The following is a 66,197-nucleotide window of genomic DNA, read 5'->3' as shown; positions in this document are numbered from 1 at the left end:
GCCCATGGTAATGTGATAGGAGGATGTATTCGATCAATGATCAATAGGGAGTGTGTGGGGAACAGTGATTTATAGTTTGAGAGGGAAAAGTATGTTCTCTGGTGACTAGAATTGTCAGTTCTGGATTTCTACCCTTTACTTACAACGATGTCCTTTGTAATCACCTTTCCCAGGCGATGAGCAGAGACGCTTTGCAGACAGGAAACACAAATCAAACATCCTTATTCTGAGCTGTGTCAGAGAAGGAATCATGGAATTTACAGTGCAGAAGGAGGCCATTTGGCCCATCGAGTCTGCACTGGCTCTTGGAAGGAGACCCTACTTAAGCCCATGCCTCCACCCTACCCCCGTAACCCAGTAACCCCAGCTAATCTTTTTTGGACACTAAGGGCAATTTATCACGACCAATCCACCTAACCTGCACATCTTTGGACTGTGGGGGAAACTGGAGCACCCGATGGAAACCCACGCAGACACGGGGAGAACATGCAGGCTCCACACTGACAGTGACCCAAGCCGGGAATTGAACCTGGAGCTGTGAAGTGACTGTGCTAACCACTGTGCTACCGTCCTTTTAGATTGGACACTAGACCAGTCAGTAACAAAAATAAGTAATGAAATCGAGTTCAGACAGAGATCTGCATGAACTGACACAACTTTGTTCACAGATTAACAGAGTAATCACTGTGCTTGAATCAATGTTATTCACTTTTGGAATTGAATGAAGGGTCAGATTAACTATCTCACCGCCAGTATCAGATAGGTCTGTTTAATACAGAACAGGGTTAAACCCAGTGTCCAATATTAGAGGTCTCTGTGGCTGTTGGATGCCTGGTTTCACTGTACAGCTGACAAGCCCACAGCTTCAATGAACTGGTCTACCCAGGGTTTGTTTCTAAACCCTCATCACAACATATTACCTGGTTAGCTATTTATATATGGTCATCATGGTCAGACAGATAACACAAAGCTCAACCAGAAACTATGGTTCTTCTTTCTACTGATTCTAGCTCCTACAGGGAGTGACGGCATATCCAGTCCTCCGCTCTGTTACTGGGCTGTCATTGACATGGGCAATAGAGAGACAGAAGTTGCCTGAGGCTTAATGGGAAGTTGAAACTTGTAGCTCTAAATCAACTGTTTAAGATTTCTGAAAAGATTAGTAACTTTAAATAAATTCTAAACCCAGTGAACAAATTAAAGAGTCATAAGGCAAAAACTTCAGGTTTTATAACTTTTACTGCAAAAAACTAGAAGCAATAATGGATAAACACTATTTTTATTAGGAATGTATCCCTTAAACAATAAATAGATTTTCCCTTTTACTTTTTTTTAAATTTTAGAGTACCCAATTTATTGTTTCCAATTAAGGGGCAATTTAGCCTTACCAGTTCACATACCCTGCACATCTTTGGGTTGTGCGGGTGAAACCCACGCAAACACGGGGAGAATGTGCAAACTCCATACGGACAGTAACCCAGAGCCTGGATCGAACCTGGGACCTCGGCGCCGTGAGGCAGCAGCACTAACCACTGTGCCACCGGGCTGCCACTTTGCCCCTTTAATATGGTAATGCCGGCATTGGACTGGGGTGAGCACAGTATGAAGTCTTACAACACCAGGTTAAAGTCCAACAGGTTTGTTTCAAATCACTAGCTTTCGGAGCACAGCTCCTTCCTCCGGTGAATGAAGAGGTGGGTTCCAGAAACATATACATAGACAAAGTCAATGATACAAGACGTTACTTTTGAATGCAAGTTTTTGCAGGTAATTAATCTTTACAGGTCCAGACGGAGTGACTGGAGAGAGGGATAATCACAGGTTAAAGAGGTGTGAATTGTCTCAAGCCAGGACAATTGGTAGAATTTCGCAAGCCCAGGCCAGGTGGTGGAGGTGGGGGTGGGGGGGGGGGGGGGGGCGGGGTGGTGAATGTAATGCAACATGAATCCAAGGACCCGGTCAAGGCCGTACTCGTGTGTGCGGAACTTGGCTATTAGTTTCTGCTTGGCATTGTCGCGCATCCTGAAGTCTGCCTTGGAGAGGCTACTCCCACTTAATAATAATAATCTTTATTTTTGTCACAAGTAGGCTTACATTAACACCGCAATGGCGGCACAGTGGTTAGCACTGCCGCCTCATGGCACCGAGGTACCAGGTTCGATCCTGGATCTGGGTCACTGTCCATGCAGAGTTTGCACATTCTCCCCGTGTTTGCATGGGTTTCGCCCCCACAACCCAAAGATATGCAGGCCATGCTAAATTACCCTTTAATTGGAAAAAATGAATTGGGTACTTTACATTTTTTTTTAAACCCCGGCAATGAAGTTACAAGTCGCATCATTCTGGCGCTTGTTAGGGTACACTGGAGGAGAATTCAGAATGTTCAATTCACCTAACAGCACGCCTTTCAGGCATTCCAGAACAAGAAGTTCTTAGGATAAGAACTTTAGGATAAGGATAAGTCTTAGGATAAGATGGCCGGCATGGTAGCACAGTGGTTAGCACAGTTGCTTCACATCTCCAGGGTCCCAGGTTCGATTCCGGCTTGGGTCACTGGCTGTGTGGAGTCTGCATGTTCTCCCCGTGTCTTTGTAGGTTTTGTACGGGTGCTCCAGTTTCCTCCCACAGTCCAAAGATGTGCAGGTTAGGTGGATTGGCCATGATAAAAGGTAGATTGGCCATGATAAATTCCCCTTAGTGTCCAAAAAGGTTAGGTGCGTTGATTGGGTTACGGGGATGGGGTGGAGGCGTGGGCTGGGCTGGGGTGCTCTTTCCAGGGGCTGGTGCAGATTCGATGGGCTGAATGTCCTCCTTCTGCACTGTAAATTCTATGATTCCATCGGGTGCTTCAGTTTCCTCCCACAAGCCCCGAAAGACGTGCTGTTAGATAATTTGGACATTCTGAATTCTCCCTGTGTGCTCGAAAAGGAAGTTGGGCTTTTCAGAGTAACTTCATTGCAGTGTTAATGTCAGCCTATTTGTGACAATAAAGATTATTTTAAAAAAGAGGGAGGAAAATCTGAAGAGTTGAGGAGAAGCTGCTTCTCCCAAAGGGCTGTGAATCTGTGGAATTCACTACCCCAGAGTGCGGTGGAGCTGGGACAGTGAGTACATTTAGGAAGGAGTTAGACAGATTTTTCATCGGGTTGAATGGCCTAATTCTGCTCCTATATTTTATGACCTTATGAAAGGGGAGACATTGATTTGCTCCCAGATGTTGCCCAGAGGAGGACGTTTTAGTCTGAAACTCATTGTCCAACCTCCACATTGTGACATTACAAAGGAGCTCGTCCTCTAAATCAATAAGTCCGCTCCGAGGTGACGTCACTGCCCAGCGCGCAGACGCGGGAGCCCCGCCCCGCCCCCATCCATTGTTCCCCTTCCCCCACATATCCTCGAGACAAGGTTTCCAGGCAACCGGCTGACAGTTCCGGCCGTCGGTGATCCACCCCTCCTCTAACCCGGGACTGCGCATGTCTAAGGAAAGGTGACGCTGCGCATGTGCAGCAGAGCTCACTTCCGCTGACCTTACTGCTGAGGTGTTGACCAATAGGAAGTTTGGAGGACCGGAAAGATTCTGCTCCTCCACCAATCAGAGCTCACCCATTGTCTCAATGCGGAAGCTGGACATGGAGGTTTCTGCCGTGCAAAGCTGTTGTTCCGCCAACCCTGGGTGAGCTTGAGCTTGAGCTGCACACAGACTCCTGTCTGCAACATCTGTGAGTAAAACACTTTCTTTTCTTCCTCTTTCCATTTATTGTCTCATTCTGACCTTCAATTGGTGACTTGCAGCAACTGAAGGGAAAGGAAGTGAATCCAGGGAGGGTGCAGACTCTGGAGAGCGTGGCGGTCTCTCTCTCTCTGGCTGTCTGAAAGACATTGACATCCTTTGCTCCCTCGGCTTGACACATTTATTTGTCTGGCGAAAATGATGGTCTGTTTCCTAATGTTCACATTTAAAGGGCTGGTTTCCCCAGGAGATGGCTGACATTAAAGGGAACAGTAAACAGGACAATCAAACCCAACCAATTACTTCCCTGTCGGAATACTCCACCAACAGCAAAGTGATGGGAGGAGTCATTAACAGCGCTAGCAGGTGGTACTTACTCAGCAAAACCTGCTCACGGACGCTCAGTTTGGGTCCAACCAGGGTCACTCAGCTCCTGACCTCATTACAGCCTTGGTTCAAATATGGACAAAAGAGCTGAATGCCAGAGGTGAGGTGAGAGTGACTGCCCTTGGTATCAAGGCAGCATTTGACCGACTATGGCATCAAAGAGCCCCACCTAAACTGAAGTTAATGGGAATCGGGGAAAACTCTCCGGTGGTTGGAGTCATACCTGGCACAAAGGAAAATGGCTGTGGTGGTTGGAGGTCAATCATCTCTGCTCCAGGTGTTCCTCAGGGCACACTCCTAGGCCCAACCATCTTTAGCTGCTTCATCAATGACCTCCCTTTCATCATAAGATGAGAAGTGGGTTTGTGGATGACTGCACAATGTTCAGCACCATTCGTGACTCCTCAGATAATGAAGCAGTCCATGTCCAAATGCAGCATGTCCTGCACAGTGTCCAGATGTTGGCTGATAAGTGGCAAGTTCCATTTGTGCTGCACCAAGTGCCAGACAATGACCATCTCCTTCAGTGGCATTAGCATCGCTGAATCCTCCACAACCAACATCCTGAGGGTTACCATTGATTAGAAACTGAACTGGACTAGCCATATTAATATGGTCGCCACCAGGGCAGGCCAAAGACTACAGTGAGTAATGCACCTCCTGACCCCCAAAGCCAGTCCACCATATACCAGGCACAAGTCAGGCGTGTAATAGAATAATCACCACTTGCCTGGTTGAGTACAGCTCCAACAACACTCAAGATGCTGCTCTACACCATCCAGAACAAAGCAGCCTGGTTGACTGCTCCCCATTCCGAACCACCAACGAACAGTGGCAGCCGTGTACACCATCTACAATGTGCACTGCAGTAACTCACCAAGGTTCCTCCGACAGCACTTCCAAACCCATGACCACTACTATCTAGAAGGACAAGAGCAGCAGATAACTGGGAACCCCACTACCTGGAGGTTCACCTCCAAGTCACTCACCAGACAGACTTGGAAATATATCGCCCTTCCTTCATTGTTGCTGGGGCGACATCCTGGAACTCCTTCCCTGACAGCACATGGGATGTACCTACAGCTCAAGTACTGCAGAGGTTCAAGAAGGCAAATCATCACCACCTTCTGAAGGGCAACTGGGGATGGGCAATAAATGCTGGCCTCATCATCGACATCCACACCCCGTAAATTAATTTTTAAAAAATTTATATCGGACCGAGATATATCTAGTGCTATATGGAATGTATTAGATATATTATTGATGGTTCTGTAACAAAATACATGTATTATTATTTCTAGTTGTGTAATATAGTACTGGACCTACATTATATATTTCCAGTCATACAGTCATTGCAGCACTGACGGAATCCATTTGGTAACTCAAGTCAATGCTGAGTCTCTGTACAGCAATCCAGTCAGTCCCATTCCCCCTCGATATCCCTGTTCACCTGAAAGCTTATTTTCTTCATATTTTATTTTGAATTATTGATCATCTCGACTTCCAGTGGGTTCCTGATCATGTCCACTCCATGACTAAATCAAATTCTTCCTCAGAATCACCCCATCTCTAATCAGTAAATATACTTAAATGGAGAGTCTCTACTCTTGTACAGGTTGTTCGTGAGTTTAGATTTGTTGATCAGCATCAATCAGCACCTTCATAAGAATTGGGAGGGGAAGGAAGTGAATCCAGTCTCTATATTACACACATTTATCATCCAGTAACAGAGACATATATCTGTCTGGCAGCCTCTGTGTCCAGGACAAGAAGCAGTGAGCATGGATCTGTCAATCAGCCTGATTCAGTGCCTTCAGGAGAATTGGGAGGATGAATATTAGATACAGCCGGGTGAGAATGGAGGGAGAGTGTGTGGGATTGAGATTTACAGCATTTGAGGGAAAGAGAGAGAGCTAACAATGTTTGATAGAAACTAGAATTGTCTGTTCTGAATTTCTATCCTGTACTGACAGTGATGATTTTTGTAAAATCTTTTTGCAGGAAGTTAGAACGAGAGGAGTTTGAGGTGGATATCTCAAACTAAATATCACATCAAGAACTGGGAATCGAATATCATTGACCTTTGAATCTAGAAGGAGAAATGTTTGTCTATTCTGTCTGCTTCAAGAGATTTTAAACATCAGTTTGTTTGGAAAAGCACTGAGACACACACAAACCCACGTGAGATTGTTCCAGTGCACTGACTGTGGAAAGAGCTTTAACCAGTTACACAGCCTGAAAAAATACGATACCATTCACAGCAGGGAGAGACTGTATACGTGTTCTGTGTGTGGACGAGACTTCGACTGATCGTCCAGCGTGGTGAGACGCAAGATCACCCGGACCATGGAGAAACCATGGAAATGTGAGGACTGTGGGAAGGGATTCAAAGGCCCGTACGGGCTGGAAAGGCATCAACGCAGTCACATTGGAGAGAGGCCATTCACCTGCATGTGTGTGGGAAGGAATTTACAGCCCCATGCAGGTTGGAAAGGCATCAACGCAGTCACACTGGAGAGAAGCCTTTCACCTGCTCTCAGTGTGAAAAGGGATTCACTGACATTGGTAACTTGCGGAGACACGAACGAGTTCACACTGGAGAGAAGCCATTCACCTGCTCTGACTGTGCAAAGGAATTCATTCAGTTATCCTACCTGCAGAGACACCAGAGAGTTCACACCGGGGAGAGGCCATTCACCTGCACTGTATGTGAGAAGGAATTCACTCGGTTATGCCACCTGCAGACACACCAACGAGTTCACACCGGGGAGAGGCCATTCATCTGCACTGTGTGTGATATGGGATTCACTCAGTTTTCCAACCTGCAGGTACACCAGCGACTTCACACCGGGGAGAGGCCGTTCATCTGCACTGTGTGTGATAAGGGATTTGCTCAATTATCCGGCCTGCGTAGCCACAATGTCACTCACACCAAGGGCAGGCCCTTTAAATGCTCTGTCTGCAGGAGGGGTTTCAAAAGCTCACAGCTACTGATGTCCCACCAGTGCATTCACACTGAGGAGAGACCGTTCAGCTGCTCTCACTGCGCAAAGAGCTTTAGAACCTCATCCAACCTGATGAAACACGAGCGAGGTCACACCGGGCAGAGCCCGTTCACCTCTCCGACTGGGAAAAGATTCACTCGGTCATCACTTGCTGAGCCACAATGTCACTCACACCAATGAGAGACCCTTTAAATGCTCTGACTGTGGGAGTGGGTTTCAAAAAGCTCTCAGGTACTGATGGAACACCAGCGCATTCACACTGAGGAGAAACTTCAGCTGCTCTCACTGTACAAATAGGTTTAGAACATCATCCACATTGCGGAGACACCAGCGAGTTCACAATGGAAAGAAGCCATTCACCTGCTCTCACTGTGGGGAGGGATTCACTCAGTCATCCAACATGCTCAGACATCAAGGGGTTCACAAGTGATGTCAGGTTAGATTCTGCTGTTTTTCCTGCTGTTAATCACATCCAGGACTGAACCTGGAGTGGGTGGAGGGGTTTGTCTCCTCGTCAACTCCTGGTGCTCGGACGTGGCGACCCTGGCGAACTACTGCTGCCTGGACCTGGTATACCCGACTGTGAAGTGCCATCCATACTGCCTTCCACGGAGTTCACTTCTGCCATCATCACGGCGGTCTACATCCCACCCCAGGCGGAAGTGAAGTGGATTGGATTGGATTTGTTTATTGTCACGTGTACCGAGGTACAGTGAAAAGTATTTATCTGCGAGTAGCTCGACAGATCATTAAGTACATGGGAAGAAAAGGGAATAAAACAAAATACATAATAGGGCAACACAAGGTATGCAATGTAATACATAAGCACCGGCATCGGATGAAGCATACAGGGTGTAGTGTTAATGAGGTCAGTCCATAAGAGCGTCATTTAGGAGTCTGGTAACAGCAGGGAATAAGCTGTTTTTGAGTCTGTTTGTGCGTGTTCTCAGACTTCTGTATCTCCTGCCCGATGGAAGAAGTTGGAAGAGTGAGTAAGCCGGGAGGGAGGGGGCTTTGATTAGAAGAAGGCGCTTGATCAATTGTACACCACTATAAATAACAGTGAAACAGAATACCCGAAGGCCTTGTGCATAGTGGCCGGGGACTTTAACCAGACCAACCTCAAGAGTGTACTGGCAAAATTCCACCAACACATCTCCTGTCCCGAAAGGGACCCCAACATCCTTAACATCCTTGACCACTGCGACACAAACATCAAGGGCGCCAGGTCTGAGGCGTTCAACTCGGGCAACCCGGATCTATACAGAAATCTAGATACGACCTCCGCAAAGCCATCAGGGACTCCAAGAGACAATACCAGACTAAGCTAGAGTCACAGACTAATGACGTGGACTCTCTCGTCGGTTGTGGCAGGGCTTAAACAATATAACAGGCTACAAAGTAAAGCTGAGTAGAATCTTCAGCAACAGCGCACCCCTTCCCGACAAACTCAATGCATTCGATGCTTGTTTTGAGCAGGAAACCAACAAACTTGTCAACTGTAACAGCAGCCTTGGACACACCCATACCCACCGTCAGCCTCCAAAGTCAGATTGGCCTTCTAGAAAGTGAACCCTCGTAAAGCGATGGGTCCAGACGAGAACCCAGGTCATGAACCCAGATCCTGCGTTGACCCACTGGCAGGTGTGTTTGCGGAATCCTCAACCTCTCCCTACTCCGAGGTTCCCACCTGCTTCAAGAAGACCACCATCATACCGGTGCCAAAGAAGAAGCAGTCAACGTGCCTTGACATCGATCATTATGAAGTGCTTCGAGATGTTGGAGACATCAACTCCATACTCCCAGCATTCCTTGATCCACTGAAATTCGCACACCGCCACAACCGGTCCACAGCAGATGCCAACTCCCTGACCCTATACTCACCCCTGGATCATCTCGAAAACAAGCACTCCTACATCAGACTCTTATTGATTGACTACAGCTCCGCCTTCAACACCATAATCCCAGCCAAGCTCATATCAAAACTCCAAAACTTAGGGCTTGGCTCCTCCCTCTGCAACTGGATCCTCAACTTCCTGGTACATAGACCACAATCAGTAAGGATAAACAACAACACCTCCTTCATGATAGTCCTCAATACCGGGGCCCCACAAGGCCCCACTTAGCCCCCTACTACACTCATGATACACACACGACTGTGGCAAAATTTGGCTCCCGCTCCATCTACAAGTTTGCTGAAGACACGACCGTAATGAGTCGGATATCAAACAACGATGAGTCAAAGTACAGGAGGGAGATGGAGAACCTAGTGGCATGGTGTAATGACAACAATCTCTTCCTCAATGTCAGCAAGAGTAAGGAGCTGGTCATTGACTTCAGGAAGCAAAGCATTGTACACACCCCTTTCTGCATTAATGGGGCCGAGGTGGAGATGGTTAGCTTCAAATTCCGAGGTGTGCACATCACCAGCATTCTGTCCTGGTCCACCCACATCAGCGTTACAACCAAGAAACATATACTTCCTCAGGAAACTAAGGAAATTCAGCATGTCCACACCGATTGCCACATGGGCAGCATGGTAACACAGTGGTTAGCGTTGTTGCTTCACAGCGTCAGCGTCCCAGGTTCGATTCCCGCTTGGGGCACCGTCTGTGCAGAGTATGCATGTTCTCCCCTTGTCTGCGTGGGTTTCCTCCGGGTGCTCCGTTTTCCTCCCACAAGTCCCGAAGGACGTACTTGTTAGGTGAATTGGACATTCTGAATTCTCCCTCAGTGAACCCGAACAGGCGCCAGAGTGTGGCGACTAGGGGATTTTCACAGTAACTTCATTGCAGCGTTAACGTAAGCCTACTTGTGATAATTATAAAGATTATTATCATTGCCTTTTACCAATTATTACAGGTGCACCAACCTTTCCAGGAGCACCATAGAAAACATCTTATCTGGCTGCATCACAGCTTGTGTTATGGGCCAGAGTTTAGAAAACTCCAAAGTATATCATGGAGTTCACCTGACCTACAATTGTTTATTGATTTTGGTTCCGATGAGCACAAGGGCCGCCTTTCAGGTGTTATTCAACAGAGGCCTCAAGCACTTTTAATCAAAACAAGCTTTATTCTACGAATTTAGTTAACATTTTTATAAACACACACAGTAAGCATTTTTATAAATTACAAAGATAAATACCCCACACAGCTACAGTAATCTATGTATAACCCTGAATAAATTCCCCCCTTTAACTGTTCCAATTTAATAACAAAATCCCATAAACCAGTACCTCCTTTTCAAAGGTGTGGCCCAGCGCACAGCACTCAAAACCTGGTTTGGATGCTCTTGTTTCCTTTCCAAAACAGCAGGTTTGAATTCCTTCCAGAAAGCAATTATTTCTTTTCAAGTTATCAAGCAGTCTGGAAACAGCTTTTAAAATGAGGATAGAGAGACAGGCCAAAATACTCCTCTTTCTGAGTACAGCAGCCAAAAATGTGAAAGCGAAAGCAAAAAACACAGAGCCACAAAACAGCCCCAAACCAAAGCAGAAGTAAAACCAACTCCCAGAGCCACAGCCCAGCTCCACCCACACAATGACATCACTGAAGCCATGTGATAAGACAAAAACATTTCTTAAAGGGACTCTCATGACACTTGGTATGGCAACTGCTCAGCCCAAGACTAAGAAACTACAGAGAGTTGTGAACACAGCCCAGTCCCTCACACAAACCCGCCTCCCATCCATTGACTCTGTCTACACCTCCCGCTGCATTGGGAAAGGGAGCAGCAAAATCAAAGACCCTTTCATTGAGGTTATTCTCTTTTCCAATCTCTTCCATTGGGCAGGTGATACAAAAGTCTGAGAACACGTAATAACAGATTCTAAACAGATTCTTTCCGCTGTTACCAGTCTCCTGAATGACCCGTATGCTTCACCTGATGTCTACGTATTTAAATTGTGTATTTATCATATGTCCCATGTTTTTTCATGCATAAAATTATCTGTCTGTATTGTACGCAGAACAATACGTTTCACTGGACCTCGGTGCATGTGAATAAATTTAATCAAATCAAACTTTGTTCATTCTGACACTTGGTGAAGTGGGAGGGTCGGAGGGTTTCTTTCTGCTGGCTTGGCCGGTCTCACGATTTTGCTTCCAGTGGGCTGATGCTCTTTGAGCCTGGGAGAGCACATTTCCACTGAAATGATCCACAAAGGCTGAAGTACATTTATTTTATCCTGGATAGTAAATAGTGTTATTCCCCCACTACAGGAAAAAGAAACCAGATGGGTATTTACAACTATCGACAATGCTTTCATGGTCATCGATATCTTTTAATTCCAGATTTTTAATTAATTCAAATTTCACCATCTGCCGAACCTGGATCCCTATTGCATTAGAACATATAGAACATAGAACAATACAGCGCAGTACAGGCCCTTCGGCCCACGATGTTGCACCGAAACAAAAGCCATCTAACCTACACTATACCATTATCATCCATATGTTTATCCAATAAACTTTTAAATGCCCTCAATGTTGGCGAGTTCACTACTGTAGCAGGTAGGGCATTCCACGGCCTCACTACTCTTTGCGTAAAGAACCTACCCCTGACCTCTGTCCTATATCTATTACCCCTCAGTTTAAGGCTATGTCCCCTCGTGCTAGCCATTTCCATCCGCGGGAGAAGGCTCTCACTGTCCACCCTATCTATCCCTCTGATCATTTTGTATGCCTCTATTAAGTCTCCTCTTAACCTTCTTCTCTCTAACGAAAACAACCTCAAGTCCATCAGCCTTTCCTCATAAGATTTTCCCTCCATACCAGGCAACATCCTGGTAAATCTCCTCTGCACCCGTTCCAAAGCCTCCACGTCCTTCCTATAATGCGGTGACCAGAACTGTACGCAATACCCCAAATGCGGCCGTACCAGAGTTCTGTACAGCTGCAACATGACCTCCTGACTCCGGAACTCAATCCCTCTACCAATAAAGGCCAACACTCCATAGGCCTTCTTCACCACCCTATCAACCTGGGTGGCAACTTTCAGGGATCTATGTACATGGACACCTAGATCCCTCTGCTCATCCACACTTTCAAGAACTTTTCCATTAGCCAAATATTCCACATTCCTGTTTTTCCTTCCAAAGTGAATCACCTCACACTTCTCTACATTAAACTCCATTTGCCACCTCTCAGCCCAGCACTGCAGCTTATCTATATCCCTCTGTAACCTGCTACTTCCTTCCACACTATCGACAACACCACCGACTTTAGTATCGTCTGCAAATTTCCTCACCCACCCTTCTGCGCCTTCCTCTAGGTCATTGATAAAAATGACAAACAGCAACGGCCCCAGAACAGATCCTTGTGGTACTCCACTTGTGACAGAACTCCATTCTGAACATTTCCCATCAACCACCACCCTCTGTCTTCTTTCAGCTAGCCAATTTCTGATCCACATCTCTAAATCACCCTCAATCCCCAGCCTCCGTATTTTCTGCAATAGCCTACCGTGGGGAACCTTATCAAACGCTTTGCTGAAATCCATATACACCACATCAACTGCTCTACCCTCGTCTACCTGTTCAGTCACCTTCTCAAAGAACTCGATAAGGTTTGTGAGGCATGACCTACCCTTCACAAAGCCATGCTGACTATCCCTGATCATATTATTCCTATCTAGATGATTATAAATCTTGTCTCTTATAATCCCCTCCAAGACTTTACCCACTACAGACGTGAGGCTCACCGGTCTATAGTTGCCGGGGTTGTCTCTGCTCCCCTTTTTGAACAAAGGGACCACATTTGCTATCCTCCAGTCCTCTGGCACTATTCCTGTATCCAATGATGACATAAAAATCAAAGCCAATGGTCCAGCAATCTCTTCCCTGGCCTCCCAGAGAATCCTAGGATAAATCCCATCAGGTCCCGGGGACTTATCTATTTTCAGCCTGTCCAGAATTGCCAACACCTCTTCCGTACGTACCTCAATGCCATCTAATCTATTTACCTGGAGCTCAGCATTCTCCTCCACAACATTATCTTTTTCCTGAGTGAATACTGACGAAAAATATTCATTTAGTATCTCGCCTATCTCTTCAGACTCTACACACAACTTCCCATCCCTGTCCTTGACTGGTCCTACTCTGTCCCTAGTCATTCGCTTATTCCTGACATACCTATAGAAAGCTTTTGGGTTTTCCTTGATCCTTCCTGCCAAATACTTCTCATGTCCCCTCCTTGCTCGTCTTAGCTCTCTCTTTAGATCCTTCCTCGCTACCTTGTAACTATCCATCGCCCCAACTGAAACTTCACACCTCATCTTCACATAGGCCTCCTTCTTCCTCTTAACAAGAGATTCCACTTCTTTGGTAAACCACGGTTCCCTCGCTCGGCACCTTCCTCCCTGCCTGACCGGTACATACTTATCAACAACACGCAGTAGCTAATCCTTGAACAAGCTCCACTTATCCAGTGTGTCCAAAACTTGCAGCCTACTTCTCCACCTGCGTGAGACCCACGCAGACACGGGGAGAATGTGCAAACTTCACACGGACAGTGACTCGGGTCCTCGGCTTCGTAAGGTAGCAGTGCTAACCACTGCACCACCGTGCTGGCCCTTGCTCATAGCTAAATCTAATATTGCCTATCCCTTTGTTACATCTGGAACATATTGCTGCAGGAAACTATCCTGGACACATTCCAGAAATTCACTCCCATTCTGACAGGTGCTTGTCTGCCTCTCCCAATCTGTGTGTCAGTTATAATCCCCCCATTAATACTACTCTGCCTTTGCTACACACTCGCCTAATTTCTGCCTTTATACAATCTAGCGCCTCAGAACTGCCACCAGGGGGTCGATACACAACACCCATTACAGTTTTAGATTTTTTTCTTCCTCAGTTCCACTCCTATGGTCTCCACTGGATGCTTTCCCCTCATTGTTTCCCCCCTCACCATTAGAACATAGAACGATACAGCGCAGTACAGGCCCTTCGGCCCACAATGTTGCACCGACATGGGAAGTCAAAAAACAAAAGCCATCTAACCTACACTATGCCATTATCATCCATATGCTTATCCAATAAACTTTTAAATGCCCTCAATGTTGGCGAGTTCACTACTGTTGCAGGTAGGGCATTCCATGGCCTCACCACTCTTTGCGTAAAGAACCTACCTCTGACCTCTGTCCTATATCTATTACCCCTCAGTTTAAAGCTATGCCCCCTCGTGCCAGCCATTTCCATCCGCGGGAGAAGGCTCTCACTGTCCACCCTATCTAACCCCCTGATCATTTTGTATGCCTCTATTAAGTCTCCTCTTAACCTTCTTCTCTCCAACGAAAACAACCTCAAGTCCATCAGCCTTTCCTCATAAGATTTTCCCTCCATACCAGGCAACATCCTGGTAAATCTCCTCTGCACCCTCTCCAAAGCCTCCACGTCCTTCCGATAATGCGGTGACCAGAACTGTACGCAATACTCCAAATGAGGCCGTACCAGAGTTTTGTACAGCTGCAACATGACCTCCTGACTCCGGAACTCAATCCCTCTACCAATAAAGGCCAACACTCCATAGGCCTTCTTCACAACCCTATCAACCTGGGTGGCAACTTTCAGGGATCTATGTACATGGACACCTAGATCCCTCTGCTCATCCACACTTTCAAGAACTTTTCCATGAGCCAAATATTCCGCATTCCTGTTATTCCTTCCAAAGTGAATCACCTCACACTTCTCTACATTAAACTCCATTTGCCACCTCTCAGCCCAGCTCTGCAGCTTATCTATGTCCCTCTGTAACCTGCTACTTCCTTCCACACTGTCGACAACACCACCGACTTTAGTGTCGTCTGCAAATTTACTCACCCAACCTCTAGGTCATTGATAAAAATGACAAACAGCAACAGCCCCAGAACAGATCCTTGTGGTACGCCACTTGTAACTGAACTCCATTCTGAACATTTCCCATCAACCACCACCCTCTGTCTTCTTTCAGCGAGCCAATTTCTGATCCACATCTCTAAATCACCCTCAATCCCCAGCCTCCGTATTTTCTGCAATAGCCTACCGTGGGGAACCTTATCAAACGCTTTGCTGAAATCCATATACACCACATCAACTGCTCTACCCTCGTCTACCTGTTCAGTCACCTTCTCAAAGAACTCGATAAGGGTTGTGAGGCATGACCTACCCTTCACAAAGCCATGCTGACTATCCCTGATCATATTATTCCTATCTAGATGATTATAAATCTTGTCTCTTATAATCCCCTCCAAGACTTTACCCACTACAGACGTGAGGCTCACCGGTCTATAGTTGCCGGGGTTGTCTCTGCTCCCCTTTTTGAACAAAGGGACCACATTTGCTATCCTCCAGTCCTCTGGCACTATTCCTGTATCCAATGATGACATAAAAATCAAAGCCAATGGTCCAGCAATCTCTTCCCTGGCCTCCCAGAGAATCCTAGGATAAATCCCATCAGGTCCCGGGGACTTATCTATTTTCAGCCTGTCCAGAATTGCCAACACCTCTTCCCTACGTACCTCAATGCCATCTAATCTATTTACCTGGAGCTCAGCATTCTCCTCCACAACATTATCTTTTTCCTGAGTGAATACTGACGAAAAATATTCATTTAGTATCTCGCCTATCTCTTCAGACTCTACACACAACTTCCCATCCCTGTCCTTGACTGGTCCTACTCTGTCCCTAGTCATTCGCTTATTCCTGACATACCTATAGAAAGCTTTTGGGTTTTCCTTGATCCTTCCTGCCAAATACTTCTCATGTCCCCTCCTTGCTCGTCTTAGCTCTCTCTTTAGATCCTTCCTCGCTACCTTGTAACTATCCATCGCCCCAACTGAAACTTCACACCTCATCTTCACATAGGCCTCCTTCTTCCTCTTAACAAGAGATTCCACTTCTTTGGTAAACCACGGTTCCCTCGCTCGGCACCTTCCTCCCTGCCTGACCGGTACATACTTATCAACAACACGCAGTAGCTAATCCTTGAACAAGCTCCACTTATCCAGTGTGTCCAAAACTTGCAGCCTACTTCTCCACCTTATCCCCCCCCAAGTCACGTCTAATGGCATCATAATTTCCCTTCCCCCAGCTATAACTCTTGCCCTGCGGTGTATACTTATCCCTTTCCATCCTTAATGTAAACGTCACCGAATTGTGGTCACTGTCCCCAAAGTGCTCACCTACCTCCAAATCCAACACCTGGCCTGGTTCATTACCCAAAACCAAATCCAATGTGGCCTCGCCTCTTGTTGGCCTGTCAACAAACTGTGTCAGGAAACCCTCCTGCACACACTGTACAAAAAACGACCCATCTAATGTACTCGAACTATATCTTTTCCAGTCAATATTTGGAAAGTTAAAGTCTCCCATAATAACTACCCTATTACTTTCGCTCTTATCCAGGATCATCCTCGCCATCCTTTCCTCTACATCCCTAGAACTATTTGGAGGCCTATAGAAAACTCCCAACAGGGTGACCTCTCCTTTCCTGTTTCTAACCTCAGCCCATACTACCTCGGAAGATGAGTCCCCCATCTAGCATCCTCTCCACCACCGTAATACTGCTCTTGACTAGCAGCGCCACACCTCCCCCTCTTTTGCCTCCTTCTCGGAGCTTACTAAAACACCTAAACCCCGGAACCTGCAACATCCATTCCTGTCCCTGCTCTATCCATGTCTCCGAAATGGCCACAACATCGAAGTCCCAGGTACCAACCCATGCTGCCAGTTCCCCTACCTTATTTCGTATACTCCTGGCATTGAAGTAGACACACTTCCTCTCCACCAGAATTTATTGGTGAGGGTCTTCCCAGAAGTCCGCGGGTCGACTTCCTGTTCCCACCTTAAACACTAGAATTTTAAAAAAAATTTATTTAAAGGAGAAACTTACCTCCCAGAAATCACTTCCGCACTGCCCCCGCTGAAATGGACTAGCCTGCTCCGCTCCTGCTGAAATCGACTTGGCCTGCAAGGTAAGTAAGTTGTTAATCTGTACTCACCTCACCACAGACAGCGACCTTTTAAATGGTCCCCTCTGCCTCGCAGCCCCCGCGCTTTTTCAAAATTCCCGCGCTGATTCTAAGGTCCCAGCTCTCACTCCCGAACTCAACAGCTGATCTGCAAGGTAAGTAAGTTAATCTGTAATTATCCTGGGACTCTGGATTACTGGTCTGGCTATTGTTTCCCGAGCTGTGTTTTGTGAGAGATGAAGTCAATATAGCCAATAAGTGAGCTGTTTTCGAGTTTCCTTGACGTCCTGTACTTTCCCACTAACTTACAGACAAAACAGCAGCAACTGTACTGTGTATAAACGTGTGTTATTGTAACTACTTCCAGAGATGCTTTGGTTCGCTGAAGCATTCCCTGCATGTTTGTAATAAAGATTCCCAAACTTTAACCAACTCTGGACTCCGAGTGACATTTGTCCCACAACAGTCTGGTGTCAGGAACAGGATCCACTGACGGCTCTGATTAAAGGAAAGTCCCCGTGGACAGCAGATACCGGGGTGAGTATTGTTTGTTTTATACCACCCGTGTATAGTTCAGTCTGACTGACCACTGGGGATTCCTCAGAACCTCGGAACTGTTTCTGGTCTGTTTCTTTGACATCCATTCAATGTAATTTCAATAACTGGAACATTTCAGGCAGGGAATTGTCGGTTTTACACCAAGGATATGTTAGGGGGCGATGCAGAAGTCCCCGTGACCGAGAGGGTTTTGTAGCTGCTGAAAAATGAGGGGATAAAGCCGTAAGGGAGGTGAAACAGCAAGATTTGGCAGTTGGACAGAGTTTGGCGTGTGTTCAGAGGTCCCAGATAGGGGTCAGCCAGCATCATCACATCAATGGATCTGCACAGAAAAGGTCCAACCGGATGGCGTTTATAAGGCCCAAGGTGCGGTTAATGGCGCAGGGATTTGAAGAAGCTTTGGGAGATAAAGAGGTCAGAGTGGACTCACCCACAGTGGGAAAGGTCATTCTGAAATTTCTTTGGCCCTTTCGTGACATTTTCCCGAACTTTCAGTCAAGAAACATAAAAGCTGCATTTGCGCTGGGGGATCACCTCCAGAGGGCAGTGTTTCTGCACCTCCTACGGTGCCAGATGTAGATGGAAGACTTTGGAAGTTCAATAAGTTTGTCTTATGTTTTGAACGATGTTTTGTTCAATGTATGGCACTTCTCAGTTAGATCAGTTTTGTTCAAGTCTGGTTGTCTCTACCTGAAGGCAGAAGCTGCCGTGCTTTATTGGTACCATGGCAGGAAACTCTCGGGCATCTTTATGATGCATGTTGATGACTGCCTATGTGGTGGTACTAGTGAGTTCCAAAACAATGTTACTGACAGGATCAGAACAACATTTAAGGTTGGAGTCAGACTTCTGGGACCTTTAAATAAATTGGATTGGAAATCGGGCAGTGTGGGTCTGACGTGACTTTACATCAACAATCTCACGGAGACAGTACGAACCCTGTCACAGTCAATGGGGCCGGGGCCTCACAGAAAGATGAAGATGTTTCCAAAGCTGGGACTGAGCTGCTGCAAAGTTGAATTGACGAATGGGGCACACAGGCAAGGCCGGATACAAGTTTTGATGTCTTCGAGCTGAGTTCTGTAATGAACCATCCAGAACTCGAGGATATTTAACGGGCAAACAAAACATTAAAAAATACAAGATGGAGAAATGTGTGCTGAAATTTCCATCTTTGGGTGAGCTGCAAGATTTAAAATGGATTTTTTTAGTGATGCCTCACTCGGATGAGCCTGGCTCAGTGTCTGTACACTGAGTGATGTTTAAAAATCTCTTTCAGCAGAAGAACAGACAAATATTTCTCATTCTAAATTCAAAGGTCGATGATATTCAGCTCCCATGAATCGAGTGACTCTGTCACATCTTGATGTGATGTTTGGAGTGAAATTTCATTCTGTAACTCCTCCCCTTCTAATAACCTGTAAAAGGAGTTTACAAAAGCCATCACTGTTGGTGCAGGTTACCCAAACAGAATGTGAAATTTGACCCTATTGTAAGATCCGGGTTTGGCTTCAATCTCAATTGTAACACTCAAATCAATTACACGTCAGACTGTGTTGTGAAAGTTACCTGCAGCTCCTGACTAGTTACAGACCATTCCGGGTACAAGAATGTTGTTGCAGAATTTATTAAGTTAATTGTAATAAGTACAAAATCATAATAATTAACAGGCAGTGGATCAGTCCGTTCACTCTGGATCACCAGCTCTCAGCTTCCAGGTGACTATGGAGCTGTCTCTTGTTCTGTTGACTGAAGTCTATCCTCTTACTTCATGTTGTGTTGTGCACCAAGCTCCAGAGAATTGTAGCTCATTAACCCTTTCTAGTACCTACCTCGACGCATGGTCGGTAGTATCCTGTGTTCAGTTTTGGTCTCCTTACTTGAGAAAGGACGTACTGGCACTGGAGGGTGTGCAGAGGAGATTCACTCGATTAATCCCAGAGCTGAAGGGGTTGGATTACGAGGAGAGGTTGAGTAGATTGGGACTGTACTCGTTGGAATTTAGAAGGATGAGGGGGGAATCTTATAGAAACATATAAAATTATGAAGGGAATAGATAGGATAGATGCGGGTAGGTTGTTTCCACTGACGGGTGAAAACAGAACTAGGGGGCATAGCCTCAAAATAAGGGGAAGTAGATTTAGGACTGAGTTTAGGAGGAACTTCTTCACCCAAAGGGTTGTGAATCTATGGAATTCCTTGCCCAGTGAAGCAGTAGAGGCTCCTTCAGTAAATGTTTTTAAGGTAAAGATAGATAGTTTTTTTGAAGAATAAAGGGATTAAGGGTTATGGTGTTCGGGCCGGAAAGTGGAGCTGAGTCCACAAAAGATCAGCCAAGAACCGCGGGAGAATCGTCATCTTAACAGTCTGCACCCTCCCCGCCAATGACAGTGGGAGCGCATCCCACCTCCGGACCTCCTCCCTCACTCGTTCCATCAGTTGGGACAGGTTGAGCTTGTGCAACCTGTCCCAGTCCCGTGCCATCTGAATCCGCAAATATCGGAAACTCTCCCCCAGCAGCCTGAACGGCAACCCCTTCAGCCTACTCTCCTGCCCCCTCGCCTGAATTACAAACAACTCGCTCTTAGCCATGTTCAATTTGTATTCGAAGAACCGGCTAAATTCCCTCAGAGTTGCCATAATACCGTCCATCCCCACCATTGGGTCTGATACATATAACAGCAGATCATTCGCATATAACAAGACTCTCTATGTTCCACTCCCCCCGCCCCCCCCCCCCCCGGACTAGCCCTTTCCAGACCCTAGAAGATCTCAGTGCAATTCTACGGTGCAATCTCAGTGCAATCTCTATGGCCAGCACAAACAGTAGTGGGGAGAGAAGGTAGCCCTGTCTTGTCCCACGGTGCAGTCTAAAGTAGTCCGATGTTGTCCTGTTCGCCTCTGGGGCCTGATACAATAGCCTAACCCAGTCGATGAACCCCGCCCTGAACCCGAACCATCCTAGTACCTCCCACTGAAAATGCCACTCGACCCGGTCAACAGCCTTTTCAGCATCCATGGCTACCACTATCTCTACCTCCCTACTCTCCAGGGGCATCATAATCACGTTGAGCAGCCTTCTTATGTTGGCCACCAGCTGCCTCCCCTTTACAAACTCGCTTTGGTCCTCCACAGTTACATCCGGTACACAGTCCTCAACTCTGGTCACCAAAATGTTGGCCAGTGGCTTGGCGTCTACGTTAATCAAAGAGATCGGCCTGTATGACCCACAGGCCTCCGTGTCCTTATCCCATTTCAGAATGAGCGAGATGGTGGCCTGCGACATCGTCGGGGGTAAACTCCCTCTGTCTGTTGCCTTGTTAAAGACCCTGACCAGCACCGGCCCCACTATCCCAGCAAATTTTTGTAAAACTCCACCGGATACCCGCCCGGCCCCGGGGCTTTACCCAACTGCATGACCTTCTAGCCCCCAATACCTCTTTGATCCTGACCAGGGCCCCCAGTCCGTCCACCAACGTCTCCCCACTCTTGGAAAGGTCAGTCCGTCCAGGAATCGCCTCATTCCCCCGGGTGGTTCCGAAGTGTACAGGTTCCTACAAAAGTCCCTAAAGACCTTGTTCAGCCCTGCTGGAACCCCCACTAGATTACCTTCCCCATCCACTACCCTCCCTATTTCCCTAGCCGCTTCCCTCTTCCTCAGTTGCTGTGCAAGCATTCTACTGGCCTTCTCCCCATGCTCATAAATCACCGTTACCTTTCTAAGCTGCTCTACAGCCTTGCTTGTAGTCAGCACCCCAAATTCGGCCGGCAGCCTCTGTCGTTTCCTGAGTAACTCTGGCCTCGGGGATTTCGCGTAACTCCTGTCCGTCCGTAGAATTTCCTTAATGAGTCGGTCCGACTCTGCCCTATCTGTCCTGTCCCTGTACGCCCGGGTTGAAATCAGCTCCCCTCTCACCAGTGCCTTCAGTGCCTCCCAGAGCACCGCTGCCGAGACTTCTCCAGTATTGTTCACCTGCAGGTAATTCTGCATGCATTTCCTCAGCTTTTCACACACCACCTCATCTGCAAATAGTCCAACTTCCAGTCTCCATGGTGGGTGCTGAAAGCTGTCCTTACAAAACTGCTGGTCTACCCAGTGCGGAGCATGGTCCGATCTGGCAATTGCCGAATATGCTGCCCCCACCATTCCGGCCAGCAGGTCCCTACTCACAACAAAGTAGTCAATTCGGGAGTACACCTTGTGGACGTGGGAGTAGTACGAGAACTCCCTCGCCGTCGGCCGGCTAAATCTCCACGTATCTGCTCCCCCCATTTCCTTTGAGCTTCTTTAGGTATATTCAGCTACTGTGACCTCCAATGGACTGAATACTTTCAGTTAGAAGTTTTCTTGTCATCACGCTGGAGATTTGCACCGAGATCGGGGAGGTATTTCTGTCTGTGAGAGCAATAAATTCTGGCCCGATACCACCCAGATTTGAGCTTGCATCAGCATCTCTCTCACTTGCAGCCAATCACTGACCGTTTCTTCCTGCCTCTGTATTTGTTCCTGACCTGATGCACTTGTGACTTTTTCAGCTCTGATGTGAAACAACAAATGTCACTGAACTGATTCTGGCACAGCTCTTTCCTGTGAAACTGCGATTCAGCTTCATTGAACATTTTGCTGGACAACAATAATTCATCAATCGAACCCGGGCAGCAACGGTGAAAGCGCCGAATCCTAACCACTAGACCACCAGGGAAACTGACGATAAAAATTATAACCCGGGTTGACAGTATATCACTCACCTTTTATTTTGATTTCCGAGTTTTCATTAGAAGTATAAAAAATGACATGTTTAAAATGAACACAAGTGACATCTTCAGCCAATCACAACACCGATTGTTGTTCGCTGTAACATGAAATCGACAGTGAGGTGAAATAGTCCCAAAAGCTGCTCATGTGTAACTTCCAATTTCCTAAACCCACCAACCTTATCACTGTGGCCCCTGTGAAACTGACAACTCGTCATCCGGCGTACATTCATTCGTAATTTCAAATAACTCATTTTACTTTTTGAAAACATAGTTAATCCTTTTCGCAATTAAGTTTTGATCAAAATTAGAATAGTTTCCAATTTTTGATGTTCTTATCAGTAAATAGAAATAACTCATTTCAATTGTTAAAAACATTTTTTGTCGCAATTACGTTTTGATCAAAATTTGAAGTTTCCAGTTTATGTTGATCTTTTTCTGAAGTGAAACTATCACGTTTGCTGAACATAAACAAACTCCCCTGTTTCAGACAGGGCAGGAACATTAAAACTTACTCATCTGTAAGTATGAGGCAAAGCTTCCTCGTTCCGATTTGTTGTTAAACATTAACACAACACGTCATCTCACAGCCTTGTTACATTTCCACTTCCACAAGTTTGGAATGTGTTTCTCTCTTCCCCGGCTCCACAGTGGGTGAGAGAGGGACAAGCAGCAGGATTTTACCCTAATTCTCCATTCACCCGCTGCCAGCAGAACGCGGGGACTGCAGCTTCAATCAGCGGCTAACTGCCCATCCCGGGGACACTGTAACCAGGAGCAAAGCTCCCAATACACCGAGCACAGGCTCAGGCAGGTAGATTATACCCCGCTCACTTAACCACTGAGCAGCATTTACACAATCCCTCAGTGAGTATCATTTCCTTTGAGCTTCTTCTGCTGTATTCAGCTCCTGTGACCTCAATGGACTGAATAATTTGAGTTCGAAGTTTTCTTGTCATCACGCCCGAGATTCGGACCCTGATCGGGGCCCGGGGGTGGGGATTTTTGTGTCTGTGTGAGCATCAAAATCTGGCCCAATACCACTCAAATTTTCGGTTGCTTCATAATCTCTCTCACTTTGCAGCCAATCACTGACCGTTTCTTCCTGCCCCTGTCTTTGTTCTCCACCTGCTGCACTTGTGACTTTTTCAGCTCTGATGTGAAACGACAAATGTCACTGAACTGATTCTGGCACAGCTCTTTTCTGTGAAACTGCGATTCAGCTTCGTTGAACGGTTTGCTGGACAACAATAATTCATCATTCCCTGACCGGGAATCGAACCCGGGCCACGGCGGTGAAAGCGCCGAATCCTAACCACTAGACCACCAGGGAAACTAACGATAAAAATTGTAACCCGGGTTGACAGTATATCACTCACCTTTTATTTTGATTTCCGAGTTTTCATTAGAAGTATAAAAAATGACATGTTTAAAATGAACACAAGTGACATCTTCAGCCAATCACAACACCGATTGTTGTTCGCTGAAACATGAAATCGACAGTGAGGTGAAATAGTCCCAAAAGCTGCTCACGTGTAACTTCCAATTTCCTAAACCCACCAACCTCATCACTGTGGCCCCTGTGAAACTGACAACTCGTCATCCGGCGGACATTCATTCGTCATTTCAAATAACTCATTTTACTTTTTGAAAACATAGTTAATCCTTTTCGCAATTAAGTTTTGATCAAAATTAGAATAGTTTCCAATTTTTGATGTTCTTATTCTGAACTGAAACTATCACACGTTTGCGGAACAAACACAAACTCTCCTGTTTCACACTGGGCAGGAATATTAAAAAGTACTCATCTGTAACTATGAGGAAAGCTTCCTGGTTCCGATATGTTGTTAAACATTAACACAACACGTCATCTCACAGCCCTGTGACATTTACACTTCCACAAGTTTTGAATGAGATTATTTTTTGCCTGGCTCCACAGTGGGTGAGAGAGGGACAAGCAGCAGAATTTTACCCCAACTCTCCATTCACCCACAGCCAGCAGAACGCGGGGACTGCAGCTTCAATCAGCGGGTTACTGCCCATCCCGTGGACACTCCAACCAGGAGCAAAGCTCCCAATACACCGAGCACAGGCTCAGAAACATGCAGGTAGATTATACCCCGCTCACTTAACCTCCGAGCAGCATTTACACAATCCCTCAGTGAGTGGAACATCCTTTGAGCTTCTTTAGGTGTATTCAGATCCTGTGACATCAATGGACTGAATAATTTCAGTTAGAAGTTTTCTTGTCATCACGTTGGAGATATTTCTGTCTGTGAGAGCAATAACATCTGGCCCAATACCACGCAGATTTGCGCTTGCGTCAACATCTCTCTCACTTGCATTGCAGCCAATCACTGACCGTTTCTTCCTGCCTCTGTATTTGTTCTCGACCTGATGCACTTGAGACTTTTTCAGCTCTGATGTGAAACGACAAATATCACTTAACTGATCCTGGCAGAGCTCTTTTCTGTGAAACTGCGAATCAGCTTCGTTGAACGGTTTGGTGGACAACAATAATTCATCATTCCCTGACCGGGAATTGAACCCGGGCCGCGGCGGTGAGAGCGCCGAATCCTAACCACTAGACCACCAGGGAAACTGACAAACAGAGTTTTAACCCGTCTGACAGTATAGCATTCGCCTTTCATTCTTATTTCCCAGTTTTTATTAGAAATATACAAAATTACATATTTAGAATGAACAGAAGTGACATCTTTAGCTAATCACAACAGCAATTGTTGTTCGCTGGAACATGAAATCGACAGTGAGGTGAAATAGCCCAACAAGCTGCTCATGTGTAACTTCCAATTTCCAAAACCCACCAACTTGATCACTGTGGCTCCTGTGAAAGTTACAACGCAACATCCGGCAGACATTCATCAGTAAATAGGAATAACTCATTTCAATTGTTAAAAACATTTTTTGTCACAATTACGTTTTGATCAAAATTTGAAGTTTCCAGTTTATGTTGATCTTTTTCTGAAGTGAAACTATCACGTTTGCTGAACATAAACAAACTCCCCTGTTTCAGACAGGGCAGGAACATTAAAACTTACTCATCTGTAAGTATGAGGCAAAGCTTCCTCGTTCCGATTTGTTGTTAAACATTAACACAACACGTCATCTCACAGCCTTGTGACATTTACACTTTTACAAGTTTGGAATGTCTTCCCCGGCTCCATAGTGGGTGAGAGAGGGACAAGCAGCAGGATTTTACCCTAATTCTCCATTCACCTGCTGCCAGCAGAACGCGGGGACTGCAGCTTCAATCAGCGGCTAACTGCCCATCCCGGGGACACTGTAACCAGGAGCAAAGCTCCCAATACACCGAGCACAGGCTCAGAAACATGCAGGTAGATTATACCCCGCTCACTTAACCTCCGAGCAGCATTTACACAATCCCTCAGTGAGTATCATTTCCTTTGAGCTTCTTCTGCTGTATTCAGCTCCTGTGACCTCAATGGACTGAATAATTTGAGTTCGAAGTTTTCTTGTCATCACGCCCGAGATTCGGACCCTGATCGGGGGGGGGGGGGATTTTTGTGTCTGTGTGAGCATCAAAACTGGCCCAATACCACTCAAATTTTGCCTTGCTTCATAATCTCTCTCACTTTGCAGCCAATCACTGTCCGTTTCTTCCTGCCACTGTCTTTGTTCTCCACCTGCTGCACTTGTGACTTTTTCAGCTCTGATGTGAAACGACAAATGTCACTGAACTGATTCTGGCACAGCTCTTTTCTGTGAAACTGCGATTCAGCTTCGTTGAACGGTTTGCTGGACAACAATAATTCATCATTCCCTGACCGGGAATCGAACCCGGGCCACGGCGGTGAAAGCGCCGAATCCTAACCACTAGACCACCAGGGAAACTGACGATAAAAATTATAACCCGGGTTGACAGTATATCACTCACCTTTTATTTTGATTTCCGAGTTTTCATTAGAAGTATAAAAAATGACATGTTTAAAATGAACACAAGTGACATCTTCAGCCAATCACAACACCGATTGTTGTTCGCTGTAACATGAAATCGACAGTGAGGTGAAATAGTCCCAAAAGCTGCTCATGTGTAACTTCCAATTTCCTAAACCCACCAACCTTATCACTGTGGCCCCTGTGAAACTGACAACTCGTCATCCGGCGTACATTCATTCGTAATTTCAAATAACTCATTTTACTTTTTGAAAACATAGTTAATCCTTTTCGCAATTAAGTTTTGATCAAAATTAGAATAGTTTCCAATTTTTGATGTTCTTATCAGTAAATAGAAATAACTCATTTCAATTGTTAAAAACATTTTTTGTCGCAATTACGTTTTGATCAAAATTTGAAGTTTCCAGTTTATGTTGATCTTTTTCTGAAGTGAAACTATCACGTTTGCTGAACATAAACAAACTCCCCTGTTTCAGACAGGGCACGAACATTAAAACTTACTCATCTGTAAGTATGAGGCAAAGCTTCCTCGTTCCGATTTGTTGTTAAACATTAACACAACACGTCATCTCACAGCCTTGTTACATTTACACTTTTACAAGTTTGGAATGTGTTTCTCTCTTCCCCGGCTCCACAGTGGGTGAGAGAGGGACAAGCAGCAGGATTTTACCCTAATTCTCCATTCACCCGCTGCCAGCAGAACGCGGGGACTGCAGCTTCAATCAGCGGCTAACTGCCCATCCCGGGGACACTGTAACCAGGAGCAAAGCTCCCAATACACCGAGCACAGGCTCAGAAACATGCAGGTAGATTATACCCCGCTCACTTAACCTCCGAGCAGCATGTACACAATCCCTCAGTGAGTATCATTTCCTTTGAGCTTCTTCTGTTGTATTCAGCTCCTGTGACCTCAATGGACTGAATAATTTGAGTTCGAAGTTTTCTTGTCATCACGCCCGAGATTCGGACCCTGATCGCAGGGGGGGGGGGGGGGGGGGGCGCGATTATTGTGTCTGTGTGAGCATCAAAATCTGGCCCAATACCACTCAAATTTTTGCTTGCTTCATAATCCCTCTCACTTTGCAGCCAATCACTGTCCGTTTCTTCCTGCCCCTGTCTTTGTTCTCCACCTGCTGCACTTGTGACTTTTTCAGCTCTGATGTGAAACAACAAATGTCACTGAACTGATTCTGGCAGAGCTCTTTTCTGTGAAACTGCGATTCAGCTTTGTTGAACGGTTTGCTGGGCAACAATAATTCATCATTCCCTGACCGGGAATCGAACCCGGGCCACGGCGGTGAAAGCACCGAATCCTAACCACTAGACCACCAGGGAAACTAACGATAAACGTTGTAACCTGGGTTGACAGTATATCACTTTTTTTTTGATTTCTGAGTTTTCATTAGAAGTATACAAAATTACATGTTTAAAATGAACACAAGTGACATCTTCAGCCAATCACAACACCGATTGTTGTTTGCTGAAACATGAAATCGACAGTGAGGTGAAATAGTCCCAAAAGCTGCTCATGTGTAACTTCCAATTTCCTAAACCCACATACCTTATCACTGTGGCTCCTGTGAAACTGACAACACGTCATCCGGCGGACATTCATTCGTCATTTCAAATAACTCATTTTACTTTTTGAAAACATAGTTAATCCTTTTCGCAATTAAGTTTTGATCAAAATTAGAATAGTTTCCAATTTTTGATGTTCTTATTCTGAACTGGAACTATCACACGTTTGCGGAACAAACACAAACTCTCCTGTTTCACACTGGGCAGGAATATTAAAAAGTACTCATCTGTAACTATTAGGAAAGCTTCCTGGTTCCGATATGTTGTTAAACATTAACACAACACGTCATCTCACAGCCCTGTGACATTTACACTTCCACAAGTTTTGAATGAGATTATTTCTTGCCTGGCTCCACAGTGGGTGAGAGAGGGACAAGCAGCAGGATTTTACCCGAACGCGGGGACTGCAGCTTCAATCAGCGGGTTACTGCCCATCCCGGGGACACTCCAACCAGGAGCAAAGCTCCCAATACACCGAGCACAGGCTCAGAAACATGCAGGTAGATTATACCCCGCTCACTGAACCTCCGAGCAGCATTTACACAATCCCTCAGTCAGTGGAACATCCTTTGAGCTTCTTTAGGTGTATTCAGATCCTGTGACCTCAATGGACTGAATAATTTCAATTAGAAGTTTTCTTGTCATCACGTTGGAGATTTGCACCGAGATCGGGGAGATATTTCTCTCTGTGAGAGCAATAACATCTGGCCCAATACCACGCAGATTTGCGCTTGCGTCAACATCTCTCTCACTTGCATTGCAGCCAATCACTGACCGTTTCTTCCTGCCTCTGTATTTGTTCTCGACCTTGTGACTTTTTCAGCTCTGATATGAAACGACAAATGTCACTGAACTGATTCTGGCAGAGCTCTTTCCTGTGAAACTGCGATTCAGCTTCGTTGAATGGTTTTGGCGGACAACAATAAAGCATCATTCCCTCACCGGGAATTGAACCCGGGCCGCGGCGGTGAGAGCGCCGAATAATAACCACTAGACTACCAGGGAAACTGACAAACAGGGTTTTAACCCGTCTGACAGTATATCATTCGCCTTTCATTCTTATTTCCCAGGTTTAATTAGAAATATACAAAATTACATATTTAGAATGAACAGAAGTGACATCTTTAGCTAATCACAACAGCAATTGTTGTTCGCTGGAACATGAAATCGACAGTGAGGTGAAATAGCCCAACAAGCTGCTCATGTGTAACTTCCAATTTCCAAAACCCACCAACTTGATCACTGTGGCTCCTGTGAAACTTACAACGCAACATCCGGCAGACATTCACCAGTAAATAGAAATAACTCATTTCAGTTGTTAAAAACATTTTTTGTCGCAATTAAGTTTTGATCAAAATTTGAAGTTTCCAGTTTATGTTGATCTTTTTCTGAAGTGAAACTATCACGTTTGCTGAACATACACAAACTCCACTGTTTCAGACAGGGCAGGAACATTAAAACTTACTCATCTGTAATTATGAGGTAAAGCTTCCTCGTTTCGATTTGTTGTTAAACATTAACACAACACGTCATCTCACAGCCTTGTGACATTTACACTTTTGGAATGTGTTTCTCTCTTCCCCGGCTCCACAGTGGGTGAGAGAGGGACAAGCAGCAGGATTTTACCCGAATTCTCCATTCACCCGCTGCCAGCAGAACGCGGGGACTGCAGCTTCAACCAGCGGCTAACTGCCCATCCCGGGGGCATTGTCACCAGGAGCAAAGCTCCCAATACACCGAGCACAGGCTCAGAAACATGCAGGTAGATTATACCCCGCTCACTTCACCTCCGAGCAGCATTGACACAATCCCTCAGTCAGTGGAACATCCTTTGAGCTTCTTTAGGTGTATTCAGATCCTGTGACCTCAATGGACTGAATAATTTCAGTGAGAAGTTTTCTTGTCGTCACGTTGGAGATTTGCACCGAGATCGGGGAGATATTTCTGTCTGTGAGAGCAATAACATCTGGCCCAATACCACGCAGATTTGCGATGCGTCAACATCTCTCTCACTTGCATTGCAGCCAATCACTGACCGTTTCTTCCTGCCTCTGTATTTGTTCTCTGATGCACTTGTGACTTTTTAAGCTCTGATGTGAAACGACAAATATCACTGAACTGATTCTGGCACAGCTCTTTTCTGTGAAACTGCGATTGAGCTTCGTTGAACGGTTTGGTGGACAACAATAAAGCATCATTCCCTGACCGGGAATTGAACCCGGGCCGCGGCGGTGAGAGCGCCGAATCCTAACCACTAGACCACCAGGGAAACTGACAACCAGGGTTTTAACCCGTCTGACAGTATATCGTTCGCCTTTCATTCTTATTTCCCAGGTTTAATTAGAAATATACAAAATTACATATTTAGAATGAACAGAAGTGACATCTTTAGCTAATCACAACAGCAATTGTTGTTCGCTGGAACATGAAATTGACAGTGAGGTGAAATAGCCCAACAAGCTGCTCATGTGTAACTTCCAATTTCCAAAACCCACCAACTTGATCACTGTGGCTCCTGTGAAACTTACAACGCAACATCCGGCAGACATTCTTCAGTAAATAGAAATAACTCATTTCAATTGTTAAAAACATTTTTTGTCGCAATTAAGTTTTGATCAAAATTTGAAGTTTCCAGTTTATGTTGATCTTTTTCTGAAGTGAAACTATCACGTTTGCTGAACATACACAAACTCCACTGTTTCAGACAGGGCAGGAACATTAAAACTTACTCATCTGTAATTATGAGGCAAAGCTTCCTCGTTCCGATTTGTTGTTAAACATTAACACAACACGTCATCTCACAGCCTTGTGACATTTACACTTTTGGAATGTGTTTCTCTCTTCCCCGGCTCCACAGTGGGTGAGAGAGGGACAAGCAGCAGGATTTTACCCTAATTCTCCATTCACCCGCTGCCAGCAGAACGCGGGGACTGCAGCTTCAATCAGCGGCTAACTGCCCATCCCGGGGACACTGTAACCAGGAGCAAAGCTCCCAATACACCGAGCACAGGCTCAGAAACATGCAGGTAGATTATACCCCGCTCACTTCACCTCCGAGCAGCATTTACACAATCCCTCAGTCAGTGGAACATCCTTTGAGCTTCTTTAGGTGTATTCAGATCCTGTGACCTCAATGGACTGAATAATTTGTGTTCGAAGTTTTCTTGTCATCACGCCCGAGATTCGGACCCTGATCGTGTGTGTGTGTGGGGGGTGGGGGGGGGGGGGGGATTATTGTGTCTGTGTGAGCATCAAAATCTGGCCCAATACCACTCAAATTTTCGCTTGCTTCATAATCTATCTCACTTTGCAGCCAATCACTGACCGTTTCTTCCTGCCTCTGTACTTGTTCTCCACCTGCTGCACTTGTGACTTTTTCAGCTCTGATGTGAAACAACAAATGTCACTGAACTGATTCTGGCATTGTGAAACTGCGATTCAGCTTCATTGAACATTTTGCTGGGCAACAATAACTCATCATTCCCTGACCGGGAATCGAACCCGGGCCGCGGCGGTGAAAGCGCCGAATCCTAACCACTAGACCACCAGGGAAACTGACAAACAAGGTTTTAATCCGCCTGACAGTATAGCATTCGTCTTTCATTCTTATTTCCCAGTTTTAATTAGAAATATACAGAATTACATATCTAGAGTGAACAGAAGTGACATCTTTAGCTAATCACAACAGCAATTGTTGTTCGCTGGAACATGAAATCGACAGTGAGGTGAAATAGCCCAACAAGCTGCTCATGTGTAACTTCCAATTTCCAAAATCCACCAACTTGATCACTGTGGCTCCTGTGAAACTTACAACGCAACATCCGGCAGACATTCATCAGTAAATAGAAATAACTCATTTCAATTGTTAAAAACATTTTTTGTCGCAATTAAGTTTTGATCAAAATTTGAAGTTTCCAGTTTATGTTGATCTTTTTCTGAAGTGAAACTATCACGTTTGCTGAACATAAACAAACTCCCCTGTTTCAGACTGGGCATAAACAATACAACTTACTCATCTGTAATTATGAGGTAAAGCTTCCTCGTTCCGATTTGTTGTTAAACATTAACAAAACACGTCATCTCACAGCCTTGTGACATTTACACTTTTACAAGTTTGGAATGTGTTTCTCTCTTCCCCGGCTTCACAGTGGGTGAGAGAGGGACAAGCAGCAGGATTTTACCCGAATTCTCCATTCACCCGCTGCCAGCAGAACGCGGGGACTGCAGCTTCAATCAGCGGCTAACTGCCCATCCCGGGGACACTGTAACCAGGAGCAAAGCTCCCAATACACCGAGCACAGGCTCAGAAACATGCAGGTAGATTATACCCCGCTACTTAACCTCCGAGCAGCATTTACACAATCCCTCAGTGAGTATCATTTCCTTTGAGCTTCTTCTGTTGTATTCAGCTCCTGTGACCTCAATGGACTGAATAATTTGAGTTCGAAGTTTTCTTGTCATCACGCCCGAGATTCGGCCCCTGATCGTGTGTGTGTGTGGGGGGTGGGGGGGGGGGGGGGATTATTGTGTCTGTGTGAGCATCAAAATCTGGCCCAATACCACTCAAATTTTCGCTTGCTTCATAATCTCTCTCACCTTGCAGCCAATCACTGTCCGTTTCTTCCTGCCCCTGTCTTTGTTCTCCACCTGCTGCACTTGTGACTTTTTCAGCTCTGATGTGAAACAACAAATGTCACTGAACTGATTCTGGCAGAGCTCTTTTCTGTGAAACTGCGATTCAGTTTCATTGAACATTCTGCTGGACAACAATAATTAATCATTCCCTGACCGGGAATCGAATCCGGGCCGCGGCGGTGAAAGCGCCGAATCCTAACCACTAGACCACCAGGGAAACGAACGATAAAAGTTGTAACCCGGGTTGACAGTATATCACTCACCTTTTATTTTGATTTCCGAGTTTTCATTAGAAGTATACAAAATTACATGTTTAAAATGAACACAAGTGACATCTTCAGCCAATCACAACACCGATTGTTGTTCGCTGGAACATGAAATCGACAGTGAGGTGAAATAGTCCCAAAAGCTGCTCATGTGTAACTTCCAATTTCCTAAACCCACCAACCTTATCACTGTGGCTGCTGTGAAACTTATCCGGCGGACATTCATTAGTAATTCCAAATAACTCATTTCAATTTTTCAAAACATTGACAGTTAATCCTTTCCGCAATTAAGTTTTGATCAATATTAGAATTTTTGTTGATCTTTTTCTGACGTGAAACTCACGTTTGCTTAACATACACAAACTCCCCTGTTTCATACTGAGCATAAGCAAGAAACTTACTCATCTGTAACTATGAGGCAAAGCTTCCACGTTCCGATTTGTTGTTAAACATTAACAAACGTCATCTCACAGCCTTGTGACATTTATACTTCCACAAGTTTTGAATGAGATTCTTTCTTCCCCGGCTCCACAGTGGGTGAGAGGGACAAGCAGCAGGATTTTACCCAAACTCTCCATTCACCCGCTGCCAGCAGAACGCGGGGACTGCAGCTTCAATTAGCGGGTTACTGCCCATCCCGTGGACACTCCAACCAGGAGCAAACCTCCCAATACACCGAGCACAGGCTCAGAAACATGCAGGTAGATTATACCCCGCTCACTTAACCTCCGCGCAGCATTTGCATAATCCCTAAATGACTTATGCTTCTTTCGTTGTATTCAGCTCCTGAGACCTCAATGCACTGAATAATTTGAGTGAGAAATTTTCCTGATGCCACACCCGAGATTTGCACCCAAATCTGGGAGATACTTGTGTCTGGTGAGCAATAACATCTGGCCCATTACCACCCACATTTTGGCTGACGTCAACATCTCTCCGTCTCTTCCAGCATCTGTACTTGTTCTCGACCTGCTGCACTTGGACTTTTTAAGCTCTGATGTGAAACAACAAATCTCACTTAACTGATTCTGGCAGAGCTCTTTTCTGTGAAACTGCGATTCAGCTTCATTGAACGGTTTGCTGGACAACAATAAAGCATCATTCCCTGACCGGGAATCGAACCCAGCTCCGCGTCAACATCTCCCTCATTTTGCTGAATTCCAGTCGATTTGTCAAGCATGATTTTCCCTTTCATAAATCCATGCTGACTGTCGTCTTTTAAAATTTTTCCTCCTTCAAGACTGTGAAAAAAACAACTTTACACCTTGGTTTCGATAAAACTAACTTCGTCTTTATTGACCAAAGTCTGCATGCAGATGGCTACAGGTTAGAGAGAGAGAGAGCTGTTAAGGTAAACCTGCTCATTCTTTCTCAAGCTCGCAAAGACATGGAGAAAACGTTCAATATTTATACAAAAGCTGTATCATTTTACAAAAACAGAACTTGTTCAAAAATGTCAATACAGTCATAACTTCTGATCAACCATGTTGTCATAGAAAGACCCTGACTCGGCTTATTTGCAGTATTTTGTCTTTAGAGGATTTAAGACATGGTCCTATTTTGTTTTTCACCTCTGCCCTCATGATGCCTTGACGCAGATGGACCTAGGTCATGAGGAGGTTGTGTTATTGGGACATTCCTGGATCGTGGCTTTGTTATCAGGTTTTACTAAGGTCAGGCACTATTTTCCCTCTTCTGGCCTTGTATGATACGATTATGTGGATTCTTAGCTTTGTCTAGTTTGTCAGGGTCTGAACTTGGCACTTAGCTGACACAGCTGTCTTACACTTCGTTATAGGCCATAAAATTCTCAGCCATTGTCATCCAGGGTACCTGGGAATTATGCGTCCATGAGCTATTTGATGTTTTATTCCACACCCTGGACCAATCAAGAACAAACATACCCTTGTTGGAGGGTTTGGTATCGGTCCCTGCCATTCGGTTGTAAGATTACACCTACTCTGCCCCATTGATGGTCCTTCTCCTGATTTACTAAAACATCGGGATCCTTGCGCAGTGCTCGATGGGATGGTAAGGGCAGGGGGATTCGAAACATGGGGATATCCAGGTTGATACCAGGCTAAAAATCTAGTCATCCCATAGCCAGCCAATCTCCAAATTTTCATATCTCCACCGAACCCCTGTGTTCGGTTTTGACGCAGTACCCACTCAACTGTTTCTGCTAAGTGGAATGGGAGTGATTGGAGAGGTAGCCCCTCCTTGGAATGGATGGGGATACGGGTACTAACCCAACAGTTACTTACATTCAATCTGTCAGCATAAATATATGACATATATAGAAAGCTATTAGCACGCAGCTCTTGGTCAGTTTGTTCGCCTACTGTCGAATGGCCATTAAGACCAATTAGCCCAAATAGTCCAAATGTGATAATGAAGATCCTCATTCTGCATCCTCGTTGGGGCTGAAACCAATCTTCTTACAATCCGATAGGTGTACCCAACTCGAACGTCCTTCGAGTTTAACGGCAGTCGGTGTAGTCAGCAATACTTGAAAAGGGCCGCTCCAGCGTTGCCCTAACTTCTCTCTGTCCCAATTCTTTATCAGCACGTAGTCTCCTGGTTTGACTACTGGATATCGAGGGATCTTTGTTCCGGCTGCTGCTGGGAGATGGGCCTGTTTTACCTGCGAGTGGAGAAACTTTAAAGAAAATGTTAATTGCTTCAAATAACTCAGCATTTTATCTCCCATAACGTGGAGGTCTACTCCCTCTAGGGGTTCTTCATGGGCATACCAGGGAGTCCTCATTGGCCGACCGTAGACTATCTCTGCAGCTGACAGTCCGGACCGCGAATGTGGAGTAACCCTCATGTGAAACAGTGCCAAAGGCAATATCTTTAACCAATTTAATCCAGTTTCTTCGGTCAATTTAGATAATTTTTCTTTTAAGGTCCCATTTGCTCTCTCTACAATTCCTGCTGCCTGTGGATGATACGCGCAGTGCAGTTGTTGTTTAATTTTGAGTGCTTCGCATAATTCAGAATTGATTCGAGCCACAAAATGTGTTCCATTGTCTGAGCTCAGCATTCTGGGAATCCCAAATCGGGGAATAATTTCTGTCAATAGTAATTTTACCACCGTATGTGCAGTACAGTTGGTGGTGGGGAAGGCTTCAATCCATTTACTAAATACATCAATGATCACTAAACAATATTTATAGCATTGTACTTTAGGTAATTCAATAAAATCCAGCTGTATGCAGGCAAAAGGGGCATCTGGCAAGGGGGTTGTTCCGGGAGGGCATTTAATGCCTTTACCCTTATTATTTTTCATGCAAATAAGACATCGATCCAGACGCATTTGTGCTGCTGTATTCAGATCTGGGTGCCACCAAGTTTTCAAAAGTAGCTGTACCATTCCCTCCTTGCCAAGATGTGTACAAGAATGCAAATAATCAATAAGTATCGGCAATAACGAATCTGGAACACAAACTTGACCTACTGGGGTAAGCCAGAGGTTTTGTGTCAACGAGTGCGAACACCCCATTGACTTCCATAGTGTGCGCTTAGAATCAGAGGCGTCCCTCTGTAACCTTTGAATTTCAGCTAACTCTGGCATGCCCTTTTCTGCTAGAATAGGTAGCTGATTTAAAGCCTGTGTACCCACTGCGGGAACAATCATAGGGGCTGATGCAGACGCTGCCTTAGCGGCTGAATCAGCACGGGCGTTTCCTAATTGCACAGGAGTGTCCCCGGAAGTGTGCGCAGCACATTTAATGATAGTCAGTTGACGAGGAAGTTGAATAGCAACGAGGAGATTTTTAACCCAAAGAGCATTTAGAATGGGAGAACCTGCAGAGGTAAGGAATCCACGTTGCTGCCAGAGGCGGCCAAAATCGTGGGTGACACCAAAAGCGTACCTAGAGTCTGTGCACACATTCGCACTTTGGTCTTTGGCCAGAACACAAGCTCTAGTAAGGGAGAATAGCTCAGCTTTCTGTGCCGAGACTGGAATCTGGAAAGCAGCTGCTTCCAGAATGTCAGTGTCTGTAACAATGGCATACCCCGATTGCGGGACACCCATTTGGGAAATAGAAGAACTGCCATCAACATAAAAAGTGAGATCAGGATTATCAAGAGGGTGGTCAGTTAAATCGGGACGAGGTGCGGTAAGGAAGTGATTCCTAAGCAAACAATCATGTGGTGGATCAACAAGTACATCAGGGGGATGGTCGAGGAATGCTGCGGGATTTAAAGTGGAACAGTAATGGAAAGACAGGTATGGGTTCTGTAATAGTGAGACCTCATATCGGCTCAAGTGGGCCTGTGTCAGATGTTGGGTCTGCTGAGATGTAAGGAGAGCCACAACAGAGTGTGAGGTATACACATGCACGGGCTGATGAAGGGTTAAATTAGAGGCTGCCTGAGCTAACACATGTACAGCAGTGAGAATTTGAGTGCAGGGGGGCAAACCACAAGCTACTGGATCCAATTTAGTAGAATAATAGGCAACCGGACGGTGTTGGTCACCATGTTCCTGTGTCAAGACACCCGTGGCACATAGGTCAAGAATATTAACATACAACTGGAAGGGCCCGTCATAAAGAGGTCGTCCTAGAGCCGGGGCAGAAGCCAGCGCGTTCTTGAGAGTAACAAAAGATTGCTGTGCTAAATCGGGTAGTTCAAACTTAAGGGGTGAATTCTGGGAGGAATAAGGAGTAAGCTCCTTAGTATGAGCAGTAACATTCGGAATCCATTGTCTGCAAAAGTTCACTAAACCTAAAAAGGCTCTCATCTGCTTTGGCGAGGTAGGAAGTGCGGTTTGCAAAATGGGAGTAATACGATCCTGCGTAAGGGAACGTTCAGTCGCGCTGATCAGAACGCCCAGAAATTTAACCTGCCTCTGTCCTTTGTGTACTTTATTAGGTGGTATTACATATCCCCAGGAATGGAGACGGGTGAGCAGATAAATGGAGTCGCGTTCGTTAGAAGCAAAGTCAGGGCTAGCAAGGAGTAAGTCATCGACATACTGTATAATAGTAGATCCCCCCGGGGGTGTCAAAGTAGCTAATTGGGAGTGCAGTGCCTGTGAGAAGAGTGTCGGTGAATGAATGAAACCTTGCGGTAGCCTAGTCCAAGTGTACTGGTGCCCTTTGAATGTGAAGGCAAACAAATACTGGGATTCAGCGGCAAGGGGTATCGCAAAAAAGGCGTGTTGTAAGTCCACAAGGGTAAAGACAGCTGCCTCAGGCGGGATATTACTGAGGGTTGTAGCCGGGTTAGTGACCAGGGGATGCAAGGGTTCAACGATTTGATTGATACAGCGGAGGTCCTGGACCAAACGCCATTCAGACGGCCGCCCAACCTTATGAACCGGAAGAATAGGAGTGTTACAGGGCGATTGGCACGGAACCAAAATTCCCTGTTGAAGGAAGGACTGTATCATGCTGGAGATTCCTTCCTCAGCGTCAGGGCGAATAGGGTACTGAGAAATGGAGGGCAGGGGCACACCGGACTTAACCTTAATGAGAACTGGAGGCACATTAGTAAGACCCACTTCGTGATTGGACGCAGCCCATAAGTCTGCAGGAATCTCTGGGGACGGGGAACGGTTGGTCCGATGGTGGTTCAATGTACCATCAACACAAAAGGGCTGTGAAAAATACTGTAACGTGCCTTCAGGGAAGGTCTGTCATCCAGTATAAAAAGGGTCACATTTTCCTTGGAGGGTAGCAACCAGAAAGCCCAGTGACCTGGCACTGTAGCCTGCATTGACAGTGAGGGTAACGTGAGGTGCCACTAGTCCAGACTGTTTCCAGAATACGAGGGGCACTTCAACAAGAAATGCAGAGCCCTCTTTTCCCTCAGCATGAGCAATGAAAGTAACCGCCACCGTGGACCCAAGGAAGTCCTGGTATACGGTCTCCAAATCGGGCGAGCACCCCGTGTGGTCATAGCAAAGGGTCACGTGTGGATGAGGAACATGCAAGGGAGGCGAAAAATTGGAGGGATCAAAATCAACGGACCACCATTCGGGAGTGAAAAAAAGGGGTAAATTTCGAGGCTGGACTTGTGGAGCCGTGGAGATCGTGACGCCGTCATCAAGGCAAACAAACTCAACTTGTAAGGGACATAACAGATCACGGCCAGCAAGATTAACACCGAGGGTACGCGTGACAGTGAAGGGAATACAACATTGACGGTCATTAAATTGAACCAGAAGGGGTTTCGTGAGTTGGTATATAGACCCCTCACCCATAAAACCAGAAAGTTCCACATAATCGTCTGAGAGAGGAAAACAATATTGTTTAACTAACGTCAAATTCAACGTAGAAGCAGTTGCCCCTGTATCAATGAGGAAGGGGACGGGAATACCCTCAATGTGAATTGTAGCTGTGGGTTCCTCAGAGTGGTCGCCAGAGAGAACCGTGAAATTGGAGCGGGCCAGTCAATAGGGGTGGGAGTCAGTGAAGGGAGCATACCGCCGTGGAGGGGGTGCCCTGTCTCTGCGTGGAGCAAGGCAATCCCTAGCGTAGTGACCCGTCCGTCTGCAATTAAAGCAATTGACACTGTCTCGGGTTGGAGGACAAGGCCGTGGAGGGCCATGGTGACGTTCATATGGTGGGGGGTTCTTGCGAGGGGGTCGCTGGACAAACTCCGACTTTATTTTGGGTGTAGGAGGGTCCCTTCTGAAAGCTTCTCTGTCACAGCCATTGCTCCAGTAATAAGAGATAGCACGTCGCATGTGGGATTTGGAGCTATCGGACCAATCCATATTATTAGTTTTAATACTGGTCGCTATGCAGTCAGGCACGACCTGCATAAGCAGCGCATTGAACTGGGGAGATTTCAAGCCCGCATTAAAAGTCTCATCACCAGAATAAAGAGTGTAAATTCCACAAAAGCGGTCAAAAAATTCAGGACCCTCCTCCTTAGGAGTGGGTGTACAATCAAGAATTTTGGAGATATCTACAGGTTTACGGAGAGCACGCTTAAGTGCTGGGAACATTAAAGTGAGTTGCGCCTCATCTGATGGATTGTTGGTCTTAAACGCATCCCATGTGGTCCCATGATCCCCTAATTCCCGTTTCCATTTCTCACCTAAATCTGGGGGAAGGGACGAAAATATAAGGGAATACTGATCCCTAGGGGTAGCACCATACACGGTCGCAGTTCTCCTCAGATATTCAGTAAAGCCCTCTGGGTCCGTCTTATGTGACGGACAGTGAGCCATGATCAAACAGAGTTCCTGAGGTTTAAAAGCCTGCCATGTCTCAATAAATTGGTTGTCATCATCAGTCGCTCGAGGGTTAACGAGATGTCGGATTGGAAAATTTGCAGGGGGAGGCGGTGGTGGAAAAGGCTCCTCTACCGGTGCTGTGCGGATAGTTAATTCTTGGAAAGCCTGACTAACAGAGGTGACGGGCTGATCGAGGAAGGGGGTTGGTGCTTTTGAGCGAGTGTGTGTTGCTACGGGAGAAATAGCAGCAGGGAGATTATCGGCAGCAAGGTTGTTACAAGGGGGAGGGGGAGAACGGGGCTGCCGCACCGTGGAGGTGGGAAGAGGCGGATATAGGGGCATCGTGGGGTTTAATTCCTCCTCCTCCTCCTCCTCTGTATCAACCGAATAGGGAAACAACGGCATTCCAGAGGGAGTGGGAGGATCCTCCTGCTTATCACCCGATGCAGTATTATCCACCCCTTGTTTCTTAGGATCTTTCCTGTCCCATAGTCCACATTCGAATTTCAACGTTTCCCAGTCTTTGGTTTCTCCGTCTATATAATCAGCAATCCCTCTCCTACGGGCATTGTCCCTCCAACTCATTAATAAGGACAGTTTGTGTCATCTGTCTGATTCTTTTTGCCATTTGGTGATTAATTTCTTCCATTTGGCTCCGGCATTCCGAGACCAAATGGCTGTCTCTGCAGCGGTGCAGTTTTCTAAATTCCAGGTACTACCTAGTGGCCAAACTTCAGTTCCGAATTTCTTATTTAAAGCTGAAGACAAGAGACGTAAATTGCGCTCCTGATCAGGGAACGTAGTGCACATAAAAAGCAAGGGAGAATTGTCCTCCGTTTTGTCCAGGCTCTGGCCCATGACTTTTAAGGAGTGGAAAAAAAATTAAAAGAGAAAAAAAATGGGGAAAAACTGCCTTGCAAATTTAAAAGTCAAAAATCAAAATCTGGTCCCTGACCCTAGCCAAGCCTCTGTATCCCTGTCCTGGGGGGGAAAAACAAGAGCAGGGGGTCCCTGACCTTAGGCTACGAACGACAACCGGGTCCCAGACCCTAAGAACTTTACTCACAGTCAAATTTAGATTCGAACACCGTCACCTGTCAGCGTTCTCCGTCAGGAACGAGGGGTCACAGCACCGATCCGAGAGAGAGAGAGAGAGACCAAGGTTAAAGCTTACCTTGTTGCGCCGTCCGTCTCCGCTCTCCGGGTCGCTGCTCGATCACTTGTTAGGTCCCCCACGGAAGTCACGCAGGGTATTGGTGAGGGCTCGCAGCGCCAATGTTGAATTGGAAATCTTTCCTACTTCGAGACTGTGGAGAAAACAACTTTACAACTCTGTTTTCTTAAAAATAACTTAGTCTTTATTGACCAAAGTCTGCATGCAGTATGGCTACAGTTTGAAGTGAGAGAGCAGTTAAGGCAAAACTGCTGATTCTTCCTCAAGCTCGCAAAGACATGGAGAAAACGTTCAATATTTATACAAAAGCAGTATCATTTTACAAAAACAGACCTTGTTCAAAAATGTAATCAGTAGTAAGGAATCAATACAGTCATAACTTCTGAACAAACATGTTGTCATGGAAAGACCCTGACTTGGCTTATTCGCAGTATTTTGTCTTTAGAGGGTTTAAGACGTGGTCCTATTTTGCTTTCACCTCTGCACTCATGATGCCTTGACGCAGATGGTCCTCGGTCATGAGGAGGTTGTGTTATTAGGACATTCCTAGATCGTGACTTTGTTATCAGGTTTTACTAAGGTCAGGCACTATTTTCCCTCTTCTGGCCTTGTATGATACGATTATGTGGATTCTTAGCTTTGTCTAGTTTGTCAGGGTCTGATCTTGGTAATAGCTGACACAGCTTTCTTATACATGGTTACATAAGTTGGCTATTTTTCCCATCATGCTATTGCTGAGTTTGTACACTTTCACACTACTGCTCAGACATTAGCATGTGTGAGCTCTTGTTTCCACTGAATAAAATCTAACCGCTGTCACCAATAAGGGTTATCACTGTGAATCATTCCCGAATTTGGGAAAGGTGGATAAAGGCTGTATTGACTCCCGGAAGCCCATTGTCTAACATCGCTGTGTCAAAAATATAATCTCATCTGTCCCTCAGGCTCCTTTACCAATTATCTTGGAGGGACTCACTTTCTGTTAAAAGAGTCTGTCAGGGACGGCATGGTAATGCAGTGGTTAGCACTGCTGCCTCATGGCGCTGAGGACCCGGATTCGATCTCAGCCCCAGGTCACTGTCTGTGTGGAGTTTGCACATTCTCCCCGTGTCTGCATGGGTCTCACCCCCACAACCCAAAGATGTGCAGGGTAGGTGGATTGGCTCTGCTAAATTGCCCCTTAATTGGATAAAACATAATTCGGTACTCTAAATTTATTTTAAAAAAGAGCCTGTCAACCCCTCTCACCCACTTTCCCGAAAGTGCATCAATCTAATCATGAAAAGTCTCAAAAATCAACATTTTTATAACAAATGTTAATTAATGAAACAAACAAGGTGAGAAAGACAAAATGACTTGAGGATCAAAGGCAACCAGAGTAAAGGATGTTCACAATGTTCAGGATCCAAATTGTTTCTCTTTGGTTCCTCTGTACCATGACTCCCTGCTTTGGACATGAGAACTGAACCCTGTGGGTCACGATACCAAAGCCCCCCCCCCCCCCCCCCCCCCCCCCCCCGCCACACACACACACACACATTGTCCCATACCTTGTGCCCTGATTGGTAGAGCCCTATTTCCAGTCCATCCTCCAGCACCTTCCTGTCTCTCTACTGGTGAGGTGCCCATGGTAATGTGATAGGAGGATGTATTCGATCTATAATCAATAGGGAGTGTGTGAGGAACAGTGATTTATAGTTTGAGAGGGAAAAGTATGTTCTCTGATGACTAGAATTGTCAGTTCTGGATTTCTACCCTTTACTGACAGCTATGTCCTTTGTAATCACCTTTCCCAGGCGATGAGCAGAGAGGTTTTGCAGACAGGAAACACAAACCAAACATCCCTATTCTGAGCTGTGTCATAGAGGAATCATGGAATTTACAGTGCAGAAGGAGGCCATTTGGCCCATCGAGTCTACACCGGCTCTTGGAAAGAGCACCCTACTTAAGCCCTCCACCCTCCACCCTACCCCCCGTAACCCCAGCTAATCTTTTTTGGACACTAAGGGCAATTTATCATGACCAATCCACCTAACCTGCACATCTTTGGACTGTGGGAGGAAACCGGAGTACCCGGTGGAAACCCACGCAGACACGGGGAGAAAGTGCAGACTCCTCACAGAGAGTGACCCAAGCCGGGAATTGAACCTGGGACCCTGGAGCTGAGAAGCAACTGTGCTAACCACTGTGCTACCGTCCTTTTAGATTGGACACTATACTGGTCAGTAACAAAAATAAGTAATGAAATTGAGTTCAGACTGCGATCTGCATGAACTGACACCACTTTGTTGACAGATTAACAGAGTAATCACTATACTTGAATCAATGTTATTCACTTTTGGAATTGAATGAATTAAGGGTCAGGTTAACTATATCACCCCCAGTATCAGATAGGTCTGTTTTTTACAGAACAGGGATAACCCAGTGTCCAATATTAGAGGACTCTGTGGCTGTTGGATGCCTGGTTTCACTGTACAGCTGACAAGCCCACAGTCTTACAGGTTAAAGTCCAACAGGTTTGTTTCAAATCACTAGCTTTTGGAGCACAGCTCCTTCCTCAGGTGAATGAAGAGGTGGGTTCCAGAAACATATACATAGAGAAAGTCAATGATACAAGACAATACTTTTGAATGCGAGTCTTTGCAGGTAATTAAGTATTTACAGGTCCAGACGGAGTGACTGGAGAGAGGGATAATCACAGGTTAAAGAGGTGCAAATTGTCTCAAGCCAGAATTTTGCAAGCCCAGGCCAGATGGTTGGGGGGGGGGGCTGAATGTAATGTGACATGAATCCAAGGTCCCGGTCAAGGCCGTACCCATGTGTGGAACTTGGCTATAAGTTTCTGCTTGGCGATTCTGCATTGTCGCGCGTCCTGAAGGCTGCCTTGGAGAGGCTACTCCTACTTAATAATAATAATAATAATCTTTATTTTTGTCACAAGTAGGCTTACATTAACACCGCAATGGGGCAGCACGGTGGCGCACTGGTTAGCACTGTCGCCTCATGGCGCCGAGGTACCAGGTTCGATCCCGGATCTGGGTCACTGTCCATGCGGAGTTTGCACATTCTCCCTGTTTTTGCGTGGGTTTCGCCCCCACAACCCAAAGATGTGCAGCCTAGGTTTGGCCACGTGGATTGGCCACGCTAAATTGCCCCTGAATTGGAAAAAATGAATTGCGTACTTTAAATTAAAAAAAACACACGGCAATGAAGTTACTGTGAAACTCCCCGTGTCGCCACATTCTGGCGCCTGTTAGGGTACACAGAAGGAGAATTCAGAATGTTCAATTCACCTAACAGCACGTCTTTCAGGCATTCTAGAACGAGAGGTAATAGTCTTAGGATAAGATGGGCAGCATGGCAGCACAGTGGTGAGCACAGTTGCTTCACATCTCCAGGGCCCCAGGTTCGGTTCCGGCTTGGGTCACTGGCTGTGTTGAGTCTGCATGTTCTCCCCGTGTCTTTATAGGTTTTGTACGGGTGCCCTGGTTTCCTCCCACAGTCCAAAGATGTGCAGGTTATATGGATTGGCCATGATAAAAGGTAGATTGGCCATGATAAATTGCCCTTAGTATCCAAAAAGGTTAGGTGGGTTTACTGGGTTACGGGGATGGGGTGGAGGCATGGGCTGGGGTGGGGTGCTCTTTCCACGGGTTGGTGCAGACTCGATGGGCTGAATGCCCTCCGCCTGCACTGTAAATTCTATGATTCCACCGGGTGCTTCGGTTTCCTCCCACAAGCCCCGAAAGACGGGCTGTTAGATAATTTGGACATTCTGAATTCTCCCTGTGTGCCCGAACAGGAGCCAAAATGTGGAGCGTTGGGGCTTTTCAGAGTAACTTCATTGCAGTGTTAATGTAAGCCTACTTGTGACAAAGAAGATTATTTTTAAAAAGAGGTAGCAAATTCTAAAGAGTTGAGGAGAAACTGCTTCTCCCAAAGGGCTGTGAATCTGTGGAATTCACTACCCCAGAGTGCGGTGGAGCTGGGACAGTGAGTAAATTTAGGGAGGAGTTAGACAGATTTTTAATCGGGTTGAAGGGTTATACTCGATGGGCCAAATGGCCTCATTCTGCTCCTATATCTTATGAAAGGCATTGATTTGCTCCCAGATGTTGCCCAGAGGAGGAAGTTTTAGTCTGAAACTCATTGTCCAACCTCCACATTGTGACATCACAAAGGAGCTCATCCTCTAAATCAGCCAATAGGAATAAATCCGCTCTGCGGTGACGTCACTTGCCAGCGCGCAGACGCGGGAGCCCCGCCCCATCCATTGTTCCCCATCCCCCACTTATCCTCGAGACAAGGTTCCCAGGCAACCGGCTGACAGTTCCGGCCGTCGGTGGTCTCCCCATCCCCTGACCCGGGACTGCGCATGTCTGAGGGAAGGGGAATCTGCGCATGTGCAGGCGAGATCACTTCCGCTGACCTTCCTGCTGAGGAGTTGACCAATAGGAAGATTGGAGGACCGGAAGGACTCTGCTCTTCCACCAATCAGAGCTCCCCCATTGTCTCAATGCGGAAGCTGGACATGGAGGTTTCTGCCGAGCAAAACTGTTGTTCCCCCAATTCTGAATGAGCTTGAGCTGCACACAGACTCCTGTCTCCAACATCTGTGAGTAAAACACTTTCTTTTCTCCCTCTTTCCATTTATTGTCTCATTCTGACCTTCAACTGGTGACTTGCAGCAACGAAAGGGAAAGAAAATTAACCCAGGGAGGGTACAGACTCTGGAAAGGTTGGCCCATGTCTCTCTCTGTCTGAAAGACATTGACAGCCTTTGCACCCTCAACTTGACACATTTATTTGTCTGTCTAAAAAGATGGTCTCTTTCCTAATGTTCACATTTAAAGGGCTAGTTTCCCCAGGAGATGGCTGACATGAAAGGGAACAGTAAACAGAACAAATCAAACCCAACCAATTACTTCCCTGTTGGAATACTCTCCACCATCAGCAAAGTAATGAAAGGACTCATTAACAGCGCTATCAAGTGTTACTTACTCAGCAAAACTTGCTCGTGGACGCTCAGTTTGGGTCCAACCAAGGTCACTCAGCACCTGACCTCATTACAGCCTTGGTTCAAACATGGACAAAAGAGCTGAATGCCAGAGTTGAGGTGAGAGTGACTGCCCTTGGTATCAAGGCAGCGTTTGACCGACTGTGGCATCAAGGAGCCCCCGCTAAACTGCAGTCAATGGGAATCGGGGAAAACTTTCCGCTGGTTGGAGTCATACCTGGCACAAGGGAAGATGGTTGTGGTGGTTGGAGGTCAATCATCTCAGCTCCAGGAGTTCCTCAGGGTGCAGTCCTTGGCCCAACCATCTTTTGCTGCTTCATCAATGAATCTATTTCATGATAAGGTGAGAAGTGGGGATGTTTGTGGATGACTGCACAATGTTCAGCACCATTCGTGACTCCTCAGATAATGAAGCAGTCCATGTCCAAATGCATCATGACCTGGACAGTATCCAGATGTGGGCTGATTAGTGGAAGTTACATTTGTGCTACACAAGTGTCAGGCAATGACCATCTCCCACAAAGGAGGATCTAACCACCGCCCCTTGACATTTAGTGGCATTAGTATCGCTGAATCCTCCACAACCAACATCCTGAGGGATACTATTGATCAGAAACTGAACTGGACTAGCCATATTAATATGGTGGCCACCAGGGCAGGCCAAAGATTACAGTGAGTAACGCACCTCCTGACCCCCAAAGCCTGTCCACCATATACAAGGCACAAGTCTGGCGTGTATTAGGATAATTACCACTTGCCTGGTTGAGTGTAGCTCCAACAACACTCAAGATGCTGCTCTACACCATCCAGAACAAAGCAGCCTGCTTGACTGCTCCCCGTTCCACGAATATTCAAACCCTCCACCACCGAAGAACAGTGGCACCCGTGTATACCATCTACAATGTGCAATGCAGTAACTCACCAAGGTTCCTCAGACAACACCTTCCAAACCCACAACCACTACTATCGAGAAGGACAAGAGCAGCAGATACCTGGGTACCCCACCACCTGGAGGTTCACCTCCAAGTCACTCACCAGACGGACGTGGAAATATATTGCCCTTCCTTCATTGTTGCTGCGACGACATCCTGGAACTCCTTCCCTGAAGCACAGGGGATGTACCTACAACTCAAGGACTGCAGCAGTTCAAGAAGGCAACTCATCACCACCTTCTGAAGGGCAACTAGGGATGGGCAATAAATGCTGGCTGAACCGCGACTCTCACGTCTCATAAATGAATTTTTAACATTTTATATCAGACAGAGATCTATCTCGTGTTATATGGAATATATTAGATCTATTATTGATGGTTCTGTGATAAAATACATGTATTATTATTTCTAGTTTTGTAAATAGTACTGTACCTACATTATATATTTCCAGTCATACAGTCATTGCAGCACTGACAGAATCCATTTGGGAACTCAAGTCAATGCTGACTCTCTGTACAGCAATCCAGTCAGTGCCATTCCCCCTCAATATCCCTGTTGAAAAATGAAATGAAATGAAAATCGCTTATTGTCACAAGTAGGCTTCAAATGAAGTTACTGTGAAAAGCCCCTAGTCGCCACATTCCGGCGCCTGTTCGGGGAGGCTGTTACAGGAATTGAACCGTGCTGCTGGCCTGTCTTGGTCTGCTTTCAAAGCCAGCGATTTAGCCCTGTGCTAAACAGCCCCTAAATGAAATGAAAATCGCTTATTGTCACAAGTAGGCTTCAAATGAAGTTACTGTGAAAAGTCCCTAGTCACCACATTCCGGCGCCTGTTCGGGGAGGCTGTTACGGGAATTGAACCGTGCTGCTGGACTGCTTTCAAAGCCAGCGATTTAGCCCTGTGCTAAACAGCCCCTGCTGTTCCCCTGCAAGTTTATTTTCTTCATATTTTATTTTGAATTATTGATCATCTCGACTTCCACAACCTTTGTGGGCAGTGGGTTCCTGCTCCATGACCACTCCATGACTAAATAAAATTCTTCCTCCGAATCATCCCATCTCTAATCAGTAAATATACTTAGATGGAGAGTCTCTACTCTTGTACGGGTTGTAATGAGTTTAGATTTGTTGATCAGCATCAATCAGCACCTTCAAAAGAATTGGGAGTGGAAGGAAGTGAATCCAGTCCGTACATTACACACATTTATCGTCCAATAACAGAGACACATATCTGTCTGGCAGCCTCTGTGTCCAGGACAGGAAGCAGTGAGCTTGGATCTGTCAATCAGCCTGATTCAGTGCCCTCAGGAGAATTGGGAGGGTGAATATTAGATACAGCAGAGTGAGAATGGAGGGAGAGTGTGGGATTGAGATTTAGAGCATTTCAGGGAAAGAGAGAGGAAAGAATGTTCGCTGGAAATTAGAATTGTCTGTTCTGAGTTTCTATCCTGTACTAACAATGATTACTATTATAAAATCTGTTTGCAGGAAGTTCGAACGAGAGGAATTTGAGGCCGATATCTCAAACTAAATATCACGTCAAGAACTGACTGAGTCACTCAATTCTTGGGAACCGAATATCATCGACCTTTGAATCTAGAAGGAGAAATGTTTGTTTATTCTGTCTGCTTCAAGAGATTTTAAACATCCGTGTGTCTGGAAAAGCACTGAGACACACCCACCCGTGTGAGACTGTTACAGAGCACTGACTGTGGAAAGAGCTTTAACCACTGACACAGCCTGAAAAAATACTACACCATTCACAGCAGGGAGAGACTGTATAGGTGTTCTGTGTGTGGACGAGGCTTCAACAGATCGTCCAACGCGGTGAGACGCAAGAGCACCCGGACCATGGAGAAACCATGGAAATGTGAGGATTGTGGGAAGGGGTTCAAAGGCGTGTACGGGCTGGAAAGGCATCAACGCAGTCACACTGGAGAGAGGCCGTTCACCTGCTCTATGTGTGGGAAGGGATTCATAGCCCCGCACGAGCTGGAAAGGCATCAACGCAGTCACACTGGAGAGAGGCCTTTCCCCTGCTCTCAGTGTGAAAAGGGATTCACTGACATTGGCAACTTGCGGAGACACGAACGAGTTCACACCGGGGAAAGCGCGTTCACCTCTCCGACTGGGAAAAGATTCACTCGGTCATCACTGGCTGAGCCACATTGTCACTCACACCAATGAGAGACCCTTTAAATGCTCTGACTGTAGGAGTGGGTTTAAAAGCTCTCAGGTACTGATGGAACACCAGTGCATTCACACTGAGGAGAGACTGTTCAGCTGCTCTCACTGCACAAAGAGATTTCAAACATCATCCACATTGCGGAGATACCAGCGAGTTCACACTTGATTCACCTGCTCTGATTGTGGTAGGAGATTGTGTGATTCATCTGCCCTGTTGACACACCAGCGAGTCCACACTGGAAAGAGGCCATTCACCTGCTGTAACTGTGGGCAGGGAGTCATCCAACATGCTCAGACATCAAAGGGTTCACAAGTGATGACGGTTAGATACTGCTGTTATTCCTGCTGTTAATCACATCCAGGACTGAACCTGGAGTGGGTGGAGGGATTTGTCTTCTCATCAACTCCTGGTGCTAGGACGTGGCGACCCTGACGAACTACTGCTCCCCGGCCTGGAATACCCGACTGTGAACTGCCGTCCATACTACCTTCTATGGAGTTCACTTCTGCCATCATCACGGCGGTCTACATCCCACCCCAGGCGGAAGTGAAGAATGCGCTTGATGAATTGTAACCACTATAAATAAAAATGAAACAGAATACCCAGAGGCCTTGTTCATCGTGGCCGGGGACAACCAGGCTAACCTCAAGAGTGTATTGCCAAAATTCCACCAACACATCTCCTGTCCTGACAGGGGCCCCAACATCCTTGACCACTGCTACACAAACATCAAGGGCGCCTGATGATCCATCCCTTGACCGCACTTCGGAAAATCGGACCACAAGACAGTGCTCCTTCTCCCGGCATACAAGCAGAAACTTGAGCGGGCGAATCCGTTTAAGAAGGTCGTGCAGTGCTGGTCTGAGGTAACAGAAGAGCTCCTACTCGACTGCTTGGAGTCAGTGACTGGTCCATATTCAAGAACACAGCAGCCAACCTAAACAAGTATGCCAGCACCATCACAGACTTCATCAGTAAGTGTGTAGAAGATTGTGTGTCAAAGAAGGTAGTACGTACGTTACCCAACCAGAAAGAGTGGTTTAATCGGGAGATTCACTCCCTACTGAAGACCGGGTGTGAGGAGTTCAAGAGAAGCGATCCTGACCTATGCAAAGAAATCTAGGTACGACCTCTGCAAAGCCAACAGGGATGCCAAGAGACAATACCAGACTTTACATCTTCCTCACAACACACATTCCCACCCAGTTTTGTGTCATCTACGAACTTGGAAATATTACATTTAGTCCTCACATCCAAATCATTGTATAAACTATGAACAGCTGGGGCCCAAGTACTGATCTTTGCAGTAACCCACTCATCCCAACTGCTAAGGTGAGAATGACCCATTTATTCCTCCTCTCTGTTTTCTGCCTGTTGGCCAATCCTCAATCCATGCCAGTATATTACCTCCCATCCCATGTGTTTTCATTTTGCTGACTAACCTCCTGTGGGGTGTTTATTATAAACCTTCTGAAAATCCAAGTGTGCCACATCCACGGACTCCCCTTTATCAATTCTGTTAATAACATCCTCAAAAACTCCAAAAGGTTTGTCAAACATGATTACCTATTCCTAAATCCATGTTAAGAAGTCTTACAACACCAGGTTAAAGTCCAACAGGTTTGTTTTGAATCACTAGCTTTCGGAGCGCAGCTCCTTCATCTGGTGTTGTAAGACTTCTTACTGTGCCCACCCCAGTTCAACACTGGCATCTCCATATCATAAATCCAGGTTAATTATTATTATCCAGGTGTCCATTTATCACATCCCTTATAATAGATTCTGGTATTTTCCCAATACTGATGTCAGGCTAACAGGTCTGTAGTTCACCATTTTTTCTCTCCCTCCCTTTCTGAACAACAGGGTGACATTTGCTACCTTAAATCTGCAGGAACCATTCCAGAATCTATAGAATTGTGGAAGATGATCACCAATGTATCTGTGATCTTGATAGCAACCTCTTTCAACACTCTGAGATGTGGAATATCAGGTCTCCCGGACTTATCAATATTCAATCCCATTAATTTCTCCAATGCAGCCTCTTAGTAATCCTTTATTCCTCATTCTCCCTCGTTCCTTGGATCTCTAATTTTGGGAGACTTCTTTGGCTAAATTTTCCATTCCTGAGACTAAGTGTTGATGCTAGGACAGGATTCGCGAGTTCTACGATAGCAAAACTGATGCCGCACCTGGTCCAATTCAACGACTGTTGAGGGGCCAGGACCGGCACAACATGGAACTCAATCCATTCCAATGAGAAACGGTGCCGGATTTGCCGGATTCACGATTGACACTCAGGAGGCTGACAAGCTGCATAAACACACTTTACTCCCCACACACCATCCCAGCCAACAAGATGGCAGTGAGGAGAGTGGCACCCCGCTTTACGGACACCGAGCTTGAGACCCTGCTGGACGCCGTGGAGGAGAGGCGGGCATCCCTGTACCACGGCCCGGGAAGGAAGCTGCCAGCTGCCACCATTCATCATACCTGGGCACAGGTGGCAGAGGCAGTAACCTCCGTGAGAAACACCATCCGGACAGGCCAACAGTGCTGTAAAAAACTGTACAACCTCCTTGGGGTGTGTAGGCAGCACTGTGCCTCTGGCACCAAACCCGTCCCATGCTGTTCCTTAGCTCCACCCAAACAGATTTCACATTTTGTATTCCTGATCTGAGATCCTCCCTTATTAATGTACTGATGCCGTCCCTTATTATCAGTGCAACACCACCTCCTTTTCCTTTTTGCCTGCATCAACAGCAAACTCAACAATCATTACCTTCAGACCCATCATCCAAGTCATTGATATAAATTGTAAAAGATTGACTCCCCAGCACTGATCCCTGTGACACACCACTCGTTACATCTTGCCAACCAAATATGACCTATTTATGCTAGTCTCGGTTTTCTGGTAGCTCGCCAATCTTTCACTGTGAAAGACAGTTCTGGAGTTAAAGGCTGCCAGATTGGGAAAAGAAAAGAACGGAACCCTCAGGAATCACTTTGGACTGATACTTTTAAGGTGTAGGTTTCCTACAAAAATAATATTTAGTTAATGTTGCTTCTAGTTTGTTTGTTCCAGTAAAAGTTATAAAACCTCAAGTCATGTCATGTGATCCTTTAATTTGTTGACTAGGGATTTGATTTTTGTTTTGAAGTTACTGATCTTTACAGAGATTCTAATCTACAAGTTCTGTCTACCTATTTAAGCCTCTGGCACCTTTCTGTCTCGTTATTGATCGTGTCAATGACAGCGAGGCAACTGAGCTGAGGGCTGAATTTAGCTGAGAAGAACGGGGCCTGTGCCCCAGTTGGGAATCTGCCATGGGTGTCACACTAATAGACAGGAAGCTGCTGGAGGACTGACTGGGAAATCAGGTGATGGGGATGATCAGGGCTGATGGTGTCTCGAACCCAGGGTTTTGTGCTCCTGTGTTCAAAGTGGGGAGTCAGAGGAACAAGCTACAGAGGAACCGAAGAGAAACATTTGGGTCCCGAATATTGTGAACATCCTTTCATGGTTACTCTTTTACTCTGGTTGTCTTTGATCCGCAAGTAATGTTCCGATATTATTTACAACCATGTTCTATTTCATGAATAAACTTGTTTCATTGAAAATATTTGATTTTTGGTGGTATTTTTCTGCTTAAATTCATTCACTTTGGGGAAAGTGGGTGAAAGAGGTTGACAGGCTCTTTAACTGAAAGTGAGTCTCTCTTAAGCTAATTGTAAAGGAGCCAGAGGGGGAGAGGAGATTTTAGTTTTTGACACAATGTTTGAAAATATGGTTCAGAGAGTCAATTGGGATTGACTAATTTATGGAGTCTTTTTCAGGAAATAACAAGGAATGTCAATATAGGGGAACCTGTTCATCTAGGTTTCCAGAAGGTATTCCCCAGGGTGCCACATCAAAGGTTATTGCACATAATAAGAGCTCAGGATGGTGGGGTGGGCGGGAGGAGCAACATATCAGCATGGTTAGAAGGTTGGTTAGCTAACAGGAAGCAGAGAGTAGGTATAAATGGGTTACGTTTGGGTTGGTAAGGTGCAACAAGTGGAATGTCACAAGGATCAGTGCTGGGCCCTCAACTATTTTACAAACTATATGAATGAGTTGGGTGATGGGATTGAATGTATGGCAGCTAAATTTGATGATGGCACAGAGCTTGGTAGGAAAGTAATTTGTGAAGTGAACTTAAGGAGTCTGCAAATGACAAATAATAATAGACAAGAAATAGGTTAAGTGAGTGGGAACAAATTGACAGACGGACCATAACTTGGGAAAATGTGAATGTGTCCACTTTGGCAGAAAGGGTTAAATAATACAGAACATTATTTAAATGGTGAGAGATTGCTGAAGCATGAGGTACAGCGAGATCTGGGCGTTTTCAGAACCCCAAAATGTATCATGGAGTTCAACCAACCTCTCCCTTTAATGGATTTCTTGCTTTTCCGAGCACACGGCTTTTTCCTTAGATGTGGGATTACAATTATGGACACGTGGGTTTTTAAACACAAAACACTGTTTATTCCATGAACTCAACTTAACATCTAAAATAAACTTTGGATCTCTTAACACCCCTTACTTCAAAGATAACTCAGAAAATATTGCAACAGTAAATAACTCCTTAAAATGTTCCTTCAAACTTCCAAGAGACTTAACACCTTGAAACAGTATCACATCAGGTTAAAGGCTTTACTTTAAATCACCCAAATGATCCAGAGATAGTCTTTCATGGTAGAGATCCAGCTCACTGCAAAACACAGACACACCCAGCTCTTTTCAAAACTTGCAGCTCACTGGAAACACACCGACACACACACGCTGCTTTTTAAACTGAAACTTAAAAACCTGCAAAGTGGTTGACCTACGCTCAGCCCCACCCACTCTGACATCACTGTTTTCTTAAAGGTACATTGCTTAAACATCCATGTCTTAAAGGTACCCTCACATGACAGTGTCCTGGTACAGGAACCATAGTAAATTAGTTTGCAGGTAGAGCAAGTGATTAGGAAGGCAAATTGAATATTGTCATTTGTTGCAAAGGGACTGGAATATAAAAGTCGGGATGTTTTGCTGCAGTTGTACAGGGCCTTGGTGAGACCATATTTAGAGCACTGTGTATAGTTTGGGTCTCCTTATTTCAAAATGAAATGCATTAGAAGCAGTTCAGAGAAAGTTGACTCCATCGGTTCCTGGAATGGGGAGGTAACCTTCTGAGGAAGGGTTGGACAGGTTGGGACTGTATCCATTGCAGTTTAGAAAAATGAGAGATGATCTTATTGAAACATGTGAAATCTTGAGTGGAACTGACAGAGAGAATGTGGAGAGGATGTTTCCCCTTGTGGCAGGGACTAGAACTACATTTAAAAAGGATTTCCCATTGAAGACGCAGATGAGGATATTTCTTTCCCCTGAGGTCTATGAGTCTGTGAATCTCTCTTCTCCAGGGAGTGGTGGAGTCAGGGTCATTGATGGACCACCAGACGGACAACCAGCCTCACTGAAGTTCTCAACATGAGAGTTTTAAATGGATGTTCAATGGCTCCTCTCTTTATCCTGAACCCTCAGGAGGAGTCCAACAGGTGAGAGAAAACTCAGAGCTCTGGCCTCACAGTTGCTTAATCAGAACGGAAATGACAACTTGCCAACAGCTCCCAGGTTGTGCAGAAAGAGGAAGATATTTGGCCACAAGCCCTCAGCTGAGAGAGATCTACTTTCGCTTTCACAGGCTGGCTGGAAGCATTTTAAATCTCCAGGCAGAGGGGTAATAGAGAGAGTCCAGACTTGCAGTGTGCTGCCTTCCAGGTGTAAATAGAAGTGAATTAAAATGGAGATTGCTTCTTCTCCTAGCCTTCCCTTCAGCGGTTTCTGAAGGGTTACACCAATCACAATGAAGAATGGGGTAAATCTGAGCTGATTGACTGCTAGTCAAGTCCATCAAAATGACATCACGGGACCCTACCACACAGCACAGAGGGGAATCCCTTTGGCCAGTTCAACTAACAGCTTGCAGCGGGGTGTTTCCAAAGTCTGTAGTTCAAACCCAGAAACTGCAATAGTGCAGCAGTGAGCAAGACAGTAAAATAAAGGGACACATAGAACAGACAAGGATTTTAAAAAGATTCCTTGCACATGGACCAATTACAAAACCTGTCATTGAACCATCTGTACCCGCCCAAGCCACGTCAAACTCTCAAACAATTGTCTTCCCCACGCTCCGTCCCCAGTACAGGGAGTCAGCATTCCCATGCCAAGCAGTGAAAACATGGTGGCCTTGACACCCAGGTGTTGTCCAGGATTCCAGGCACTCTTGTTTTCTCTGTCCTCTGGGAGCTGTTTATCTCCCTGTTCCCACACAGCATGTCGTCTGTTCTCAGCTCTGCTCGATTTCTGCTGGAGTTTGGTCCCTTTTACACCTTTCGGATCAATAAAACATTTGGTCAGTGAAGACCCAAACCACAATTTCCCATCCTGTCACCTGTCAACCATCCTGACCCAGAGCGTAATCACAACAGGAATAAAAACAGGAGAAGTGTAACAATCAAATAAAAATAAATCCACAGCCAGTCATAGAATTTAATTTAACGTTCATTAATTAGCAAGAAAACCTGAAGTAGGGGGTCCTCCAGGATTTTTACAGTCCACACCTTGAGGGGGAGGAAAACCCTCTCTGACGCCTCACTCAATTTCATTCAGTTATTTTCCCGTTCTGTTCTGGCTCCACCTGGGGTAACATCTACTCGATCTTTTCTTCTCCTGAAGGAGCACCGTGAGTTCTAGGTCACTGGCACATTAGGACAGATGCTTCAAGGGACAGATCAAGCATGGATGTAAAAGATTCTCTAGCTCTCTAATTACTCTTATCCAACTTGTGGATAGTTCTTACTCAGTATTATTTCTCCCAAGCCCTTCATTGTCCCATTATCACTTTAATTTCACTCCCACTTTGACCATGTCCAGTGTGTTTAATTCTATCCTGATTGTTTTAAAGTCAGTTTCTCTCTGGAGTGTGTCAATGTCTTGATGATGTCACAATGGTGTCTCAATCCCCTGGCCACATTAACCATTTCATCTCCTGCTGTGTCTCCAGTAGCTGTGTGTGTTTGGGACCCGGTCTTCAGTCCATTTCGTCATGAATTTAGGCTTGTTATTTTTCACATGTAAGAAATCACATCTGCACATCCACACCGGTATCCCCAAAATCATGACACATATTCTTAACTCTCAGATGCTCTGATGAAAAGATCAAAGTGAGTGTCTGTTGGTCTTACCTGCCCTGTTATGGTGGTGATATTTCGTGTAGTATCTGGGCTTTCAAATGTGGATTTCTTTAAAATAAAGTTCATGGGCCAGGGTGTAAATATATCTGGGTGGCACGGTGGTCAGCATTGCTACCTCACGACGCCGAGGACCCGGGTTCGGTCCCGGCCCCAGGTCACTGTCTGTGAGGAGTTTGCACGTTCTCCCTGTGTCTGCGTCGGTCTCACCCCCACAACCCAAAAGAAGTGCTGGGCAGGTGGATTGGCCACGCTAAATTGCCCCTTTAGTGGAAAAAAATAATTGGGTCCTCTAAATTTTTTTTAAAAGCATGTCAATATTTCCAAGAGATAGTGATCAACTTTTTCATCCCGTCTGCACATTCCAGACTTTCACTAGAACGTCGGAGGATACCAGATTGATATATTCCATTCACCCACACCCAAGGTAAACATTCCAATCATTAATTGTCCAGGACAATATTCCCAGTATCTTTCAAACAGAAATTAAACATTCCCGTTCGATCTCAGGTATTAACATATTCTGTTTGTTTGTTTATGTCAGGCTGGGATTGTTCACCTTGGAGCAAAGGAGGTCGAGGGGAGATTTTAGAGAGGTGGACAAGAATATGACAGGTTTATTTGATTTGATTTATTATTGTCACATGTATTGGTATACAGAAAAAAGGATTGTTTCTTGCATGCTATACAGACAATGCATACCGTACATGGGAAAGGAAGGAGAGATTGCAGAATATAATGTTACAGTCATAGCTCGGGTGTAGAGAAAAGATCAACTTAATACGAGCTAGGTCCATTCAAAAGTCTGATGGCAGTATGGAAGAAGCTGTTCTTGAGTCGGTTGGTACGTGACCTCAAACTTTTGTATCTTTTTCCTGACGGAAGAAGGTGGAAGAGAATATGTCCGGGGTGTGTGGGGTCCTTAATTATGCTGGCTGCCTTTCGAGACAGCGGGAATTATAGGCAGAGTCAACGGATGGGAGGCTATTTTGTGTGATGGATTGGGCTACATTCACGACCTTTTGTAGTTTCCTGCGGTCTTGGGCAGAGCAGGATCCATACCAAGTTGTGATACAATCAGAAAGAATGCTTTCTATGATGCATCTGTAAAAGTTGTTGAGAGTCATTGCTGACATGCCAAATTTCCTTATACTTCTGAGAAAGTAGAGTCGTTGGTGGACTTTCTTAACTATAGTGTCGGCATGGGGGGGACCAGGACAGGTTGTTGGTGATCTGCACACCTAAAAACCTGAAGCTCTTGACCCTTTCTACTTCGTTCCCATTGATGTAGACAGGGGCATGTTCTCCACTACGCTTCCTGAAGTCGATGACAATCTCCTTCGTTTTGTTGACATTGAGGGAGAGATTATGGTCGTCACACCAGTTCACCAGATTCTCTATCTCATTCCTGTACTCTGTCTCGTCATTGTTTGAGATCCGACCCACTATGGTGGTGTCATCAGTAAATTTGAAAATCGAGTTGGAGAGGCGGGGAATATTTTGATGCGGTGAATGGTAATGACCTGGAACTCGCTACCTGTGAGGGGAAGGTGTTGTGTGGAAATGAAGTCAATGGAAGATTTCAAACAGAAATTGGATCGGCATTTGAGGGAACTAAACTGCAGGGATGCAGGGATAGAATGGAGCACTGGGAACATATCAGCCATGACAGGTCAATGGATGGGAGGCAGGTTCGTGTGATGGACTGGGCTGCGTTCACGACTCTGCAGTTTCTTACGGTCTTGGGCCGAGCAGTTGCCATACCAAGCTGTGCTGCAGCCAGATAGGATGCTTTCGATGGTATCTCTGTAATAAAAGGTAAGATTCAATGTGGACATGTTGAATTTCCTTAGTTTCCTGAGGAAGTATAGGCGCTCATGTGCTTTCTTGGTCGTAGTATCGACGTGGGTGGACCAGGACAGATTGTTGGTGATGTGCACACCGAGGAATTTGAAGCTGTCAACCATCTCCACCTCGGCCCCATTAATGCAGACAGGGGTGTGTACGATACTTTGCTTCCTGAAGTAAATGACCAGCTGCTTAGTTTTGCTGACATTGTTGTCATTACACCATGCCACTAGGTTCTCTATCTCCCTCCTGTACGCTGACCCATTGTTGGTTGAGATCCGACCCACTACGGTCGTGTCATCAGCAAACACAGAGGTGGAGGTTGAGCCAAATTTTGCTTTTAGGGAGCTAAGTACGCAGCCTTGTGGAGCCCCGGTATTGAGGACTACCGTGGAGGAGGCATTGTCGTTTATCCTTATTGATTGTCGTCTGTGGGTCAGGAAGTTGATGATCCCATTGCAGGGGGAGGAGCCAAGTCCTAGGTTTTGGAGTTTTGATATGAGCTTGCCTGGGATTATGGTGTTGAAGGCGGAGCTGTAGTTAATGAATAGGAGTCTGACATAGGAGTCCTTGTTGTCGAGATGCTCCAGGAATGAGTGTAGGGCCAGGGAGATGGCGGTGGCATCTGCGGTGGACAGGTAGGGCCATGGCGTCTGCGGTGGACCGGTTGCGGTGGTATGCGAATTACAGTGGATCAAGGCACTCTGGGAGTCTGAAGTTGATGTGTCTCATGGCCAAACTCTCGACGCACATCATAATGATCGATGTCAAGGACACCTGATGGTAGGCGTTGAGGCACATTGCCTGGTTCTCCTTTGGCACCGGTATGGATGGTGGTCTTTTTGAAGCAGATGGGAACCTCGGAACGGAGTAGGGAGAGATTGAGGATGTCCGGAAACACATCCGCCAATTGGTCCGTGCAGGACCTGGGTGCACGCCCAGGGCTCCTGTCAGGACCCACCGCTTACCGAGGGTTCACTTTCAAGAAGGCCAATCTGACTTGGGAGGCTGTGACGCTGGGTATGGGTGTGTCCAAGGCTGCTGGGTCAGTTGACAAATGTTTGTTGGTTTCCTGCTGAAGTGAACATAGAATGCAATGAATTAGTCTGGTATTGTCTTTTGATGTCCCTGTTCGCTTTGCAGAGGTCGCACCTAGATTTCTTGTATAGGTCAGCGTCACCTGTCTTGAACTCCTCAGATGTGGCCTTCCGAATCTCCCGAATAACCATGGTTTCTGGTTGGGTAACAAACGTACTACCTTCTTTTGCACGCAATCTTCTACCCACTTGCTGATGAAGTCTGTGATGGTGCTGGCATACCTGTTTAGGTTGGCTGCTGAGTTCTTGAATATGGACCAGTCCACTGACTCCAAGCAGACACGCAGGAGCTCTTACGTTGCCGCAGACCAGCATTGCATGACCTTCTTAATTGGATTCTCCCGTTATGTTTCTGCTTGTATGCCGGGAGAAGGAGCACCGTCTTGTGGTCCGATTTTCCGAAGTGCGGTTGGGGGATGGATCGAGAGGCGCCCTTGATGTTTGTGTGGCAGTGGTCAAGGATGTTGGGGTCCCTGTTGGGACAGGAGATGTGTTGGTGGAATTTTGGCAGTACACTCTTGAAGCTGGCCTGGTTAAAGTCCATGGACACAATGAACAAGGCCTCCAGGTATTCTGCTTCATGGTTAGGTGTGACCTCGCTCATGTTTCATCAGGTTTGATGTGGTTCTAAACCTCTTTGTACAGTGAGAGCAGCTGAACGGTCTCTCCTCAGTGTGAATGCGTTGGTGGATCATCAGTACCTGAGAGCTTTTAAACCCACTCCCACAGTCAGAGCATTTAAAGGGTCTCTCATTGGTATGAGTGACATTGTGGCTCAGCAGGCTGGATAATTGACTGAATCCCTTCCCACACACAGTGCAGGTGAATGGCCTCTCCCCGGTGTGAACTCGCTGGTGTGTCTGCAGATGGGCGAACCGAGTGAATCCCTTATCACACACAGTGCAGGTGAATGGCCTCTCCCCAGTGTGAACTCGATGGTGGACCAGCAGGTTGGGTAACTGAGTGAATCCCTTCCCACACACAGAGCAGGTGAATGGACTCTCCCCAGTGTGAACTCGATGGTGTCTCTGCAGGTGGGATAACCGAGTGAATTCCTTCCCACAGTCAGAGCAGGTGAATGGCCTCTCTCCAGTGTGAACTCGTTCGTGTCTCCGCAGGTTGCCAATGTCAGTGAATCCTTTTCCACACTGGGAACAGGTGAATGGCTTCTCTCCAGTGTGACTCCGTTGATGCCTTTCCAGCTCATGTGGGGCTGTGAATCCCTTCCCACATACAGAGCAGGTGAACGGCTTCTCTCCAGTGTGACTGCGTTGATGCCTTTCCAGCCCGAATGGGCCTTTGAATCCCTTCCCACAGTCCTCACATTTCCATGGTTTCTCCATGGTCCGGGTGATCTTGCGTCTCACCACGTTGGACGATCAGTTGAAGCTTCGTCCACACACAGAACACGTGTACAGTCACTCCCTGATGTGAATGGTGTGATGTTTTTTCAGGCTGTGTAACTGGTTTAAGCTCTTTCCACAGTCAGTGCTCTGGAACACTCTCACTCGGGTGTATGTGTCTCGGTGGCTTTTCCAGACACACTGATGTTTAAAATCTTTTGAAGCAGACAGAATAGACAAACATTTCTCATTCCAGATTCAAGACCGATGATATTCGGTTCCCAAGTATTGTGTGACTTAGACAGTTCTTGACGTGATATTTAGTTTGAGATATCGGCCTCAAGCCCCTCTTATTCTAACTTCCTGCAAGAAGATTTGACAAAAGTCATCACTGTCAGTACAGGATAGAAATTCAGAACAGACAATTCTAGTTTCTATCGAACATTGTTTGCTCTCTCTCTTTCCCTCAAATGCTCTAAATCTCCATTCCACACACTCTCCCTCCATTCTCACTCTGCTGTGTCTAATATTCACCCTCCCAATTCTCATGAAGGCACTGAATCAGGCTGATTGACAGATCCATGCTCACTGCTTCCTGTCCTGGACACAGAGGCTGCCAGACAGATATGTGTCTATGTTACTGGACAATAAATGTGTGTAATATACGGATTGGATTCACTTCCTTCCACTCCCAATTCTCCTGAAGGTGCTGATTGATGCTGATGAACAAATCTAAACACACTACAACCTGCACAAGAGTAGAGACTCTCCATCTAAGTATATTTACTGATTAGAGATGGGGTGATCCTGAGGAAGAATTTAATTTAGTCATGGGGTGGGCATGAGCAGGAACCCACTGCCCACAAGGGTTGTGGAAATCGAGATGATCAATAATTCAAAATATAATATGAAGAAAATAAGCTTTCAGGTGAACAGGGATATCGAGGGGGAATGGGACTGACTGGATTGCTGTACAGAGCGTCAGCATTGACTTGAGTTCCCAAATGGATTCTGTCAGTGCTGCAATGACTGTATGACTGGAAATATATAATGTAGGTACAGTATTATATTACTATAAAACTAGAAATAATAATACATGTATTTTATGACAGAACCATCAATAATATATTTAATACATTCCATATAACACTAGATGCATCTCTGTCCGATATAACATTTTTAAAAAATCATTTACAGGGTGTGGACGTCGATGATGAGGCCAGCATTTATTGCCCATCCCTAGTTGCCCTTCAGAAGGTGGTGATGAGTTGCCTTCTTGAACCGCTGCAGTCCTTGAGTTGTAGGTACATCCCCTGTGCTGTCAGGGAAGAAGTTCCAGGATATCGTCCCCAGCAACAATGAAGGAAGGGCGATATATTTCCACCCCCAACAACAATGAAGGAAGGGCGATATATTTCCACCCCCAACAACAATGAAGGAAGGGCGATATATTTCCACCCCCAACAACAATGAAGGAAGGGCAATATATTTCCAAGTCCGGCTGGTGAGTGACTTGGAGGTGAACCCCCAGGTGGTGGGGTTCCCAGGTATCTGCTGCTCTTGTCCTTCTAGATAGTAGTGGTCGTGGGTTTGGAAGGTGCTGTCTGAGGAACCTTGGTGAGTTACTGCAGTGCACATTGTAAATGGTATACACGGCTGCCACTGTTTGTCGGTGTTGGAGGGTTTGAATATTTGTGGAAGGGAGAGCAGTCAAGCAGGCTGCTTTGTTCTGGATGGTGTAGAACAGCATCTTGAGTGTTGTTGGAGCTGCACTCAACCAGGCAAGTGGTGATTATTCTATTACACTCCTGACTTTTTCCTTGTATATGGTGGACAGTATTTGGGGGTCAGGAGGTGCGTTACTTGCTGTAGTCTTTGACCTGCCCTGGTGGCCACCGTATTAATATGGCTAGTGCAGTTCAATTTCTGATCAATGGTAACCCTCAGGATGTTGGTTGTGGGGGATTCAGTGATGTGAATGACACTAAATGTCAAGGGGCGGTGGTTAGATCCTCCTTTGTAGGAGATGGTCATTGCCTGGCACTTGTGTACCACAAATGTAACTTGCCACTTATCAGCCTACACCTGGATACTGTCCAGGTCATGCTGCATTTCGACATGGACTGCTTCAATATCTGAGGAGTCGCGAATGGTGTTGAACATTGTGCAGTCATCCATAAACATCCCCACTTCTCACCTTTTGATAGAAGGGTGGTCAGTAATGAAGCAGGTGAAGTTGGTTGGGCTGAGGAAACTGCCCTGAGGAATTCCTGCAGTGATGCCCTTGAGCTGAGATGATTGACTTCCAATCACCACAACCATCTTCCTTTATGCCAGGTATGACTCCAACCAGCGGAGGTTTCCCCCTGATTCCCATTAACTCCAGTTTAGCTAAGGCTCCTTGATGCCATAGTCGGTCAAATGCTGCCTTGATGTCAAGGACAGTCACTCTCACCTCACCTCTGGCATGCAGCTCTTTCGTCCATGTTTGAACCAAGGCCGTAATTAGGTCAGGGGCTGAGTGACCCAGGCGGAACCCAAACTGAGCGTCTGCAAACAGGTTATTGCTCAGTGAAATGCTGTTTGATTACACTGTTGATGACTTCTTCCATCAGTTTGCTGATGATGGAAATAAACTGATAGGGAAGTAATTGGCTGGGTTGAATATGTCCTGTTTACTGTCCCCTTAAAGGCAGCACGGTAGCATTGTGGATAGCACAATTGCTTCACAGCTCCAGGGTCCCAGGTTCGATTCCGGCTTGGGTCACTGTCTGTGCGGAGTCTGCACATCCTCCCCGTGTGTGCGTGGGTTTCCTCCGGGTGCTCCGGTTTCCTCCCACAGTCCAAAGATATGCAGGTTAGGTGGATTGGCCATGCTAAATTGCCCTTAGTGTCCAAAATTGCCCTTAGTGTTGGGTGGGTTTACTGGGTTATGGGGATAGGGTGGAGATGTTGACCTTGGGTAAGGTGCTCTTTCCAAGAGCCGGTGCAGACTCGATGGGCCGAATGGCCTCCTTCTCCACTGTAAATTCTATGATAATCTGTAAATTCTATGAAATGTCAGCCATCTCCTGGGGAAAGCAGCCCTTTAATTGTGACCATTAGGAAAGAGACCATCCTTTTAGCCAGACAAATAAATGTGTCAAGCTGAGGGAGCAAAGGATGTCAATGTCCTTAAAAGAGAGAGACCTGGGCCAAGCTTTGCAGAGTCTGCACCCTCCCTGGATTCACTTCCTTTCCCTTCAGTTGCTGCAAGTCACCAATTGAAGGTGAGAATAAGTAAATAAATGGAAAGGGGGAGAAAAGAAAGTGTTTTACTCACAGATGTTGGAGACAGGAAGATGATTGCGTCTGTGTGAAGCTCAAGCTCATTCAGCATTCGAGGAACAACAGCTTTGCTCGGCAGAAACCTCCATGTCCAGCTTCCGCAATGAGACAATGGGGGAGCTCTGATTGGCCGAGGAGCAGAGTCCTTCCGGTCCTCCAATTATCCCATTGGTCACAACTCAGCAGTAAGGTCTGCGGATGTGAGCTCACGTGTACATGCACAGCTGCCCCTGTCGCTCAGACATGCGCAGTCCCGGGCCAGGGGAGAGGAAATCATCGGTAGCTGGAGCTGTCAGTCGGTTGCCTGGAAACTGTATCGAGGAAGTGTTGGGGGAGGGAACAAAAGGTGGGGGCGGGTCTCCCGTGTCCGCGTGCTGGGCGTGTGTGCTCTAACGCAATGACGTCAGTGCGGAGCGGATTTATTCCTATTGGCTGATTTGGAGGACGAGCTCCTTTGTGATGTCACAATGTGGAGGTTGGACAAAGAGTTTCAGACTAAAACTTCCTCCTCTGGGCAACATCTGGGAGCAAATCAATGTCTCCCCCTTTCATAAGATCATAAGATATAGGAGCAGAATTAGGCCATTTGGCCCATCGAGTCTGCTCTGCCATTTGATGATGGCTGATCTCATCCTGGCCTTATCTCTACCGTCCTGAGATTTCTCCATAACCCTAAACCCGATTTAAAATCTGTCTAACTCCTCCCTACATTTACTCCTGTCCCAGCTCCACCGCATTCTGGGGTCGTGAATTCCACAGATCCACAGCCCTTGGGAGAAGCAGCTTCTCCTCAACTCTGTTTTGAATTTGCTCCCTCTTCTCATTCGAGAATGCCCCACAATAGGGAGCAGCTGCTCCAAGTCTACTTTATCTTTCCATTTCTTGTCTCATTCTGGGGGGGACGTTGGTGACTTGCAGCAACTGAAGAGAAAGGAAGTGAATCCAGTCTGTGTGTTGCACATTTTTGAGTTCAGTAATATAGACATATTTCTGTCTGGCAGTCTGCATGGAGATTTTCAGGCCTCTCCAAGACTGGAAGCAGTGAGTTGTCAGCCTGAATCAGCACTTTTAGAGAATTGAGAGGATGAATATTACATACAGCAGAGTGAGAATGGAGAGTGTGTTGGATGGAGATTTACAGCTTTTGAGAAAAGAATGTTTCATAGGAACTAGAATTGTCTTCTTAATTTCCATTGTGAATACCTTTTCCAGGATATTAGTCAATTTGCAGAAAAAAAGACTTCAGGATTTGGAAGTCACTTGGTTATGGGTGGCATGGTAGCACAGTACTTAGCACTGTTGCTTTACAGCTCCAGGGTGCCAGGTTCGATTCCTGGCTTGGGTCACTGTCGGTGCGGAGTCTGCACGTTCTCCTCCTGTCTGTGTGGGTTTTCTCCCAAAAGTCCCGAAAGGTGTGCTGTTAGGTAATTTGGACATTCTGAATTCTCCCTCTGTACCCGAACAGGTGCCGGAATGTGGCGACTAGGGGCTTTTCACAGTAATTTCATTGCTGTATTAATGTAAGCCTACTTGTGACAATAAAGATTATTATTATATCAGCATCTGAATATCATCAGGAGAACCATCACTGCAAAAGACACTTCTGGGGTTAAGGATTGCCAGTCATGCAAAGGAATAGAATAGAAGTAAACACAGGAATGAAGAGACACATTGGGCTGGTTCCAGGAGAATTGAGTGACAACTTCAGCAACGTCACCATGGAGTGTGATTTTTGATAGTATTAAAAGTAAAAAGGCAACGTTCTATTTATAGTTTATGGGATACATTCCCTATAAAAATAGTGCTTAGGCATTGTTGTTTCTAGTCTGTTTGTTGCAGGAAAAGTCATAAAACTTGAAGTTTTTGTCTTATGACTCTTTAATTTGAAATGAAATGAAATGAAAATCACTTATTGTCACAAGTAGGCTTCAAATGAATTTACTGTGAAAAGCTCCTAGTCTGGGTTTACAATTTATTTTTTTGAATTACTG

The 66,197-nt window shown here is 45.9% G+C and overlaps 2 long non-coding RNA genes and 8 other non-coding genes across 10 annotated transcripts; 1 reads left to right on the top strand and 9 right to left on the bottom strand.

Annotated features, from left to right (window-relative positions):
- Nucleotides 1–23,647: 23,647 nt before the first annotated feature.
- Nucleotides 23,648–23,719, bottom strand: trnae-uuc (transfer RNA glutamic acid (anticodon UUC)). The gene has a single exon. It is a non-coding gene; the product is annotated as a tRNA-Glu (tRNA).
- A 1,194-nt stretch (nt 23,720–24,913) lies between these two features.
- On the bottom strand, nt 24,914–24,985 carry trnae-cuc (transfer RNA glutamic acid (anticodon CUC)). Its single transcript has one exon. It is a non-coding gene; the product is annotated as a tRNA-Glu (tRNA).
- Nucleotides 24,986–26,184: 1,199 nt separating this feature from the next.
- On the bottom strand, nt 26,185–26,256 carry trnae-uuc (transfer RNA glutamic acid (anticodon UUC)). The gene has a single exon. It is a non-coding gene; the product is annotated as a tRNA-Glu (tRNA).
- A 1,329-nt stretch (nt 26,257–27,585) lies between these two features.
- Nucleotides 27,586–27,657, bottom strand: trnae-uuc (transfer RNA glutamic acid (anticodon UUC)). Its single transcript has one exon. It is a non-coding gene; the product is annotated as a tRNA-Glu (tRNA).
- Nucleotides 27,658–28,833: 1,176 nt separating this feature from the next.
- trnae-cuc (transfer RNA glutamic acid (anticodon CUC)) lies at nt 28,834–28,905 on the bottom strand. Its single transcript has one exon. It is a non-coding gene; the product is annotated as a tRNA-Glu (tRNA).
- A 1,192-nt stretch (nt 28,906–30,097) lies between these two features.
- trnae-cuc (transfer RNA glutamic acid (anticodon CUC)) lies at nt 30,098–30,169 on the bottom strand. Its single transcript has one exon. It is a non-coding gene; the product is annotated as a tRNA-Glu (tRNA).
- A 1,211-nt stretch (nt 30,170–31,380) lies between these two features.
- trnae-uuc (transfer RNA glutamic acid (anticodon UUC)) lies at nt 31,381–31,452 on the bottom strand. Its single transcript has one exon. It is a non-coding gene; the product is annotated as a tRNA-Glu (tRNA).
- Nucleotides 31,453–32,680: 1,228 nt separating this feature from the next.
- Nucleotides 32,681–32,752, bottom strand: trnae-uuc (transfer RNA glutamic acid (anticodon UUC)). The gene has a single exon. It is a non-coding gene; the product is annotated as a tRNA-Glu (tRNA).
- Nucleotides 32,753–34,070: 1,318 nt separating this feature from the next.
- LOC140420314 (uncharacterized) lies at nt 34,071–64,307 on the bottom strand. The gene is made up of 3 exons (XR_011946293.1): nt 64,202–64,307; nt 41,174–41,306; nt 34,071–35,460 (listed from the first exon to the last, which is right to left on the bottom strand). It is a non-coding gene; the product is annotated as an uncharacterized lncRNA (long non-coding RNA).
- On the top strand, nt 45,704–52,928 carry LOC140420313 (uncharacterized). Its single transcript, XR_011946292.1, has 2 exons — nt 45,704–45,788; nt 48,611–52,928. It is a non-coding gene; the product is annotated as an uncharacterized lncRNA (long non-coding RNA).
- Nucleotides 64,308–66,197: the final 1,890 nt, after the last annotated feature.

The sequence above is a fragment of the Scyliorhinus torazame genome, chromosome 5 (assembly GCF_047496885.1).
Source record: "Scyliorhinus torazame isolate Kashiwa2021f chromosome 5, sScyTor2.1, whole genome shotgun sequence".
Lineage (NCBI taxonomy): Eukaryota > Metazoa > Chordata > Chondrichthyes > Carcharhiniformes > Scyliorhinidae > Scyliorhinus > Scyliorhinus torazame.
This window is presented reverse-complemented; position numbering and strand designations above follow the sequence as displayed.